Source organism: Hordeum vulgare, chromosome 1H (genome assembly GCF_904849725.1).
Source record: "Hordeum vulgare subsp. vulgare chromosome 1H, MorexV3_pseudomolecules_assembly, whole genome shotgun sequence".
In the NCBI taxonomy this organism is placed as follows: Eukaryota; Viridiplantae; Streptophyta; class Magnoliopsida; order Poales; family Poaceae; genus Hordeum; species Hordeum vulgare.
Window position 1 is genome coordinate 298,684,247 of NC_058518.1, and position 72,089 is coordinate 298,756,335.

General features: G+C 42.6%; 1 protein-coding gene and 1 non-coding gene across 2 annotated transcripts; both read right to left on the reverse strand.

Annotated features, from left to right (window-relative positions):
* Positions 1-24,333: 24,333 nt before the first annotated feature.
* TRNAA-AGC lies at positions 24,334-24,406 on the reverse strand. Its single transcript has one exon. It is a non-coding gene; the product is annotated as a tRNA-Ala (tRNA).
* Positions 24,407-26,484: 2,078 nt separating this feature from the next.
* LOC123398693 lies at positions 26,485-49,491 on the reverse strand. The gene is made up of 3 exons (XM_045093145.1): positions 49,297-49,491; positions 34,153-34,341; positions 26,485-27,607 (listed from the first exon to the last, which is right to left on the reverse strand). Exons 1-3 carry the CDS (start codon positions 49,489-49,491, stop codon positions 26,972-26,974), a joined length of 1,020 nt encoding a protein of 339 aa, XP_044949080.1. The 3' UTR covers positions 26,485-26,971.
* Positions 49,492-72,089: the final 22,598 nt, after the last annotated feature.

The following is a 72,089-nucleotide window of genomic DNA, read 5'->3' on the forward strand; positions in this document are numbered from 1 at the left end:
CCGGGTCTTGATAGATGAAGAAACCTTTCAACCTGTAACCCCCAAGGGCCGGGTCATCTGTAAAAAGATGAGCCGGGTCTTGATACGGTATAATTTGTCTAAAAAATTATACATTAGCCCCCAAGTGTCAGGGATGTTGCTTGCAATAATTCTGAGACTTGCCCCTTGACTATATATTTTGACAGGAATCACTTACCCAAACTGAATCAGCATTTGACGACTTGAAGAAAAATTTAACCGATCAGCAGGATGCCCGGGCAAAATCAGAAGAGAAGTGTCAACTGATATTATCTCAGATGGAGAAGCTAAAAGCCGACTTAAAAAAGGCTCAAGCTGATCAAGACGCCTTAATAAAGCGAGCAGAAAAAGTTGAAGCTAAATTGGATACTGTGCAACAAGAGCTGGCCGGCTTAAAGCGACATGTCTCCAACATGGCGCAAGCCGTCTTTGGTAAAATCCAACCCCTGACCTTGCACTTTGTAAATAAATAGCTTGTAGAAATCGCTGACCATCATTACCTCTTACACAGGTCCGAGAGACGCCAATCTTCAGAATGATTGCGTCTTGATGCTGAAGGCAATTTATACGTTGACGGAGCAACTGTATACCGGAAGTGTGCTGACCGTGAAAGCAGTGATGGGTGCCAAAGAACCCATAACATCAATAAAGAAGATGCTTGGCTGCTTATCTACTCTTCCTCCTCAAATTGGTGAGCTAACTCGGTCCGCCGCTCGAAAAGGAGCACTGACTACGTTGAGTCGGTGTTTGGCGTATGCTCGAGAAATAAACCCAGAAGAAGTAGCGGCGAGCTTTCCTCAGCACAAGGATGACGGGTCAGAATTTGCTGAAGAAGATTACTAGCATGTTGTCAAAGAATCCCGTTTGGTAGCGACTCAACTTGCTGCAAGCTTGGATTTATCAAAATACCAAGCCGCCTATGACAACAAGAACAAGAAAGTTAACCCGCCAACCTTTGTAACGACCAGCCTAACTCCGCGTCGACCCAAGAATCCTTTTGACTTGGAGGTGGATCTCTCATCAGTGCTAAACGATGAAGATGAGTTTGTCGCGCTATCCAAGTGTAACTGGGTACTGGGCGACTTGCAAATTGAAGTCGGCCAGAGCTTGCAGCAGGCTGATCCGAGGACATCAGCAGAATAAACCTTCATAGATTTGGCCATAAGAGCCATGTAATAAGTCTTTTTAGAGATCAAAACTGCTTCTCTGATGTCTTGAAAAACCCTTATGTCGCCCTTAAGGCGCTTTAAAATGCTTGACCCGCCGTCAAGGCGTTTTTATGATTCTTGACCCGCCATGGCTAGAATGATTTCGATCATCAACCTGTTATGCTTGAAAACATATATCAAACCATCTCGGTGAGTAATGGATGATAATAAATAATAATCAACCCAAGATATTTGAGGCGAGTCAGAAAAAAGTCTGAAAGACCTTGTGGCAGTGCCAGGAAGGTAAAAAATAGCAATTTCGTCGGCTCATCAGGTCGCTACAGGATAGGACGACTTAAATAAACTCAAGTGCTACCCGAGGGAGACTTTTGTATCAAAAGCTCAAGTATTTAGACTGGCTAATCAGGCACGAGTCAAGCTTCAGTGAAGCGGGTTCAATGAACCAATGGTTTCTCTATTTTCCATGTGAGGCGCTAGCCGGTACCATACATGTTTTAACCAAGGCGAGTTCAGGGTCCATGAGCGGAATAACTCGCCAAGAGTTCACGGGTCCATATGGCGATTCGGCCAACACACAGTCCAGTATAACCATTTGTAATGCGGTAATTTTTCGCAGGCCAAATGGGTAGTAAGGCTGATCTCAGTGAGAGGAATCCCCCAAGTGACCTATGATTAAGGGAAAGACCGTCATAGGATTGTAGAAGCGTATACGCTATTACCACAAAACGACTTGAGAACAAACTGCCCTCAAGTAAGTCGGCCGAATCCACAGAATCATATAAGGCGCCTATGTTTGAATCGCGCGCTTGTGGCGACTTCGATCCTCTTTGGCTTATCGATACCCAGTTTTGTAATAAGCGCATCGTGGCGACTTAAGCTCTTTGGTATGGATAGCGTTCATGCTTGGGCGACTTGTTGATGAATAAAAATAAAGATCCATACCTTTCAATAAGATGAATTAGCAGGAAAGCCCCCAAGCTGGGAGGCGTTAATTTTATTGCTTCATAAGAAATGAAAAACTTACAAAATGTAGAGCTAATAGCTCAAGTGTAATAAGGCCGCAAGTGGGCTATGTTCCAGGGGCGAGTTGACTCAGCCTGTGTGGTTGGCCGATCAGGCCGTAGATCCACCAGATAGTAGGACCCATTGCAAAGGTTTTTGCTGACGACGAACGGTCCTTCCCATGGTCGTGATAACTTATGCATGCCAGTACGATCTTGTATCAGTCGAAGCACTAAGTCGCCCTCGTGAAAAGTTCAGCTCTTGACACGGCGGCTGTGATAACGCCGTAAGTCCTACTGATAAATGGCCGATCGGGCTGCAGCCAAATCATGCGCTTCCTCCAGGGCGTCCAAAGAGTCTTGACGCGCCAACTCGTTGTCCTGTTCCACATAAGCGACGACTCTGGGCGAGTCATGCCTAATGTCAGTGGAAAGAACGACTTTTGCTCCATATACCAGAAAGAAGGGAGTAAAACCCGTAGAATGGTTCGGGGTGGTCCGGATGCTCCATAGTACTGAAGGCAACTCCTCAACCCAACACCCCGGTGTGCGTTCCAAGGGAACCGTGAGTCGGGGTTTGATTCCTCGCAAAACTTCCTGATTCGCCCGCTCCGCCTGTCCATTAGATTGCGGGTGAGCTACTGCACAAACATCAAGTCGGATGTGCTCATGATGGCGGAACTCCTGCATCGCTCCTTGAGACGGATTAGTGCCATTATCAGTAATAATGTTGTGCGGATATCCGAACCGGAAGATCAATTTTTTCAAGAATTTGACTGTTGTCTCCCCATAGCAAGCTCCAACAGGTTCTGCTTCAACCCACTTGGTGAACTTATCAACCGCCACCAGCAGATGAGTTTTCTTGTTGGACGACATCTTAAAGGGGCCAACCATGTCTAACCCCCAGACCGCGAAAGGCCAAGTGATGGGTATCATCCTTAGTTCTTGAGCCGGCACATGGGCCTGTCGTCCATAACGCTGGCATCCATCACATCGACGAAATAGCTCCTCTGCATCTGCATGGGCCATCAACCAGAAGAAACCATAAAGAAACGCTTTTGAAACCAAGGAGCGTGGCCCGGCGTGATGCCCACAATCTCCGGAATGAATGTCATTTAGAATTATGCACCCTTCTTCGGAGGAAACACATCTTTGGAAAACCCCAAAAGTGCTTCATTTATATAATTCACCATTGATGATCACCATGGATTTGCTTCGCCGAACGATTTGGCGAGCCAATACTTCATCCGTAGGTAACTCACCTCGGGCGAGATAGGCCAGATACAGAAGAACCCAATCCGGCGTAACATGGAGAGCCGCCACGAACTGAGACTCTGGGTCTGGTATCGCCAATTCCTCCTCCGAGGGCAACCTTACGGAGGGATTATGCAGAGTATCTAGAAAAACATTGGGGGGAACCGGCTTACGCTGGGAACCGAGACGTGAAAGGGCATCAGCTGCTTCGTTAAGGCGCCGGTCGATGTGATCGACCTGATAGCCATGGAAGTGACCCGCCACATCAGACACGGCCCTCCTGTAAGCCGCCATCAAGGGGTCCCGAGAATCCCAAGTACCTGAAACTTGCTGAGCCACCAAATCAGAATCGCCCAAACATCTGACCCGCGTAAGGTTCATCTCCTTGGCGAGTCGCAAGCCATGAAGCAAAGCTTCGTATTCCGCGGCGTTGTTGGTACATGGAAACATGAGTCGGAGGACATAGCAGAATTTGTCTCCTTGAGGCGATATCAGCACCACGCCAGCCCCCGAGCCTTCCAACTGTCTAGATCCGTCAAAATAAATAGTCCGGTATGTAAGGTCAGGCTTGTCTTCCGGGATCTGTAACTCGGTCCAATCATTGACGAAATCAACCAAGGCCTGAGACTTGATAGCCGTACGAGGTGTGTATCGCACGTGGTGTGGCCCAAGTTCGATCGCCCACTTGGCGATTCGCCGTGTCGCTTCCCGATTCTAGATGATGTCCCCGAGGGGAGCGGAACTAACCACCGTGATGGGATGCTCTTGGAAATAATGTTTAAGCTTCCGGCTTGCCATAAAGACCCCATAAACTAATTTCTGCCAGTGTGGGTACCGCTGTTTGGAAAGAGTTAGCACCTCGCTGATGAAATACACCGGGCGCTGCATAGGATATTCCTTCCCTTCCTCCTTCCTTTCGACGACCACCACCACACTCACCGCTTTGGAGTTTTCCGCAATATATAAAAGCATGGGATCTTTCTCAGTTGGGGCGGCCAAGACCGGCGTGTTGACCAGCTGCCGTTTTAAAGCTTCGAACGCTTCATGGGCTTCGTCTGTCCAAACAAAATGGTCAGATTTCCTAAGAAATTGATAAAGGGGGGTAGCTTTTTCTCCCAGACGGCTTATGAAGCGACTTAAGGCCGCAATACGACCCGCAATCCGTTCGACTTGATTAATATTCGCTGGTTTCCCAAGGGAAGTAACCCCCTCGATCTTGTCCGGGTTAGCTTCAATGCCGCGCTCAGACACCAAAAACCCAACAATTTCCCTACAGGAACACCAAAGACACACTTGGTGGGATTAAGCTTCATCTGATATACCCGCAGATTATCAAAAATTTCCTTGAGATCTCCCAGTAGTGTTTCCTTCCTGTGAGTTTTAACCACAATGTCATCAACATAGGCATGGACGTTGCGTCCAATTTGGCCACGGAGGCAATTTTGGATGCATCGCTGATAAGTCGCCCCTGCACTCTTGAGTCCGAATGGCATGGGCACATAGCAAAAAGCCCCAAAGGGGGTTATAAAAGCTGTTTTCTCCTGATCTTCCACGGCCATCTTGATTTGGTGATATCCGGAATAAGCATCCAGGAAGCACAAACGTTCGCATCCCGCCACTGAATCAATAATTTGACCGATGCGGGGAAGGGCAAAAGGATCCTTTGGACAAGCTCTGTTAAGATCCGTGTAATCAATGCACATACGGAAGGTACCGTTCTTCTTGAGCACCAGGACCGGGTAAGCCAACCATTTGGGGTGGAAGACCTCTACGATGAATCCGGCAGCCAAGAGGCGGGCAACTTCCTCCCCGATTGCCTTTCGTTGTTCCTCATTGAACCTACGAAGATATTGTTGAATCGGTTTTGCTTTTGGGTCAACATTAAGCTGGTGCTCAGCGAATTCTCTCGGCACACCAGGCATGTCAGAAGGTTTCCATGCGAAGATGTCCCGATTCTCACGGATGAATTCAATGAGCGCGCTTTCCTATTTGGGGTCCAGACCCGTCCCAATAGCGAACTGCTTGGTTGAGTCGCCAGGGACGAAATCCACTGTCTTAGTGTCATCTGTTGGCTTCAACTTGAGGGGCGGCTCAGCGTCTGTCGTTGGCTTCTTTAAAGGTGACATATCAGCCGGATCAACATTGGACTGGTGATATTTAAGCTCTTTCGCAGCACAGGCGACTTCTGCGTAAGCCGCATCCCCTTCTTCACACTCTCTTGCAATCCTCCTATCACCATCAACCGTGATGGGTCCTTTAGGACCAGGCATCTTGAGTTTAAGGTAAACATAGCAAGGGCGAGCCATGAACCGGGCGTAAGCCGGTTGCCCAAACAGCGTATGGTAGGGGCTCTTTAACTTGACCACCTCAAACATAAGCGACTCACTCCTGTAGTTAGACGATGTTCCAAACGCAACTGTGAGCCTAACTCGGCCTATGGGATACGCCGATTTACCTGGGACAATCCCGTGGAATACCGTGGTTGAGGGCATCAAATCTTTCTCCAACAGGTTCATCCTTTGGAAGGTGTCGAAGTATAATATGTTGATGCTGCTGCCACCATCCATCAATACCTTCGATAAAGTATATCCTCCAACTTGGGGTGCCACGACCAACGCTAAATCGTCGGGATTGTGAACTCTTGGCGGGTGATCCTCCCTACTCCATGATATAGTATGCTCGGACCAGTGGAGGTATCTGGGGAGTGCCGGCTCAGATACACTGTACGCTCGATGACTCACCTTTTTATCACGCCTGCAGGCATTGGTGGTGAAAACGTGGTACTGCCCATTGCTTAACTGCTTGGGGTTGTTGCGGAAACCGCCATTGTCGTCCTGCCCCTGCGAAGCCCCCTGTGGGGGTGATTGTTGAAAAACTCCAGGCGGGTTATATCGTCGCTGGTGATGCACCGGATACTGGCCACTGCTCAGCTGCGAGCCACCCTGAGCCCCAGATTCGGGGAAGCCGCCGAAGGGGTTCTGGCGTTGATTAGGTGCGCCAAACTGTTCTTGCCGTTGATCCGGGTCACCGCCTTGCCCTTTTTTGATCGCCTCCGCCCGAAACTCCCGCATCACGTAACAGTCCTCCCAGGAATGAGTCGTCGGTCCGTCTGCCATGGCATGGTGCGGGCAGGGGCCCTTAAGTAACTCATTATAGTTGCGCGGTTTTTTGCCAGTGTAACCCCTATTCTTTTTCTGGCGCTGGTTGCCATTATTGGTGTTGGTGTTGGCGACTAAGTCCGAAGACTCCTCCTACTGCCTTCTCTTGCCATTCGCTCCATGATTATGGCGGGCGCGTCCTTGGAGCTGGTATGATTTTTGGATGACTTGCCTTTCCTTGGCGAATTGGCTTTACCACCATCCTCTCCGGGATCTTTGGTGTCGTCCGCCTTAGCGTACCTAGTGAGGGTGTCCATTAGCTCTCCCATGTCTTGGACCTTTCGCTTGAGTCGCCCCAACTTCAGCACCAAGGGCTCGTAGTGGCAATTCTGCTCTAGGATCAGCACAGCCTGAGCCGCCGTAATACCGTCCGACGAGTGAATGATTTCCGCGACCCGCTGCGACCAGTGGTGGGCCGACTCATCGAGCGTTGAACGCAGTGCTGTAAATCGACTATTGTCATCGGGCGTTTGCAGGTTCCTCGGAAGTTTTTGACGAAACGCTCTTTAAATTCAGCCCAAGTCTGGATGGAGTTGGGGGGCAAGTTCTTTAACCAAGTACGCGTCGTCCCTTCGAGCATCATTGTGAAGTATCTGGCGCAGACTGCTTCGCTTACATCGAGCATGTCCATGGCGATTTCGTAACTCTCGACCCACGACGCCGGCTCAAGGTCCGGAGTGTAGATAGGCACCTTTCTTGGCCCTTTAAAATCCTTGGGCATTCGCTCGTTGCAAAGGGCGGGGGCCAAACATGGCACCCCCACTTGTCTGCCGCTTCCAACAAGAGGCGCTGGGGCGTCTTGGGTGTCCGGGTGATGCCGACCTGGCGGGTCTCGATGATCAGGCGAGTTGACCTGGGGAAAGGGTCGCGGTCCGCTGGTTATAGCGGGCTGGTCCTCTTGCCGACTCCTGGTGCGGCTCGCCTGGGGAGTGGAGTGAAGCCGATCTAGGCTGTGTGAGAACTGGGCGTTTTGAACCACCGCCGTCTTCAACATCTCAATGGCGTTCCTTGCCTCTATCTCGTCTGGAGTGTTGCCGTGAATCAGGAGGGATTCTAAATGGCGAGTTGCAGCAAGGACGTTGTCCACCGGGTTGGAAAAGTGACCTTGAGGTGTCTGGAATCAGGGAACGCGATCCACAACTGGCTGAAACGGTGGGTTCGGTGGCTGGCCCGGCCCTGCCCCCGGGGCGGCTCCTGCCCCGGGAGTTCGTGGAGTGTCGAACAGGCGGGTCGGGTTGACATCATGGGGCAAACAACCCTGATGCCTCCGCTGATGGACGGCGTCAGATGCGCGCTGATGCCTTTCGAGCCGCCAGTTTTCGGTATTCAAGCGGGCTACCTCAACTGTAATTTGAGCCTGCCGGGTCTCAATCCTGGCGGCCTCCACCTCAGCGTCCTGCTGAGCCTTTGCCACCCCCTCTCTCAGCTTCGTCAGTTCCGTGTTTACTGCGTCCTAGTTTTTCGGTGTTATGGGGGTCGCCATGAGCCTTGTTATTTCCGCTTCTAACTCCACCAAGATCGCGGTCGGGCTTCTAGACGTTTCGCCAGTTCCATCTCCGCCTGCCGGGTTTGGCGAGGGTTGAGTCGCCCCTGCCATGTAAATGGCGATCTGACGGTGAGTCCGGTCAAGAACTTCGGGCTCCATGGCCAGTGACAAGCCCCCAAGGCAGCCCCCGTGTAGAGACTGGATTGAATCTGAATCGCCCATGGACGATTCGTCATCAGTGTTGACCGACGTGGTCTCTTGGGTCGCTGATTGTTCTGGTTCCTCAGATCCCTGCGTGAACCCAACAAAGACCAGACGGGTTAGGTTTAGCGTCACGACAGGGCGGACATACCTGGTCGGCTCAACGATGTCGGAGGAGGTGTCCGGCGCAGGCGTGGGCGATCCAATCATGCCGGCGAAGATGTTGATCTTGCCGAAGGGGACCCTGTAACCGGATTCGATCGAATCGGCCTTGGGCCCCCATAGCAAGTTGTTGATGTAGTACTTCCCGCGGCGGCTTCGAGTCATGAGCCCCGCTGCGTAGCTCCCGGACCCTGGTACGACTCCCTTTGAGAACTCAACTCCACCGTGCGCAGGCCCCACGGTGGGCGCCAACTGTCGTGGTTTTGTCACGGCAGATGTCCTCGTGAAATGACTTAGTGTTGGAGCCATCACACATTGGTGGCGACTCAAAGGGGTTATGTGGGAGCGAGATAGAGATTTACCCAGGTTCGGCCCCTCGTGAGGAGGTAAAAGCCTACGTCCTGCTTGCAGTTTCTATTGATGATGTTTCAATTACAAGGGGGCGTAACTCGCCTGACCTAGCACTCGATGATTTCTAACCTGCCCTCTCCTTCCCACGGACTCGCCTTTATATACAGGTCGAGTCCTTAGGGTTTACAAGGGTTCTTTCCTTTCTACAAATCGTGATTCTTCCGATCTCTAAATCGCCATCTTTCCAAGACTCGAAGATCTTCTCTACCATGGACTTCTCCCAAAGGTCATGAACCGCCATACGACTCCCGGCCTTCCTGGACCAAGGCCGGAACCACTTGGAGATGAGTCGCCAGCTTGGCTGACCCGGCCCAACTAGGGCGGGTTACCCAACAGATAATATCCCCAACAGACAGTGTGTTGTCTATGTATCCACACATGTATTTGAGTTTCCAATCAATACAATTCTAGCATGGATAATTGATGACCCACAAGTATAGGTGATCTATCATAGTCCTTTCGATAAGTAAGAGTGTCGAACCCGACGAGGAGCAGAAGGATCTGACAAGTGGTTTTCAGCAAGGTAATCTCTGCAAGCACTAAAATTATCGGTAACAAGTAGTTGTGTGGTAAGATGATTCGTAGCAAGTAGCAAGAAAGAATAGTAACAACGGTGCATAAAAGTGGCCCAATCCCTTTTGTAGCAAGGGACAAGCCTGGACAAACTCTTATAGGAGGTAAAGCGCTCCCTAGGACACACGGGAAATTCTGTCAAGCTAGTTTTCATCATGTTCATATGATTCGCGTTCGCTACTTTGATAGTTTGATATGTGGGTGGACCGGTGCTTGGGTGCTGCCTTTACTTGGACAAACCTCCCACTTATGATTAACCCCTCTCGCAAGCATCCGCAACTACAAAAGAAGAATTAAGACAAAGTCTAACCATAGCATTAAACTAGTGGATCCAAATCAGCCCCTTACGAAGCAACGCATAAACTAGGGTTTAAGCTTCTATCACTCTAGCAACCCATCATCTACTTACTACTTCCCAATGCCTTCCTCTAGGCCCAAATAATGGTGAAGTGTTATGTAGTCGACATTCACATAACACCACTAGAGGAGAGACAACATACAACACATCAAAATATCGAACAAATACCAAATTCACATGACTACTTATAGTGAGACTTAACCCATGTCCTCGGGAACAAAAGTAACTACTCATGAGACATAATTGTGTTCATGACTAGAGAGGTAATGAATAGCATCAAGGATCTGAACATATAATCTTCCACCGAGTAATCCAACTAGCATCAACTACAAAGAGTAATTAACACTACTAGCAACCTTATAAGTACCAATCGGAGTCGCGAGACGGAGATTGGTTACAAGAGATGAACTAGGGTTTGGAGATGAGATGGTGCTGATGAAGATGTTGATGGGATGAGTCCCCTCCGATGAGAGGAGTGTTGGTGATGACGATGGCGACGATTTCCCCCTCCGGGAGGGAAGTTTTCCCGGCAAGACGACCCCGCCGGAGCTCTAGATTGGTTCTGCTCAAGTTCCGCCTCGTGGCGGCGGTGAATCCTCCCGAAAGCCTCCTCTTGATTTTTTTCTGGAACGAAACCTTCCTTATAGCAAAAGAGGGGAGCCAAAGGGCCAACAGGGAGCCCACAAGCCCCCTAGGCGCGGCCATGGGGTAGGCCGCGCCTAGCAGGCTTGTGGCCTCCTGCTGGCTCCCCACTGGCACTTCTTCGGCCTAGTATTTTTTATAAATTCCAAAATAAATCCTCGTTGATTTTCACGACTTTTGGAGTTGCGCAGAATAGGTATCTCAAACTTGCTCCTTTTTCAGGCTAGAATTCCAGCTGCCGGCATTCTCCCTCTTCATGTAAACCTTGCAAAATAAGAGAGAAAAGGCATAAGTATTGTACCGTGAAGTGTAATAACAGCCCATAAAGAGATAAATATCAACATGAAAGCATGATGCAAAATGGACGTATCAACTCTTCCAAGATTAGACTTTGCTTGTCCTCAAGCGGAAACCAAGATCAATAAATATGCCCACATGTTTAGAGAGAGAGGTGTCGACAAAACAAGATATGAACATGCAGGCATCATGATCATTTTCAGAACAACAATACCATCATATAATCTCTCATGCTAAAGTGACAATTCCTTCACAAGGTAAAGTAAGGATCAAGAAGCTTAATGAGAATTAACAACCGATAGCCTTTAGTCATTGAAGCAATTGCAATTTATCATAACATCAAAAAGAGTCAAATAAGAGCTTGTAAAGCAAATCCACATACTCAATCATCCTTTTGTCTTCTACAATTGCTACAACTCACGTTGTACTCATGAGATCAAAGTTTCAGTCGGACACAGAGAAAGATAGGGGCTTATAATTTCGCCTTCCAACTATTTACCTCAAGGGTAATGTCAACAATAATAATTCATGAATACTTACTTCCAAGTTGACATAAGAATATAGATCTTTCCCTAGCATATAACATTAGCCAAGAAAAAGGCGAAATAAGGAATTGGTGTAGATCACCATGACTCTTTCAAGGGCAAAAAGTAAAGGTACAAGATAGGCCCTTCGCAGAGGGAAGTAGTGGTTGTCATGCACTTTTGAGGTTTGGATGTGCGACCTTTTAGTGTGAAGAAATGTCACTTTATATTGCCTCCTATGATAAAGAACTTTATTATGCAGTCTGTCGCTTTTATGTCTTCCTCATCACAGGTTCGTACAAAGCTTAAGCTTATTTTCCACACACTAATAGATCATACATAATTAGGGAGAAATTTTTATTGCTTGCACCGTGACAACTTACTTGAGGGATCTTATTCAATCCATAGGTAGGTATGGTGTACTCTCAAGGCAAAACTGGGTTGAGGGTTTATGGATGCACAAGTAGTATCTCTACTTGGTGCGGGAGTTTTGGCTGATATGTGGTGGAAGCAATCGTCACATGCTAAGGGATCTCTAGTCATATAATCATTGTTCGGAACCAAGCAAGCATAATTCATTATGTTATCTTCCTTGTCCAACATCTACTTCTAAGCATGTAATAGTTTAATGAGTGTTCACAGTCATAGATGGTGTCAAAGATGATATATTTATATGTGAACATCTCCTTCTTTATCACTTCCTATTAATTGCAACAATGACCGAGGTCTAAGTTTGTCTACCCTCAACAAGTTTCAATAAACATTATTTTTATATGTGAAGCCAACACTTTCCATAAGATCATTACATGATCTTTCATGCTTTTGTTCTTTTATCATTCTCTTCTTTCAGATCATGGCATGAAGCAAGGCCCTTAACTAAGACACTCTTTATTATATGGCTCACGAGCTCGAATACATCGGGGGTGACACAAAGAAAAACTCAAGCCTAAAACACTAAGAACCTTATTCTACTAGAGAAAGAAAAAACCAAAAAGGATCGAACTAAGAAAAGGTAAAGGAAAAAGATGTGATGGTGATACGATACCGGGGCAACTCCCCCAAGCTTGGCACAAGCCAAGGGGATTGCCCATACCCATGCTTAGTTGTCTTCCTTTGGAGTTGATGGTGGTGGAGTTGTTGCAACCTGGGTTTGATCCTCCGTCTTCCAAGGCATAGGTGCTCCATCATGGAAAGATGACCGAGTCTCCGAAATCCTCAAATCTGCAGCCAACTGTATTGATTTAAATCTATACTCATACTCAGAGTATTGGTTCTGTAGGTCATAGATCTGGGCTTGGAGGTGATCAATTCTGTCATAGAGCCTAGAGAGGTGCTTCCCGATGTCATTGGCATCGATCTTGTGCTTGTTGGTGAACTCCGTGATCATCATGTGGTTGGCGTTGAGTCCACGCTCCACCATCCCTTGGCACTTCAAGACTTGTTGCTCCATTACTACGAGCCTTGCATCCATGCTTCCGGTCTTCTTGGGCCCCTCAACATCACGGATGTGCAGCATCCCCTCACGCATCTCGATAGATTGAGGGTGTTGCAGCACTCCCGCGAGGTAGGGATTGATGACCTTCTCGAAGATCCTATCCTTCGGAGCTTTTCGGGACGCCATAGCGATCTAGATCTGCAGCAGAAACAGGCTCGAAACAAAAACGGAGGAAATTTGCGTGATACGAGGGTCAGACCTTTCGGGAGAATATATAATGATTTTTTCCCGACCAGATGGAGTACTCCGTAAGAAAATGGAGTCTCGGAGGCACACGAGGTGGTCACAAGCCCCCCACGCATGGCCAGGGGGTGGCCCACGCGTGAGAGGCTTTTCGCCTCCTCGTGCGCTTTCCGAACTACTTTAAATTTTTCTAATTTTCTAAAAATTCCAAAACGGAGAAAAATTCCTACTGGAAAAGTTTTGGAGTCGGTTTACTTACCGAATCACATACCTCTTCGTTTTCAGGGTCTGAAACAGGCTGATAAATATCCCTTATGTACTCCTCCGGAGTTATGGTATTGATAATATTTCTTTCAACTTTTATGGGAGTACCTCAGATATAATGCTTGATTCTTTGCCCATTTACCACTCTCGGAAAATTACCTTCCGTGTTGTTAATCTTGATGGCACCGGAACGGTATACTTCCTCAATAATGTAAGGACCTTCCCATTTAGAGAGAAGCTTGCTTGCAAAGAATCTTAAACGAGAATTATATAGCAAGAAATAATCACCTACATTGAACTCACATTTTTGTATTCTTTTATCATGCCACCTCTTAACCTTTTCTTTGAAGAACTTGGCATTTTCATATGCCTGAGCTCTCCACTCATCAAGTGAGCTAAAAACAAATAACCTCTTCTCACCAGCAAGTTTGAAATCAAAGTTGAGCTCTTTGATTGCCCAATAAGCCTTATGATCTAGCTCAAGAGGTAAATGACATGCTTTGCCGTAAACCATTTTGTATGGAGACATGCCCATGGGATTCTTATAAGCAGTTCTATAAGCCCACAGTGCATCATCGAGCTTCTTAGACCAATTCTTTCTAGACCTATTGACAGTCTTTTGTAGAATTAGTTTAATCTCTCTATTACTTAGCTCTACTTGACCACTGGACTGAGGATGATAGGGAGATGCAACTCTCTGGTTGATATCATACTTAGCAAGCGTTTTACGGAAAGCACCATGAACAAAATGTGAACCACCATCAGTCATTAGATATCTAGGGACTCCAAATCTAGGGACAATAACTTCTTTAAGCATCCAGATAGAAGTGTTGTGATCAGCACTACTAGTTGGGATAGCTTCTACCCACTTAGTAACGTAATGAACAGCAACTAGGATATGAGTATACCCGTTGGATTTTGGAAAAGGTCCCATATAATCGAAGCCCCGAACATCAAATGGTTCAATGACAAGTGAATAATTCATAGGCATTTCTTGACGTTTACCGATATTACCTATTCTTTGACATTCGTCACAAGACAAGACAAACTTACGGGCATCCTTGAAGAGAGTGGGCCAATAGAAACCTGATTGCAATACCTTGTGTGCAGTTCTATCTCCCGCATGGTGTCCTCCGTAAACCTTGGAGTGACACTTGTGTAGGATCTGTCCCTGTTCATGTTCAGGTACACAACGTCTAATAACACCATCTACTCCTTCCTTATAAAGGTGAGGATCGTCCCAAAAGTAATGTCTCAAATCCAAGAAGAATTTCTTCTTTTGCTGGTATGTGAAACTAGGTGGTATATATTTGGCAACGATATAATTTGCATAATCAGCATACCACGGTGTACTACGTGAAGCATTGATGACATTCAATTGCTCATCAGGAAAGCTATCATCAATAGGTTGTGGGTCATTAAGAACATTCTTCAACCTAGACAAGTTATCTCCTACAGGGTTCTCAGCACCCTTCCTATCGACAACATGCAAATCAAATTCTTGTAGCAAGAGAACCCATCCGATAAGTCTAGGTTTAGCGTCTTTCTTTTCCATGAGGTACTTAATAGCAGCGTGATCAGTGTGAATAGTAACTTTGGAATCAACTATGCAAGATCTGAACTTTTCACATGCAAACACGACTGCTAAAAATTCCTTTTCAGTAGTAGCATAGTTTCTTTGGGCACTATCTAGAGTTTTACTATCATAGTGAATAACATTCAACTTCTTATCAACTCTTTGTCCTATGACAGCACCAACAACATAATCACTAGCATCACACATGATCTCAAAAGGTAAGTTCCAATCAGGTGGTTGAACAATAGGCGCAGTTATCAAGGCCTTTTTAAGTATTTTGAAGGCTTCCTCGCAATCATCGTCAAAGACAAAAGGAATATCCTTTTGCAAGAGATTGGTAAGAGGCCTAGAAATCTTAGAGAAGTCTTTAATGAACCTTCTATAGAAACTAGCATGACCAAGGAAACTTCTTATACCTTTGATATCTGTGGGGCATGGCATTTTCTCGATCGCATCAACCTTAGCCTTATCGACTTCAATACCTCTTTCAGAAATTTTATGTCCTAAGACGATGCCTTCATTAACCATAAAGTGGCACTTCTCCCAATTCAAGACAAGATTGGTATCTTTATATCTCTGCAAGACTCGATCAAGGTTGCTGAGGCAATCATCAAAAGAAGACCCGTAAACGGAGAAGTCATCCATGAAAACCTCAACAATATTTTCACAAAAGTCAGAGAATATAGCCATCATACATCTCTGAAAGGTAGCAGGTGCATTACATAAGCCAAAAGGCATACGTCTGTAAGCAAAGGTACCGAAAGGGCAGGTGAAAGTGGTTTTCTCCTAATCAGATTGTGGAACTGGTATTTGGGAGAAACCAGAATAACCATCTAGAAAGCAGAAGTGTGTGTGTTTAGATAGTCTTTCTAGCATTTGGTCGATAAAAGGCAAAGGGTAATGATCTTTCCTAGTGGCTTTATTCAATTTCCTAAAATCGATCACCATCCTATAGCCAGTAATAATCCTCTGTGAGATCAATTCATCCTTATCATTAGGGACAACAGTAATACCTCCCTTCTTAGGGACGCAATGCACCGGACTTACCCAATCACTATGACCAACATGGTAGGTAATACCTGCTTCCAAGAGATTTAGTATTTCTTTTCTTACTACCTCTTTCATCTTAGGATTTATTCTCTGTTGATGATCGGCAACTGGTTTGGAATCAGGATAGGTTTTAATCTTGTGCTGGCATAGAGTGGGACTAATGCCCTTAAGATCATCAAGCATATATCCAATAGCAGCACGGTGCTTCCTCAGAGTTTTTAGTAACTTCTTTTCTTCATGCTCTGAGAGGCTAGCACTAATTATAACAGGATATATCTCTTTTTCATCAAGATAAGCATACTTAAGAGTATCGGGCAACTGTTTAAGCTCGAACACAGGATCACCCTTTGGTGGGGGTGGTTCTCCAAGCACTTCAACAGGCAAATTATTCTTAAGGGTAGGATATTGTTCAAAGATAACTCTATCTATCTCATCCCTTTCATACATATGCATATCATTTTCATGCTCAAGCAAGTATTTCTCTAAGGGATCAGTAGGAGGCACAACAATAGAATCTAGAGCAATAATTTCATCCTTACTAGACAACTCTTTTTCATGAGGTTGTCTACCAAACTTGGAGAAATTGAACTCATGTGACACACCTTCAAAGCCAACAGTGACAGTTTGCTTCTCAAAGTCAATATGAGCATTGACAGTATCGAGGAAAGGTCTGCCAAATATGATGGGACAAAAGCTATCTTGTGTGGTAGAAAGAATGAGAAAATCAGCAGGATACTTCGTTTTACCACACAAGACTTCAACATCTCTAACAATTCCCAAAGGGCAGATATTATCTATGTTGGCAAGCTGGATAGTGACATCAATAGGTTCCATCTCAACAGGTGCAATCTCGTCTTTAATTTCATCATATAAGGATTGAGGTATTGCACTAACACTAGCACCCACGTCACATAAACCATCATAACAATGATGTCCTATCTTAACATAAAAAACAGGCGTGCCAACAACACGCCTATGTTTGTCTCTAGCATGAGGTTTAGCAATTCTAGCAGCATCTTCACAGAAGTGAATATCATGGCCATCAACATTGTCGGACAGGAGATCTTTGATAATAGAAATGCTAGGTTCAACTCTAATTTGCTCAGGGGGTGTAGGTGTTCTAATGTAGCCCCTACGTATCAGAGTTGAAACTTTAGAATGATCATTTATCCTAACAGGGAAAGGTGGTTTCTCAATGTAAGCACTATGAACAATAGGATCATTATAGGCAATGACTTTCTCTTCAACTGGATTGGGTTTAACTACATTGACTTCTAAGGGAGGATGATATTTAAACCACTTCTCTTTAGGAAGATCAATATGAGCAGCAAATGATTCACACAATGAAGCTACTATCTCGGACTCAAGTCCATATTTAGTGCTAAAATCACCAAAAGTAGTTGTTTCAACAAAGGATTTAACGCAATCAAACTTGAAATTCATACATGACTCCTTACCTTCATCAAACTCCCAATCTTCAGAGTTGCGTTTAATTCTTTCCAATAAATTCCATCTGAAGTCAATATCTCTCTTCATAAAAGAACCGGTACAAGAAGTGGCAAGCATGGTACGATCATCACGAGAAAGCCGAGCATAGAAGTTCTGAATGATAATTTCTCTCGAGAGCTCATGGTTGGGGCATGAATATAACATTGATTTAAGACTCCCCAAAGCTTGAGCGATGCTTTCTCTGTCACGAGGCCAAAAATGATAAATATAATTCTGATCACGATGTACTAGATGCATAGGATAAAACTTTTGATGAAATTCCAATTTCAACCGGTTATAGTTCCATGATCCAGTATCATCACATAGACTATACCTTGTCAATGCTGTATCCCTCAAAGATAAGGGAAAGACCTTCTTCTTGACCTCATCCTCAGGCAAACCTGCAAGCCTAAATAAACCACAAACTTCATCTACATAGATTAGATGCAAATCGGGATGTGATGTTCCATCTCCTGTAAAAGGATTAGCCAGTAGTTTCTCAAGCATACCCGAAGGAAATTCATAGAAAATATTTTTAGTAGGTGTAGCAGGTTGAGGAGCAACTCCTTGTGCTTCCATTCGAGGTCAATATACCCCGAACAAGCTCCTCAAAGGATTAGTTTCCATAGTGACAAGTGACAATAAATTTCAGCACACTATATAAATGTTTCCTTACCAAATTACACTTACAAAAGGCGCTTCACTCCCCGACAACGGCGCCAGAAAAGAGTCTTGATGACCCACAAGTATAGGGGATCTATCATAGTCCTTTCGATAAGTAAGAGTGTCGAACCCAACGAGGAGCAGAAGGATCTGACAAAGTGATTTTCAGCAAGGTAATCTCTACAAGCACTGAAATTATCGGTAAAAAGTAGTTGTGTGGTAAGATGATTCGTACCAAGTAGCAAGAAACAATAGTAACAACGGTGCAGCAAAGTGGCCCAATCCCTTTTGTATCAAGGGACAAGCCAGACAAACTCTTATAGGAGGTAAAGCGCTCCCGAGGACACACGGGAAATTCTGTTAAGCTAGTCTTGATCATGTTCGTATGATTCGCGTTCGCTACTTTGATAGTTTGATATGTTGGTGGACCGGTGCTTGGGTGCTGCCCTTACTTGGAAAAACCTCCCACTTATGATTAACCCCTCTCGCAAGCATCCACAACTACGAAAGAATAATTAAGACAAAGTCTAACCATAGCATTAAACTAGTGGATCCAAATCAGCCCCTTACGAAGCAACGCATAAACTAGGGTTTAAGCTTCTGTCACTCTAGCAACACATCATCTACTTACTACTTCCCAATGCCTTCCTCTAGGCCCAAATAATGGTGAAGTGTTATGTAGTCGACGTTCACATAACACCACTAGAGGAGAGACAACATACAACACATCAAAATATCGAACGAATACCAAATTCACATGACTACTTATAGCGAGACTTATCCCATGTCCTCGGGAACAAAAGTAACTACTCACGAGACATAATTGTGTTCATGACCAGGTTGGTAATGAATAGCATCAAGGATCTGAACATATAATCTTCCACGGAGTAATCCAACTAGCATCAACTACAAAGAGTAATTAACACTACTAGCAACCTTACAAGTACTAATCGGAGTCGCGAGACGAAGATTGGTTACAAGAGATGAACTAGGGTTTGGAGATGGGATGGTGCTGATGAAGATGTTGATGGTGACGAGTCCCCTTCCATGAGAGGAGTGTTGGTGATGACGAGGGCGACGATTTCCCCCTCTGGGAGGGAAGTTTCCCCTGCAGGACGACCATGCCGGAGCTCTAGATTGGTTCTGCTCAAGTTCCGCCTCGTGGCGGCGGCGAATCCTCCCGAAAGCCTCCTCTTGATTTTTTCTGGAATGAAACCCTCCTTCTAGCAAAAGAGGGGATCCATAGGGCCAACAGGGAGCCCACAAGCCCCCTAGGCGCGGCTAGGGGGTAGGCCACGCCTAGCAGGCTTGTGGCCTCCTGCTGGCTCCCCTCTGGTACTTCTTCGGCCCAGTATTTTTTATAAATTCCAAAATAAATCCTCATTGATTTTCACGGCTTTTGGAGTTGTGCAGAATAGGTATCTCAAACTTGATCCTTTTTCAGGCCAGAATTCCAGCTGCCGGCATTCTCCCTCTTCATGTAAACCTTGCAAAATAAGAGAGAAAAGGCATAAGTATTGTAGCGTGAAGTGTAATAACAGCCCATAAAGCGATAAATATCAACATGAAAGCATGATGCAAAATGGACGTATCAATAATAAACGATTATCATGAACAAATAAATATAATAATAAGCAATTTATTATTGCCTCTAGGGCATATTACCAACACCAAAAACATAAAGCACTGCCTTAAATACCTACTAATGACTTCGATAGATCTTCTAAAGATCAGTTGTAGTGTTCTATACCTTTGGTTATGGCCAACTACTAGAAGAAACATGGCAACTTGTTCCTCGATATAAGTATGGATGCTATCCAACAACAATTTCCTCTCTCTAACTATGGCACACAAACTAAAAAAGGAGCTTTTCTCATTCTTAATTGATTTGAACAATTTATGTCACTAGAGTGATAAATGTATCTAAAATTTGACTCCCTAGATATGGCTAGATCGACCATGCTGCCCACGGTTATCCTCGGTGTTTGTTCTCTAGCTCTCCTAAACATGACCATCATGTAAGCATACAACCTAGCCACTAGACCGCTCCTCTCACAATTAGGTGCCTTCATTTTCTTTCCAATTCATCCATCTATGACAATACAAACAAATCAAATCTTAGCAAAAAAATATGCAAAAAAATAAACTTAACATAACAGTTTTTATTTCAGCATGACAAGCAACAACAAGGCCACATGCCTAGTCGCGCAACAGGTCCGTGGCTGGAATGGGCCGGGGCAGGAAAGAGGGGGTCGGTCGGTGAAGGAAGGGGAAGAGGGCGGAGAGGGAGGGGAAGGAGGGGGACGGAGTGGAGGCAGAGTGGCTACCTCTCACGACGGGGACAATGGGCTAGGTCTCGCGACGAGGTAGACCTAGGAGGCGACGGCGGTTTGGGCCTGGTGTTGAGGAACGTTGCATGGAAACAAAAAAAAAATCTACGCACACACAAGACCTATCCATGGTGATGATCATTTACGAGAGGGGAGTTCGGATCCACATCCCCTTGTAGATCGCTAAGCGGAAACGTATATAACGCGGTTGATGTAGTGGAACATCTTCGCGATCCAAATCATAGCCCATCCCACGATCTCATCACGATCTGTCCCGAGATCCCATCACGATCCATCCCGATCTAGTGCCGAACGGACGGCACCTCCGCGTTCAGCACACGTACAGCTCGATGACGAGCACCGCCTTCTTGATTCAGCAAGAGGGGCGGAGAGGTAGATGAGTTCTCTAGCACGGCGGCGTGGTGGTGGTGATGGTGATGGTGATGGTGAAGTAATCCAGCATGGCTTCGCCAAGATCTGTGGAACTAATCTAGAGGAGAAAACGATCTAGAAAGAGAGGGCAGTCGTGGCTTATTAGTGTTGGGGCTGCCTTCAAAATCCTCTAGTATATATAGGAGAGAGGGCGGGGAGGAGGCAACAAAGGCTCCTCCTTTGGTTCGGCCGAATAGGAGGTGGAGGAGTCCACCTCCAATCCTACTCCATGTAGGACTCCTCCCACTTGGAATATTCCCCCTCTCCCTTTGGGATTTTCCCTCTTTGCTCCTTGGTTGAAATAGGCCATCTTGGGCTGGCCGCACCAGCCCACTAAGGGCTGGTGCACCACCCTTAGGCCTATTAGGTTCTCTCCCGGGTGGACGGCCCCTCCCGATAAAACCCCGGAACCCATTCGTCACTCCTGGTACTTTACCGGTAATGCCCGAAAACTTTTCGGAAGCCAAATGCAGCTTTCCTATATATCAATCTTTACCTCCGGACCATTACATAGGTCCTCGTGACATCCGGGATCTCATCCGGGACTCCGAACAACTTTCCGTTACCAAACACACATAACCCAATAATACTGAAACGTCACCGAACCTTAAGTGTGCAGACCCTGCGGGTCTGGTCAATAACCAATAGCAGGACCTGGATGCCCATATTGGCTCCTACGTATTCTACGAAGATCTCTATCGGTTGAACCTCTATGTCAAGGATTCAATTAATCACGTATGTCATTCCCTTTGTCCTTCGGTATGTTACTTGCCCGATATTCGATCGTCTGTATCTCTATACCTAGTTCAATCTCGTTACCGGCAAGTCTCTTTACTCGTTCCGTAATACAATATCCCGTGACTAACTCCTTACCATGTATTTGAGTTTCCAATCAATACAGTTCTAGCATGAATAATAAACGATTATCATGAACAAGGTAATATAATAATAACCAATTTATTATTACCTCTAGGGAATATTTCCAACACATGGTGGCGACAAGCTTGACCGGGGAGGCGACGACGAGGTAGACCAGGGCGATGGTGAGGTAAACCAGGTCTGCAGGGGCGTCGTCGACATACAAGGAGGAAGGGGGCAATAGGGATGCAGATGAGGCGACAGCCGCCATGGGTTTCCGGGAGAGAGGAGGGGTACGAGGGGTGACGTCGAGGTCAGGGAGGGGAGGTCGAGCGAGAAAACCGTGCGGAGGAGAGGATGTTGGATCCAAACCGGGTCGAAGAGAGATTTGTGCATGTGTCGAACTCAGCTTAGGTGACCCCAGCTCGCGTGTATGGGGGGTGCTCCCTTCAGCATAGCTCAAGGCCTTTTTTGCATTAGTTGGGCTATGCTTAAGAGAGCCCAACCACTCTGTCAAACACCTAAAAGTGGGTTGGAGAGGGAACTTTTAGTCTCATACACCCTATGTACATGCTACCAAACACACCCTAAATGACCAATCTGCTACAGCGTGCTAAGTGCTAGCAATGTTTGTCTGGAGCCTGTAGTGTATATATATTTGAAACACAAAGGAGCCCGCGTTGTTTATTTTGTGGGTCAATTCAGTTCATGCAAATGTATTCTTTTGTTTCAAGTTTCGAAGCGTGAGTTTCTACTTTCTAGTAAAGGAGAATAAAAGGTTCCTCGCAATGTTTCACCTTGTACAGGTGCTAAGCCTGTCATGTAGACAAAAAATCTGATGTGACAATGTAATTAAGAGGAGAGAGATGAGTATAATGACCCATGAAAAAACAACGCTAAACGCGTAAACCTAAGCAAAATACTTAAATGAAAGAAATCTATCCATGCATGAATAACTTTAGTGGTGAAATCATTAAATAAGGACACTTAGCTACAACAAGCTAATCACGTATGCATTGGGGAGGGGCTTTAGTTGCTATACTATTTAATGTGCTTAGCACCTCATTTTAGACCAATGCATTGGAAACAGCTCGCAGCCCATTTTATAGCCAACATGTATAATAGTTCATTAAAAAAATGTACTATTTTTTTATTATATGGCTCACCTTTCACTCTTACAAAATGTATATGAATACGTGCTAGAGCTGACTCTTAACTAAGAGCCCGCTTACTTTATTTCTCATTTTCTCTTTCCTTCAACTAAACAGAAATATACTAGTCTATTTCTTATAATCTGCTTATTCAGCTCTATTGTACTTAAATATTAGAATGGTTTCATAGTTGAACCATACTTGAACCATACCCATACATTTATCTCTCAAAACCATACTTGAACCATACTCATTTAATGTCATTTTCAGCCCAACCAAAACTAAACCCATTATTTTTTCGACCCAAACCAATTTAAACCCAATACATAACCGTGGGTTTAAACCCACTACATAACTATGAGTTTGCTTCAATGTATATATAATTACATAAATTGACATGTTAAGAAGCAAATGAGATAGAAAAAGCATAAGTGTATCTAAAACAATTTGGGAACAAAATTATCCTTGAGATATAGTCACCATACAACAAGAGGCAAAAAAAATGCCCGCGACTCAAAAAGCTCATTCACAAGTGTATTAAAACCAAATTGCTTAGCGAAAACAGAAGCAAACACTTCCGATTCTCATGTGGTGTTTTCCCATAATACATAATTAAATAGTGCATTACAACATGCACGCGGATCAGAGATACTCGTTCTCAGTCTCGTTGGTTATTGCACATAACCAATGCCTAGAAATCGGTTTGGACTCATAGTTTATAACCGCTAATAACCAAACTGTTTAAACCCATAACCAACTATAATCAAATGGTTTCTCCACATACCCAAACCTCAATCAAATTAAAAAAAGCTCAGTCCAATAAAACCTAAACCAATCAAAACCAAAGTAAGAACCGAACGGTTACACCCGATTTTTTAATAACCATTCTGAGGTTTAATTGTACTTGCTCTTAAAGCGTTTAGAAATCGTACCACTACTACCGGTACATAGTGACAGACCTAACCCACTCGATCAGGATGAGCCAGCAGTAATACTTTACATATACATTTATTTATTTTTATTATTTAGCCTTTCTTTTATGATATAAAAGCTATTTTAAAATCTCGGTGGGCCATGGCCCATCCAGGCCACACTCTACCTTCACCACTGCCGGTACAACGCGGATCAGGATCACCCAATATATTCAGCTTGGTGTTGCACTGCTACCATGTAACCAAATTGACGTAGAGGAAAGAGGAACATGTTTAATCTGTGTAAAATATTTCACGGCCAGCTTTGTTGGTCATTCGGCCCATAAGCTTTGGTATAATTCTGATGAAAAAGCACTTCCCGTGAGGTGTATGTCAGCAGAGTAGGAACTTCGCATGCACTGAGCAAATAATAATAAGGTGGAGTAATTTTTTAGTTTCTCATTTGTACTAAGAACTTACCAGATTTGCAGTACTAACCTGCTTGCCTTTCTCAAGAGACGGTGCATCCAAGAAAAGACGATGAAAAAGTTGGGTAATTAAGTCTGGCTAACCTGTCCATGGTAGCAGTTGATGACATCCAACTTGCAGTTGCGAACTTCAGTTCAGTGGCGTCCTACTCGACCTTTCAGACAATGATAGAAAACAAAAAGGCAAATATGGAGAAGTGGGGTATCGATCCCCATACCTCTCGCATGCTAAGCGAGCGCTCTACCATCTGAGCTACATCCCCTTGTGCCGTCAAAGCTGTACATAAGCGTACTTGTAACTTATTGAAAATATGCATAGATCATGGACCCTCCTCAGCTTTGTCTAGCTTAGCCAACTTTATTTCTATGTATAACCTTCCTAGGTAGTCGTAACTTTAGGCTGCGTTCGACAATACTCCACTCTTCTATCACGGAGCGTAGGGGACGGAGCATCATTTAAGCTGCTCCACAAATTGTAATAGGACGTCGCTCCGCTCTGGGACGGAGTTAGGGAACAGAGGGAGTACGAACAGGTTCTTAATCTCTGTATTGTCGCTCCCACGTCCGTCCGCCAATTTAATGACTACCATAATCGATCGCACCTTAAAACAGAGTGCAATAATGATCATCGTAAGAGTACTCCAGTCACTGCAGCAGCGCGTTGGTTCATTAACAGGGGAGCATATGCCCACGTCTGTGTTTCGCTGTTCCAACTAAAACATGGGCACGAAACCAGGCCCAGACGGGCCGGCCGACGCCGACTGCTCAACCACATATATATAATGCATGCGTGTACCTGTCGAGACGTAGCTGCCACAATCTAATGCGTCGTCGTGCATCATCGACGGAGCCGATCTAGAGATCCATCCATCTCTCTCGATCGGCCTATAGCTTTCTTCCGTCCTCCCTGCATATGCATATCACATATGCATGGGTGGCATTGGCATAGGCACTGGCATTGGCATGGCATGGATATTTATATAAGTGGATCGATCGGTCGATCTGCAAGGGCAAGGGAAGGAGGAGGAAACATGACAGATAAAAGGCTCCTGTCAACAGTTGCATGGGGTGTCCACGTCGACCCCTGTAGAGGCTGGCGGCTCGCTTGTTGGGAAGCCGGAAATGGTCCTTCCAGTCCGGATCACCACGCTGTCGCTGTGCATGCATATGCATATGCATATGCTGCTTCATCCCGTGGCGAATCTTGGAAGAAAAGGAAGGAAGGGCTCAATGTTAACTGTATGAAGAAAAATGCATTACCTTTTTATTTTTTAGTTCAAATAATATATATTTTTTATGTTAAATATTATTCCCTCTGTCTAAAGTAAGTGACGTAAATTAAATAGTACTCCCTACGTCTGGAAATACTTGTCCTAGAAATGTACAAAATGAATATATCTATAACTAAAATAAGTCTAGATACATCTATTTCTAGGACAAGTATTTCCGGACGGAAGGAGTAAGTCAGTATAATTTTCGTACTAAGACAGCGACATTTATTTTAAGATGAAGAAAATAGTAAATTTTGTTTTTCATTTTTTGAAGGAGGGGCTCAAGTCTTCTGAAGCGCCTCCTAGATTCGCCACTGACTTCATCCATCTATGCTTCCGTCGAGATCGAGTAGGCGTATAAATAAAACACATGATCAGATTACTCGCCCTCTCTCCCTCGCTCTCGCTGCCAGCATGTTTCCTCCTTGGGAAAATGAGGTGCACTGTACTGTCAACTGCAGCTGAGCCCCGCATTTTTTTAGGTTTCGGTCGTGGGGCTAGGCCAGGCCCATCCTACGGATCAACAGAAATGGGCCCCCGCGGCTGGGATCACCGGCCGGGGCCCAGATGGTAGATGTCCGGAGATGCGCCCAACGCGCGCCGCATGTGTTTCGGCTGCGACCACGACGGCTCGATCGATCCGGCCGGTCGGGGGCGCTACACTTTTGCGGTCCGAGGAGAATGCCGAGGGATCGATCCATGGGTTGCTGCATGGCATGACAAGCTCACGAGTCCATCCATACTGGATGGGGTCCTGCACTTTTATGGACACACATGGGAAGGCCGTCATAAAGCGCCACCGCATGAATGATCACGCCATGCCACGCAATTATGCGTCCTGCATGCGCTTCGCCTCTGCCTAGGGTACCTTGTCGAGAGTTACCGAGAGATTATACACGAAATGGGCATCCGTGAGAATCTGACAGCAAGGCCTGCAGACAGATCTATAGATTTGATCAGTTGGGAGGTGCGTGCGCCTAATCTTATGATTGACGAAAGCAATTCCATGCAGGTGGTTCGTTACCGGACGAGACCTTTCCATGACGAGAGGGTACTGGTATTTTGTCCCCTTTCTTTTCTTGACAAACAAGGGAGGTCCGGGGACATGGATTGGCCAAGGACGAATGCGCGTCCTTACAAAACCACATATATTCAAACTTAAATTCAAAATAATGCATAAATTTATGGAAAGCATATACTTCTCAAAGTGATGATATTGTGCATTGCTTATACCTTTTGTCAAAGTTTTGATCTGGAGTTACCGAGAGATTAGAGCATCTTCAACACGTTGCACGCGTAAAAAACACTTTATAACGTTAAAATAATTGATTTTTACACGCAGGCGAGCGCTGGCTTCAGCGTCAGCTGAAAACTATAGCGCGCGGGAGCCATACTAGCAGAAGCTGCAAACTAAGGGTACACGCAAACAAGACAAACAATATATACACTCCAAACAAAACCAAGAAAATCAAACACATATATAGTTCATAAATAAAAACTACTCCTCATCGATAGTTCATCGTAGATAAAAACATACATAATAAAAAATAATAAAAACTACTCCTCGTCGTTTTCCTCCGATGCGCTCGTGTCCAACTCCTCCATCCTGATGAAGTCCTTAGCCCACCGATCATCATCGGAGGACCAAGTCGACGCTTCCTTGAGCTCCATGTTGAAGAGTGCGGCTTGCTTCCGCGTACGCCTGTCCTCACGGTAGGCGGCTCGCTTCGCCCTCCTCTCCGCCTTCCTTTGCGCGAAGAATGCGCGTTCGTCGAGGACGTCATGCAGGAACTCTTGGCGCCACGCCGCCATGGCATGTTCGTCCATCTCAGCGATGCCCAGGCGGCGGTCCCACCTCCGGTTCTGGCGACGGTCCTCTTCGATGACAACCCGCGGAGGAGGCGCGAGCCGCTGCGCCCACTCCCTTGTCATCACCTCGGGGAAATCCATGTCCCTGCGAGGCCGGTTGAGGCACCACGCCGCCGGATCGTACGCGCGGACGGCGTCGTCTACGGTGTCGAACATGCCGAGGCCGAGGCGCATGTCGTCAGAGCGAATCTCGGCGTAGAAGATGCCGGAGGTCCCTTCGCGGACACCACGGTAGACCGAAGTTCCCCGATGGCGCGGCGGCAGCGAGGCGAGCAGAGACGAGAACGAACGGCGGAGAAAACAGTGGAAGGGAGCATGGCAAGGCTCAGAGCGGTGGAAAGACGTGTGAAAGGGTGCTCAATTTATAAAGCGTATCGAACACCATGCGCCAAAACTAGTGCTCGCCGGGTGGCTTTTTCACGCACGAGCAATTTTTTCGTGCGAGCCGGAATCTCTCGCGTTCGCTGGAGCGCGCGAAATCACTCCACACGTGTTAAAACCAAAGTTTTCCGAGTGCATTTTTTTACCGTGGTTGTTGGAAATGCTCTTATACGTGAAATGGGCATCCACGAGGATCTGACAGCAAGGCCTACGGACAGATGTAGATTTGATCAGTTGGGAGGTGCGTGCGCCTGATCTTATGATTGACGAAAGCAATTCCATTGTTTGCTCGCAGGTGGTTTGTTACCGGACGAGACCTTTCCATGACAAGGGGGTGCTGGTATTTTGTCCCCTTTCTTTTCTTGACAAACAAGGGAGGTTGGTGAGCTGGAAACGGGAATTTTGCCTGCTTCAGTTGTTTTCGCTGACATGGATTTTCCAAGGAGGAATGCACGTCCCTACAAAACCACATATGTTCAAACACAAATTAAAAATAATAGTCTTGCTTATCACATACTTTTTAAAGTGATGATATTACGCATCGATTATATTTTTTGTCGAAGTTTGGATCTATATGTTGTTTTTAATATAAAAAAGGAAAGATTACGAGTATAACTTCTTTCTAGATGATTTTGGTAATTAACAATAACAGATAGTTCATTGAACTAATGAGTCCTCAAGTATATTTCAAGAAACAATTAATGAATGAATTGACTAGAAATTATGAGAAAGATCCCCTAAATGCAAGAAACACCTATAGACAAGAGCGTAAAGACTTTACATTTCATTTTATGTGAGAAAATCACATTTGAGTCCATAGAAAAGGCAATGCTATTAAAAAGGGATGAGGTACTGATAATGATCTGGTTGCTCCAGCGCTTAGATATATGCCACCAGAAACCCCAGTCAAACTCTCACAAAAATATTATGTCCAAAACTCAAACTACCAAATTCGGTGACACCAACAAATTTCATTATCGTCCCATAGAGTTTTTCTTAGACAGAAGCCAAGTCAAACCCTAGCACCACGGTACTACCAAGATTCGCTTCGGTAAAGCCGAAGAACAGTTGCTAACTTGTTGGAATCTAATTGTTAAAATTCAGAATTTTCGAGTTTTACTTTTCTGTGCCACCGAGACACGGGAAGTGCTTAGGCCAACCGAATCAGTCTCACTGAGTTGTTATCCTTCGGTCTTATCGAGAACCCAAAAGTTAGGACATTTTGGATTAGTCGGTAGAACCGAGTTTTTACTTTGGTTTCATCGAATTGGGCAATAATGTTGTAACAGTTGGAGTTTTGGAGATGGCTATAAATACCACCCTCCCTCTTTCTTTCATTGAGAGAGCCCTCAGAACATTTTCACACTTCCACCATTTATTTTCTGAAAGAGAACCACCTCTACTCATGTGTCGAGACCAAGATATTCCAATCCAACCATATGAATCTTGATTTCTAGCCTCCCCAAGTTGCTTTCCACCCAATCATCCTCTTCTACCAAGCCAAATTATGCGAGACAACGATTGAGTGTTGAGGAGACTATCTTTTGAAGCACAAGAGCAAGGAGTTCATCATCCATACACCATGCATTACCTTTTGGAGAGTGGTGTCTCCTAAACCATTAGATCGGAGAGTAGTACAAAGCTATAGTAATCACGCATAAGGAATTTAGAGAAGACTCAGTATATTTTCATGAATAATACGATAAAAACAAAACCCATAATTCATCGGATCCCAACAAACACACCACAAAGAGGATTACATCGAATAGATCACCATGCGAATCGTGGTGTACTTTGTATGGAAGAACGTAGACAAAGATATAGCCATCTAGGTACTAGCTATGCACCCATAGGTTTGTGGTAGACTAATCACACATCACCATGGGAGCAGCAAGGTTGATGTAGAGACCCTCCGTGATTGACCCCCGTCCAACAAGGCACCGGAACAAGGCTCCAGATAGTATCACGGAGAAGTAGAGACTTGCGACGGCCGAAAAAGCATTTCGGGTGGCTCTGTGGTGTTTTCCTGATTTTAGAGGATTTATAGAGGCGAAGTTAGGTAAGGAAACGCTAGGGGTGGTCCCAAGCCATGAGGGCGCGTCCTATTGGCTTGGCACCACCTCGTGTGGTGTCTGGCCTCCTTCTGAAGCTTCTAGGTCTTATTTTTTTCAGAAAAAATCATCAAAAAGTTTTGTTGCATTTGAACTATATTTGGTACCGATTTTCTAAAAAGCCAAAAACACGCAGAAAAGAGCAATTCACACTAGGCACTGGGTTAATAGGTTAGTTTCCAAAAATGACATAAAACAACATAAGAATGCATATAAAGCATCCAAGAATGATAATATAATAGCATGGGACAATAGAAAATTATAGATATGTTGAACACATAATAGAATCCCCAAACTTAATTCCTGCTCGTCCTCGAGTAGGTAAATGATAAAGACAAAATATTTGATGTGACATGCTACCGAACATGTATTATTTTTCATGTATGATCATTGAGAAACAATGAATTAATAAACATTAACATAATAATATCCATAAACATAAGTAACACAATCATCAACTTTCAAAATATACAATCCCTAAAGAATGTTTACTCCCCAATCATTTTATCATAGTAGCATGGCATGGCTCCGTCTTCACCACATAAATAGAAATTTCAAGCACCATGGTGTTAAACCAAGCAATTGGATCGTACTTTTAACGTGCTTGAACAATTTAGACCTAACTCAATACATGAGCGTGAACCATGTACATAGCATATGGTTGGAATACAATATGGTGCTAGGTGTTAAGGGAGTAAAATGGAGAAGAAAGGCTCACAACAACTAGGAGGAGCAACGGGCTATGGAGATGCCCATCAATCATTATCAATGCAAGGAGTAGGGATTGCCATGCAATGGATCGATGCACTAGAGCTATAGGTGTATGAAATCTCAACAATAGCTAAGTGGGTGTCCATCAAACTTGATTACTCATGAAGACCACAAGCATTTGAGGAAGCCCATCATCGGAATATACAAGCCAAGTTCTATAATGAAAAGTTCCCACTAGCATATGAACATGACAAAACATGAGACTCTTTATATGAAAACATGGGGCCTTCACTAAGCACAAGTGTGGAAAAAGAGGTAGTAGCATTGTCCCTTCTCTCTTTTCTCTCATTTATTCTATTTTTCCTTTTTTCTTCTTTTTTTTCCTTTTTTATTTTTTGTACGGAGTCTCATGCCGACTTGTGGGGGAACCATAGTCTCCATCATCCTTTTCTCATTGAGGTAGTGCTCCAATAATGATGAACATGATACTTCTATCTACTTACAACTCGATATGAAACACTACTAAACAAGATGTCTCTATATGAATGCCTCTCGCAGTGTACCATGATGTGTAATGATGTAGCATAACATGTAAATAATGATGCACGCTCGCTTTTGACATGAATACTATGTGAGGTACATGATCATGCAAAGCAATAAGATGGTGAACACACAAGTCATGTGATGTAACGGTGGAAGTTGCATGGCAATATATCACTGAATGGCTATGGAAGTGCCATGATAGGTAGGCATGGTGGCTATTTTGAGGAAGATATAAGGTGGCTTATGTGTGCTAGAGCATGTCATATCATGGGGTTCGGATGCACCACGAATGGGCAATGCATGATACCGAAGAGGATAACAAATATGGAAAGGTGAGTGTGCGTACATCCATGGATTCACATTAGTCCTAAAGAACTCATATACTTATTGCAAAGCCCTATTAGCTCTCTCTAAGAAAAGTACTACTACATGCCCCTAGGGAGGAGGATGGTAGGACTGAACCATCGCGTGCCCCCGACCTGAACAACACTAGGATTTCAACAAGGAATAAGAATGCTCACACATCACCACCATGCCATATCCAATATTTAGATGACCAACAAGTAAAACCCTTTATATATAGATATTTCTACTAACCAACAACCATGTACTCACTCCTTTCATATTACAACATCAATATCATTAACCCACATTTTTTCTTTTATGTACTAGATGAAAGTTTTTATTATATCCTCCTTGAATACCTATCCTTTTTGGACTAGTATTATAACCCATGAAAATTATCGTTACTCCCCATTAGACTCTCAAAAAATATAAGTGAAGAGCGAGAGTGCAATTATTTCTATAAAATCTACATGCCACTGTCCTCTCACACATATAAGTGAAGCACTAGAGCAACTACTTAGCCCAAAATATATAGGTGAAGCAAATAGATTATTCTAACAAACCATGATGAACATGTGTCTCTATAAAATAGGTGTTCCCAGAAAACAATGATTGTGAAAACCTAAAACAAAAGCAAACTATAATACACGACGCTCTATGCAAAATATATATCATGTGATGAATAAAAATATAGCTCCAAGTGACATACCGATGGAATGGAGACGAAAGAGGGAATGCCTTCCGGGGCATCCCCAAGCTTAGACGCTTGAGTCTTCCTAGGAAATTATATTGGGGTGCCTTGGTAATCCCCAAGCTTAGGATCTTGCCTATCCTTATTCCTTAATCCATCACAATCTCACCCAAAACTTGAAAACTTCAGCACACAAAACTCAACAGAAACCTCATGAGTTCCGTTAGTATAATAGGCAAATCATAAAATTTAGGTACTATTATAAGTTGATTATATTTAATTATTGCATAAGGTATTGTATTATAAATTCTCCATGACTTATAATCTCTGATATAATCCATAGCATCATCAGAACAAGCAAACTGTGCAAACAAAAACAGAATCTGTCTAAAACAGAACAATCTGTAATGATCAGCATTAAAACCATACTTATGTAACTCTGAAAATTCTAAAAAATTATAAAAACCTGGGAAATTTGTATATAAATTATGTGTAATAAATTCAGATCAAAAAGACGTGCCAGTAAAATCACAAAAATTCAGTACTGGACGTTAAAGTTTCTGTTTTTGCACAAGATCAAATCTACTATCATCCGAATCATCCCAAAGGCCTTTCTTGGCACAATAACTAACTAAAATAGAAAAACTGAATAATTAGAGTATAAATAATCATGTGGACCAAAATGAGAGAAAGACGAACACAAAAAAAATATAACTATTAGGTTCCCTCCCAACAAGCGTTATCATTTTACGCCCCTAGCTAGGCATAATGCATAGTATCAAGTGTTGTCATCGTGGACATTCAGTCCATAAGTGGCCATCATGATAGATTCGTAAGGTGGTTTAATTATTTTCCTAGGGAAGTGTTCCATCCTTTTTTAGTGGGAATTGGAATCTTATGTTTCCCTCCTTCATATCAGTAATAGCACCTATAGTTTGTAAGAAAGGTCTACCAAGTATATTTGGATGAGAGGATTGCATTTAATATCAAGAACAATGAAATCTACAAGCACATAATTTCTATTAGCAAGAATAAGCACATAATTTATTCTATCAAAAGGTTTCTTAATAGTAGAATCCGCAAGATGTATGTTAAGGGAACAATCTTGTATATCGGTGAGACCAAGCACATCACAAAGATATTTAGGTACAGTTGAAACACTAGCACAAAGGTCACACAAAGCATTACATTCATACTCTTTAATATTAATTTTAGTAGTAGGTTCCCATTTGTCATGCAATTTTCTAGGAATAGGAACTTCTAGTTTAAGTTTCTCCTCGGGAGCTTTTATCATTGCTTCTACGGTATGTTTAGTAAAAGCTTTATTTTGTTCATAGGAATTGGTGAGCTAGTTGTCAATTGCAACAAGGAAATACATTCTACTAAAGAAAAAGTCTCATAATTATTTTAATCCAAAATAGTGGGCACATCACTAGTTAAAGTTTTCACCTCTCCAAACCCACTTTTTCATTTTTATCAATAAGATCATCGCCCTCCGAACAAATAGGACGCGTTCTAGCTAAAGTTGACTAATCTCAAGTCACTTTATCATAAATTTTCAGATTATTAAATAAAGATTCAATAGGAGAAACATCAATCATTTTAATATCTTCATCATGATTACCAATAGGGAAAGATTCCGGTTTAGCCGCCATCCTATTTACTAGAGTGTATTGCTTATATGAAATCTTTCCTAGCAATTCTTTGGTTTAAGAAGATTGTGATTGGAGATTAGATACCTTTGGATTGACTTCATCCAGTTGTTTACTAATAGCATCAAGTAGAGTAGAATGTTCCTTAATATCCTTAACAAAAACTTATTATGCTCATACTGTTTAGTCATGAAGTAATTCATGGAACTTTCAATTCAGCCATCCTTTGATAATAATAGATATTATAAAATTTACAGTTTGCCCGCTCTCCGCTAACTACTTTCTGCTTGATATTGAAAAAATTTAGCCACAAGTTTAAGTGTGGTTGGACCCACAGAAAGACCTCACAAATGATAGTGAAGGCCGAGATGTGCAAGAAAGAGTTCGGAGGGGGATCATGAAAATCTAAACCATAGAAAACATCAAACCCCTTACAAAGGGGTGGAGCAGGAAGCCAAGTCCCCAGATGAAGTTAGGGATGAACACCACCCTCTCGCCTTGCTTCGGTGTGGGGATGACTTGGCCCTTCTCTGGAGCGTGATGAACTTCATTGGCCGACAGATAGCCAGCGCGCTTCAGCTCCTGGATGTCGTTGTCGGTGACGCAGGAGGCCTCCCACTTGCCCTTGGAAACCAGAACCGGTCATGGCCGAACTAGGGGAGTGGTTTGAGGAGATTGGAGGGAAGATTGAATCTCGGCGCTTAGAGCTCACAAGATTGGGAAGACGATGGCAATGTGAGATCGGAGAAGCGTGTGGAGGCTGTCGTGGGTGTTTCTCTTTTATAAGTTGTTGTAATACCAAGAGCCCCTTTACTGCGCTGCACACCTAGCCACTTCCCGATAAAATCATGCACTTATGCGCGCGTAGGATGGACCAAATCATGAGCCATATCCCTTAAAAACGAGGCACAATCTCCATATTAATGGGATGTGCCAATCAAGGAACTGTCTCGAACCACAACTCGAGTTTTTGTAACTAGTTAGGGGTTGTGACCGGCCGCAACCTTCGCTAAAAAGTTGTCAGACAAAGGCACTGTTCATACTCGAGCGGTTGGCCTTTGATAACCCACAAGTATGGGGGATCACGTTAGTCTTCACGGGTACTATTTTACCCTAATTTTATTGATTCGACACAAGGGGAGCCAAAGAAATATTTATTGGCTATAACATTTGAGTTGTCAGTTCAATCGCACCTGGGATATCTCTCTACGACAAGGATTTAACGGCACGGTAAATGATAATGGTAACAGTAGTAGTGATAGCAGAAATTTTGGTAATGGTAGTAACAGTAGTAACGGTAGCAATTGATTAGCACGTGTGATAGTAGAAGCAATAGTAGTAACTTATCAAGATTCAGTACATGTAAAGTGTACACATGTGGATCAGTGATAGATAATAATTTAGATGACATTGATCATGTAACAGTTACACACTAGGGCAACACAGAACTTGCTCCAATTCGTTAATATAATGTAGGGATGTATTCTGTATATAGTCATACGTGCTTGCAATAAGAACTTGCATGACATCTTTTGTACTATCCTTCCATGGCAGCAGGGTCCTATTGGAAACTAAGGGATATTAAGGCCTCATTTTAATAGAGAACTAGAACAAAGCATTAACACACAGTGAATATATGAAATCCTGAAACTACGACAATCACCCGAAAGAATCCCAATTATTGTCACCTTGGGGTATGCGGATCAAGACACATAATAGGTAACTACAACTTGCAAGATATGATCCAAATCACTCTCATATTCATCAAAACATAATAGGTTCAGATCGAAAATCATGGCAATCACGCCCTAGTGACAAGCATTAAGCATAGCAAAGTCATAATAACATCAATCTCAGAACATAGTGGACACTAGGGATCAAGCCCTATCAAACTTAACTCGATTACATGATCAATCTCATCCAATCCCACGTTGTCCAGCATGCCTACAAAGGAATTACTCACTCCCGGTGGTGAGAATCATGGCGGTGTTGATGAAGAAGGGTTGGTGATGATGACGGTGACGAATCCATGATGATAATTTAAGTATCATATCCAATCATGGCAATACATAATGAACTAGCAAGCAATAATAAAATATCTCACATGCCAACAATTTTTCAATACAATTACGATATAATATGGTGACATGGTATCTCGCTAGCCCTTTTTGAGACCGCAAAACATAAATGCAGAGCACCTTTGAGATTCAAGCAGTGACTAAATATTATAATTTAGAATAGAAAACATTCTAGTCATACTCATACCCTATATTGGCTAGACTCAATGCATAAAAATGACAATAGTGCTCTCCAGCCGGTGTTGTAAGTAAGAGGGTGATGACTCAACATAAAAGTAAATAGATAGGCCCTTCGCGGGGGGAAGCATTGATTCACAAAGGGGCGAGAGCTCAAGTTTTTAAAGCAGGATTGAAATTATGGTTTTGAGTGGTGTTCTTTACTGCTAACAAGAATTGTAAAGTTTTACTCCCATCCACCATCCATACACAACCATGGCTAGGCGAATTCACGGGTGCTATCCAACATATCAACTTCCCCAAGGAGTTTTATTTTAATTTAATTTTGATTAAACAAGACTGGGCATCCTCGTTACCAACATCTCTCGTGCAATGACGGCGAATAAATGCCCGTTGTGAGAGTACCTTACTTGGCATGGAAGATACTGATTGCCCTGTCGCTCCATGAGTGGTACGAGTGCACAAAACAGATGCTTGCTTGAATATTAGAGGTGGCACATCCGAAATTACTTGGAACGGCAGGGTAATACCACATATAGGTAGGTACGGTGGACTCACGTGGAATAACTTGGTTTTAAGGATATTGGATGCACAAGAAGCATTCCCGCTTAGTACAAGTGAAGGCTAGCAAAAGACTGGGAAGCGACCAGTTAGAGAGCAACAACGGTCATGAACATGCACTGAAAATAACCAACTTTGGACAAAGCATGAGTAGGATATAAACACTGTGAGTTTAAATATCATGAAGGTTGTATTGGTGTTTTGAATGAACTACATGTTTGCACATGGGCCAAGTCAAACCACTCAAATTACTCAAAGAAAAATACCATACTACCATATCACACCATAATCATTTTAATGCAGGTTGGCACACAAGGTAAATCATTATCAACTCTTAGCTATTTAAGCATGACATGAAAAACTATGATCTCTAATTGCCATCACAAACATGTTTACTCATGATATAGTGAATCAAGATCGAACGAGCCAACATATTTACAAAAATGAAAAACAAGAATAGTTCATACCCATTTCCTTTGCAACGATCACGTCATCAGACACCGTCATTATTGCCTTTCACTTGCACGACCGAATGATATGATAATAATAAAAGTGTAGTGGTGCCGTGGACTAAGCTGGAATCTGCAGGGTAGTTTCAAATAAAGGGGAAGACATGGTAATGTTGGCTCTTCATTAGATTAACAACAAGGAAATATAAGAGCCACTCATCATTTTCATCATGGTCTTCCCTTTTCATGAGTCAACAAAAAGGAAAATAAACTCAAAGAAGCACACTGAAATATTTATGGACCTTTTGTTTTTCTTAAGTAAGCAAAATAAACTAAGGCAAAACAAGAACGAGAAGCTCCCGACAAGCAAAAGGAAATTTTCTTTGGGTTTTATTTTAATGCTACCACTAATTGAAAGGGGAAAAAAGCGAGAAATATTTTTTGATTTTCTAAAGTTTTTCAAATAGGCAAGAAGAAATAGGAAATATAAAGCTAACATGGATATACAATGAAAGAGGATGAACACCAACAATTTATATGAAGTGTGTGAGCATGAATTTAATGTCGGTGGGAAATACCTACTCCCTGAAGCTTAAGCTTTTGCCTCGCTTGGTAATCACCACTGGTAGTTTGGGAAGTAGTTGAGGTGATAGTGTGAGATTGATAGAAGAGGTGTCTAGGGGGGCGGGTGAATATACTACTTGCATAAATTAAAATCCTAGCCTTTCCCAATATAATGGTTGGCAGATTTTAGCGATTCTAACAAGACTAGTGCACCCTACACATGCTAGTCAACAAATATGACAGCGGAAAGTAAAGACTTTGCACATGTAGTAAGGAGTAGAGTTTAGGAAGATCAAACGCGAAGAAGTTGACACAGTGATTTTTGGCATGGTTCTGATAGGTGGCGCTATCGTATGTCCATGTTAGTGGAGACTTCAACACATGGAGCATAACGACTGCGAGAGTCCACAGGGGGCTCCACCCACAAGGGGTCCACGAAGAAGCAGCCTTGTCTATTCCACCACGGCTTTCGTCCACACACGACTAGCCTCACTTATGATAGATCTTCACGAAGTAGGCGATCTACTTGCCCTTACAAACATCTTGATTCAACTCCACAATACGAAGTAGGAGGCTCCCAAGGGACATCTAACCAATCTAGGAGGCACCACCCTCCAAAAAGTAATAGATGTGGTAGAACGATGAACTCCTTGCTCTTGTGCTTCAAAAGATAGTCTACTCAACACTCAATCACCCTCTCACAGATTTGGCATGGGTAGGAGATATTGATCTTATGGAGATAAACTTGGGGATGCTCGAAATCAAGGTTCAAATGGTTGGAATGGAATCTCTTGGTCTCAACACATGAGTAGGTGGCTCTCTCTCAGAAAAATGGATGTGGCAAGTGTAAGTATGTTCTGAGTGCTTCCTCTACGAATGAGAGGTAGGTGGAGGGGTATATATAGGCATCCCCCAAAATCCAACAGCTACAACATTATTGCCAACTCGGTGACACCGAAATGAATCTCGGTGGTACCGAGTTGCATTAAATGTGGCAACTTTTGAATTCTCAGTGAGACCGATATATGAATCTCGGTGGTACCGATAGGATGACCTAGACTGGTTTCCAAAACTCGGTTAGACCAATTTCAAACTCAGAAATTCCGAAACTTGAAATCATCTCAACAGAATGTTGGTCACCAAATCTCGGTGGCTCCGATAAGAATGTTGGTTGTACCGAGATGGTGGGTTTGACATAGGATCTGTCTAAGTGTAAAATCGGTATGGCCGAGTGTAAATTGTTTGTGGCACCGATTTTGCTGGTTTGGGTTTGGACAAAGATATTTTGTGGGATAATGACTAGGTATTTTTGGTGGCTACCTTTAAGCACTTGAGCAACCAATTCATCATAATACCTCATCCCCTTTTAATAGTATTGTATTTCTTATGGACTCAAAGTGATTTCTCACAAAGTATAAAATGAAGAGCCTTCTTTCTTGAAGCTTGAGAAAATCCTATTCCTTTCCTTGCATCAAGTGGTTTATCCTCACAATCCTATAGCCAAACTCTGTGTGGACTAAATATGAAATATACTAGGTAAAAGTGTTAGTCCAATAGACAATGTATGTTGTCATGAATTATCAAAACCACCAAGGGAGCATATGTGCTCTCAATCTTCCCCTTTTTGGTAATTGATGACAACATACAATCAACGCTTCAAATAAAGGTAAGCATTAGAATATGACAACTTTGAAGGATACATGACTAGTACAAGCTCCCCCTAAATGTGTGCAATCCCTTTTAAAGGATAGTTGCTTTGGACTGCAAGGGCACACACATGGTAGAAGGACAAGACAAGTCATATAAATCTTGGATATATGCATCAAAATGTGAATGAAGAACTTCCATGTTCAACACTCACTCTTGCAAACAATATGTTGAAGAGACAAGAGATCATCATGAACAAGGATATGGTGCATATACTTACCTTGAGGTTCTTGAGCGTCTTAGCAGTAGGAGTACACTTGGGAAAACAAATGTTATATAAAACATGAGTACTCTAATGTGAGGATGCAAAGAGCTTCAAAAGTACGAAGATATTGAAGACATATGAGAAATATGATTTGATGATAGATATGTCTCCAAAAGAATTTAGAACTTTTCTCCCCTAAGGATGAATAAGTAAGATTGCCTCTCCCCTTGAATCATAGCATGTAGATATTGGGAGTAGGTAGGGTAAGACAAGTTCAATCTCTCATCGGTTTTATCTTTGGATTGACCAAATATGTATAGTGAAAAACAAATATATCTCAAACAATTTTAGCTCTCTCCCCCTTAATATGTAAGGTTTGATACATCTCCCGTGAGGTAGATATTCGCTTAGGTAGACCTTCCTTTAGGAACATATATCTCCCCCTTTTGTGTAAGCTTATTGGCGATATTTCTCCTCCTTTATATAAGCTTATTGGAAGCTTTGATATTTCTCCCCCTTTGGCATTAATTTCCTAAAAGGTCAAAGGGTAAGGGCTCATTGAGAGAAAGGGATCCTTGATACTTCTCTCTTTGATAAGGGTTCCTTGAAATTGTCTTCTATCCCCCTTAAGAATATATAAGAGTTCCTTGAACTATCTCCCCCTAGGTTAGGGATCCTAGATGATTCTCCCTCCTATATTGTGGGATCATTGAGGGTTTCTCCCCTAGAAAATAATGTAATTGGATTTTGTTTCCAAAAAAGTTCAAGAAAATCTTAAAAGTAAATGAAACTTGGGATTATTGATGATCTTTCTCCCTCTAAGGCAAAAGTCCAGAAGATATCAGAAAATCAAAGGCAGTAATAATTTTCGGAGTCGCCGAGGTAAAAAGGTTCAGTAGAACCGAGAATGATAGCAAGCCTCTAGGAGAAACTGGTTGGACCGAGTTTCCTAGATCGGTGAAACCGATTTGCAATGAATATCAACTCCTAAACTTAAAATAGGCAGATAATAATCTAAAGATTGTTATAAGATACCAATTACGAAAGAAAACATAGAATAGCACCAAATAATAAGTTTTTTTTAAATATACATACATATAGATGAGAGTTGAATGGTTCCAAGAAAGTACGCTTTGAAAAATGTGAAACATACAGGAAAATCCATCTAGATGTAGGGCGTTGACTAGGTCACCTATATTAGAGTATTTGACTTGAGGAGTCAAGAAAGAATGCTTGATAATAGGTCATACTCATCTTTAAGCGCGAAATGGGGTTACCATTTTTCGATTAAGTTTTTTAATGTCTTCATATCACTTGAGTTACTTTACCTCATTAATTGGTGTAAAGCTTTATCAAGGATATGAGTACATACCTTCAAATGATGTTGATGATGTGGAATGTAGGTGAACTTGTCGTGGATGCTCAATGTTGATGAAGGTCATCCTGAGTTGGGAGCTATCCTTGTCGTTTTGGTCCACTTTTCACCTATAATGGTTAGTCATGCAAGGAAGAACATAATATATCTAAATGACATGAGTGAATTTCATCATATTATAATTGTCAAGTGATGACCCACAAGTATAGGGGATCAATCGTAGTCCTTTCGATAAGTAAGAGTGTCGAACCCAACGAGGAGCAGAAGGCTCTGATAAACGGATTTCAGCAAGGTAATAACTGCAAGCACTGAAAGTAGCGGTAACAAGTGATTGTGTAGCGAGGTGAAACGTAGCAAGCAAAGAGTAACAAGTAACAAGTAGTAGCAATGGTGCAACAAGTGGCCCAATCCCTTTTGTAGCAAGGGACAAGCCTGAACAAAGTCTTATAGGAGGAAAAACGCTCCCGAGGACACACGGGAATTTCTGTCATGCTAGTTTCATCATGTTCATATGATTCGCGTTCGTTACTTTGATAGTTTGATATGTGGATGGACCGGCGCTTGGGTACTTCCCTTACTTGGACAAGAATCCCACTTATGATTAACCTCTCTCGCAAGCATCCGCAACTACAAAAGAAGAATTAAGACAAACTCTAACCATAGCATTAAACTAGTGGATCCAAATCAGCCCCTCACGAAGCAACGCATAGACTAGGGTTTAAGCTTCTGTCACTCCAGCAACCCACCATCTACTTACTACTTCCCAATGCATTCCTCTAGGCCCAAATATGGTGAAGTGTTATGTAGTCGACGTTCACATAACACCACTAGAGGAAAAACAACATACATCATATAAAAATACCGAACGAATATCAAATTCACAAGACTATTATCAGCATGACTTATCCCATGTCCTCAGGAACAAAAGTAACTACTCACAAGACATAATCATAATCATGACCAGAGGTGTAATGAATAGCATCAAAGATCTGAACATAAACTCTTCCACCAAATAATCCAACAAGCATCAACTACAAAGAGTAATCAACACTACTAGCAACCTTACAAGTACCAATTGGAGTCGTGAGACGAAGATTGGTTACAAGAGATGAACTATGGATTGGAGAGGAGATGGTGCTGATGAAGATGTTGATGAAGATGCCTCCCCTCCAAGAGAGGAGTGTTGGCGATGACGATCGCGACGATTCCCCCCCCCCCCGGGAGGGAAATTTCCCCGACAGGATCGTCCTGCCGGAGCTCTAGATTGGATCTGCTCAAGTTCCTCCTCGTGGCGGCGGCGAAACCACGAAAAAGCTCCCGTATGATTTTTTTTCCAGGTCAGGACGCATCATATAGCAAAAGAGGGGGGCTAGTGGGCCTTCAGATAGCCCACAAGCCTGCCCTGCGCCACCAGGGGGGTGGTGGCGGTGGGCAAGCTTGTGGGGCCCTGGTGGCCCCCCTCCGGTAGTTCTTTCGCCCAGTATTTTTAATATATTCTAGAAAAAATCCACGTAAATTTTCAGGGCATTTGGAGATGTGCAGAATAGTGGACTAGGATTTGCTCCTTTTCCAGTCCAGAATTCCAGCTGCGTGAATTCTCCCTGTTCAAATAAACCTTGCAAAATAAGAGAGAAAAGGCATAAATATGGTATCACAAGTAATATAACAGCCCAAAACACAATAAATATCAACATGAAAGCATGATGCAAAATGGACGTATCATCAAGCATATGATTTTGTTGTCTTCTTCCTCCATCTCCGAAGAAGGGGTTGTTGATACTTGGTTATGTCAAGATTGCTTTTGATGAGAGTTAATGACAATCTTATGGAGTGTATTTCTTCCAAGTACCTACAAAAGTATTAGATGCAATACAAGAGAGCATGGTTTTGCAAAATATAAGATAGTATCATATCAATGGCATCAAGGAATTGTCAATCAAGCTCATGCCCTTGCATGCATCCGAGTGAGTCTAGCTCAAGTTTGAAGCATCAATGATGTTCAACTCACTCTCAAATGACAAAATACTTTCTCATCAAGTGGTTTGGTAAAGATATTAGCTAATTGTTTGTCGGTACAAACATGCTTAAGATCTATATCTCCTTTACCAACATGATCATGAATGAAATGATGCCACACTTGAATATCTTTTGTTCGAGAATGTTGCACATGATTATATGCAATTTTAATAGAACTTTCATTGTCACACGATAATGGAATGTTTCTAACTTGAATGCCATAATCCTTAAGAGTTTGAGTCATCCATAGTAATTGCGCACAACATGATTCGACGGCTATATATTCAGCTTCGGCAGTAGATAAAGATACTGAGTTTTGTTTCTTGGATGGCCAAGACACACGAGATCTCCTAATAAATTGACATGTACCCGAGGTGGATTTTCTATCAACCTTGTCTCCCGCATAGTCCGAGTCAGAATAGCCAACAAGATTAAAAGAAAATCCCTTGGGATACCATATGCCAAAGTTTGGTGTATGTATTAGGTATTTCATGATTCTTTTAACAACCAATAGATGACACTCTTTAGGTGCCACTTGGTCTCAGGCACACATGCAAACACTCAACATGATAACAAGACGGGAGGCACATAGATATAGCAATGAACCGATCATTGATCGACAAACTCTTTGATCAACCAGTTTGTCCTCCTGAGTGAGGTTAGTATGTCCACTAGTAGGCACGGGGGTTCTCATACCATTGCATTCTTGCATATTGAACTTCCTTATTAAGTCTTTGGTGCACTTGGTTTGAGAGATAAACATACCTTCTCACGATTGTTAGATTTGCAATCCAAGGAAAAATTTCAGCTTGCACATCATTGACATCTCATATTTCTCTGACATCAATCTTCTAAATTTCTCACTAAAATGTGGGTTAGTAGAACCAAAGATAATATCATCCACATATATTTGGCACACAAATAGTTCTCCATTAACTCTTTTAGTGAATAAGGTTGCATCATTTTTTCCAATCTCAAAACCCTTTTCAATGAGAAACTTCATTACACATTTGTACCAAGTTCTAGGGGCTTGTTTAAGACCATATAAAGTTTGCAAAGTTTATTAACATGATTAGGTTTCTTGGGGTTCACAAATCCAGGAGGTTGTTTGACATAAAACTCCTCCTCAGTTTCACCATTAGAAAAGAAATTTTTATATCCATTTGGTAAAGAGTAATATCATGGTGATTGGCATAAGCGAGAAGAATGCGAATGGATTTAAGTCTAGCAAACGGGGCATAAGTCTCACCGTAGTCCATACCTTCGACTTGCGTGTATCCTTGGGCTATGAGACGCGCCTTGTTGCATAGAGATTTTCCATCTTCATCTTGCTTGTTCCGAAACACCCATCTTGTACCGATGATGTTGTGATCGTCTTCGGGCTTTTCAACAAGTGTCCAGACTTGATTCCTCTCGAATTTTTGTAGCTCTTCGTGCATGGCATTCACCCAATCCCGGTCTTGAAGTTTTCTTCTACCTTCAAGGGCTCAATGCAATATACAAATGAATAATGCTTGCAAAAGTTAGCTAAACGAGGTTTAGAGCGAGTGATTCTCCCAGCTTGTATGTCACAGAAGATTTGATTCAGCGGATGATCTTTGTCCACTCTTGCTCGAATTCGTGACAACTTCTTCTTGTTGGATGGTGGAGCTTCTTTATCACCATCATCTTGCACGTTGTCATTGACGGTGCCATCTCCTTGAGGTGGTGGTGAGGATGGTTGAGGTGGATCATCATGATGTACTTCTTCCTCTTCTTCATTATGTCATGTACCTCTTGTGGATGCCTCCATATCATTTTGTGGTTCGCCTTGATGTGAAGTAGGAGCTTCCACTTGAATTGATGAAGTACTTTCCTTCACCTTCATGGGACGAATCTTGGATGGCTTATGAAAGTTCCTTATCTCCTACATCATTTGGCAATCGTTGAACTTGCGAACTGTTAGATTCTTCAAACTTCACATCTACCGTCTCTTCAACTTTTCGAGTGAAACCGTTGTAGACATGGTAAGTGTGAGAGTTCGATCTGTAACCAAGTAGGAAACCTTCATGAGATTTAGCAGAAAATTTAGTGCGATGATGCTTATAAAGAATTTATCACTTCGATCTGAATACTCGAAAGTATCCAACTTGAGGTTTGTTACTGGTGAGTAGCTCGTATGTCATTTTACCGAGAAGCTCGTGTAAGTAGAGCTGGTTTATAGCATGGCAAACTGTTTCCACGACTTCTTCCCAAAATGTCTTGACGTCTTGTATTTGTCAAGCATTGTTCTAGCCATATCTATGAGAGTCCGGTTCTTCCTCTCAACAACTACATTTTGTTGAGGTGTGTACGTCGTCGAGAACTCGTGTGAGATACCTTCTTCGTCAAGAAACCTATCCACATTAGTGTTCTTTACCTCCGTTCCATTGTCGCTCCAAACTTTCTTGATCTTCACTTCAAACTGATTTTAGGCTTTCTGAGCGAAGTTCTTGAAGATCTTGTGTACGTGTGACTTATCATCAAGAAAGAATACCCACAGAAATCTGGAAAAATTATCAACAATGACTAAACCATAAGAATTTCCACCGAGGCTCTTGTAAGCATTGGGACCAAAGAGATCCATGTGAAGCAACTCGAGTGGCCTTCTTGTAGTGATGATGTTCTTCATGGGATGACTTCCACCAACTTGCTTTCCGGCTTGAAAAGCACTACAAAGTCTATCTTTGTCAAAGATAACATCTAGAACACCAGGAATATGATCACCTTCAATAAGCCTGTCAAGGTTACACATACCTACATATCCTAACCTTCTATGCCATAACCAACCTTTAGAAGATTTTGCAATAAGACATGTACGGGGTTTGGATTTTTTAGTGAAATTGACAACGTATAGATCACCTCTATGGATACTAGTAAAGACCATGTTATGGTTGTCGCTATGAAACACTTGGCAGTCAAATTTCATAAATAGCACATTGAAACCAAAGTCTGCTAGTCTAGATACGGAAAGAAGATTAAAGCCAAGGGCTTCAACAAGCATGACATTTTGAATAGAACTATCATGAGATATGGTCACCTTACCAAGTCCAAGTACCTTACCCTTGGAGTTGTCTCCAAAATTCACATACCTTCGAGGTCCATGGTTTGGAACACCTCGCCGATCTAGGAGGCACCACCCTCCAAAAGGTAATAGATGTGGTAGAACCATGAACTCCTTGCTCTTGTGCTTCAAAAGATAGTCTCCACAACACTCAGTCACTCTCTCACAGATTTGGCATGGGTAGGAGAGATTGATCTTGTGGAAAGCAACTTGGGGAGGCTAGAAATCAAGTTCAAATGGTTGGAATGGAATCTCTTGATCTCAACACATGAGTAGGTGTCTCTCTCTCAGAAAAATGGATCTCGCAAGTGTAAGTGTGTTCTGAGTGCTTCTTCTATGAATGAGAGGTAGGTGGAGGGGGTATATATAGGTATCCCCCAAAATCCAACCGTTACAACATTATTTCCCAACTTGGTGACACAAAAATGAATCTCGATGGTACCGAGTTGCACTAAATGTGGCAATTTAGAGTTTTGAATGAGACCGATATATGAATTTTGGTAGTACCAATACGATGACCTAGACTGGTTTCCAAAACTCGATAAGACCGATTTCAAACTTAGTAATTTTGAAACTTGAAATCATCTCAACACAATGTTGGTCACAAAATCTTGGTGGCAGTGATAGGAATGTTGGTTGTACCGAGATGGTGGGTTTGGCATAGGATCTGCCTAAGTCTAAAATCGGTATGGCCGAGTGGAAATTGTTGGTGGCACCGATTTTGCTAGTTTGGGTTTGGACAGAGATATTTTGTGGGAGAATAACTGAGTATTTTTGGTGGCTACCTTTAAGCACTTGAGCAACCAATTCATCATAATACCTCATCCCCTTTTAATAGTATTGGCTTTCCTATGGACTCAAAGTGATTTCTTACAAAGTATAAAATGAAGTGTCTTCTTGCTTGACGCTTGAGCCAATCCTATTCCTTTCCTTGCATTAAGGGGCTTCTCCTCACAATCATGTAGCCAAAGCTCTTTGTGGACTAAACCTGAAATATACTAGGTAAAACTGTTAGTCCAAGAGACAATATATGTTGTCATGAATTATCAAAACCACCAAGGGAGCATATGTGCTTTCAGGTAGCTTGTTGAGGCATTCCTGGCTGCCAATTACGCTAGGCGAGCAACCTCTACTGCAGCATTGTACTCACGCACGTCGTTCTCAAGAATGTAGTATCTATGGCAAGCCTGAAAATTAGAGAGGGCAGGCGCAAGCAAAATAATAGGCAATGGCGTGTACTTTTTAAAAATTAAGTTATAGTCATATCCTCTAGCCTGACTTAGAGTAAACTCATGAAAATGCATAGCTTCATAATCTAAATATCTATTGAGAAAAATAGGTTCATTGGATTGAGGTGACGCTCCGAAATGTGTGGCTATACGGGAGGCTAAATTCCTCCATACAAATCTCCATTGCTAGAGTTAGAATGTAAACTTCGAGCAACAATTGCACCAAGGTTATAGAGTTGTTTACTAGTCACCGCAATGTGAATAAGGCTCAAATCAGGTGCACATAACACACTACAATCTTGTTTTCCTACTACGCATTTCCCATTGAAAAGCGCAAAGTAACAAATAGAGAGAAATTGAATGCTTTTAATTCTAGCCCGTGTCACTCCTTTATTTTATCCAACACAGAGGCTTTCGAGGAACATATTATAATTTGTTTGTGATGGTTTCTCAGGTGAACCCCAAAGTGGGAGCTTGCATGCGATAGAAAAATCTTCTAGGCTCATACTAAATCAATCATAAAGTTTAAACAAAACTCTAGAAGTACTAGAGAGATAACAGAATCCATGCACGAATGTATGGGTATGGTTATTATGTTGAACACATTTATCTGCGAGGAAGTCGGTCAGTCTGGTGTTATGAATGAAATGATCAAATTCTTCTTTGATGTATGCATTCCTCATAAACTTTTCGGTTGGCTAACGGCAAGATTTGGCATCAGCCATAACTATCTGATTGGCCAGAGGCTCAATGTAAGCTTGGCGTATTGAGCTTTCGATTGATGAATGTCCTGATGTACGCTTTCTCGAGGAACTTCTCCTGAATAAACGTATCTCCCTAAATAAAATTTCTGATTTTTTGGACCACAAAAATATGTCAATAAAACTTTATGAGAGGGATAGCAACTACTATATGATTACTTAGAAGCTATATCAAGCATTCTTGCTACTTGGAGCTTACAAATTTTGACATCCAAGCTCATTTTATGTAGCACCAAGTGTAGAAATTTATGCCAAATAAAAAACACTAAGGCAAAAACTAATTGGGGAGATGGAGGAGTCACATACCAAGGAGCAATTTCCTCAAAACAGTTTTGGAAAAGTATTCCGAGTACAAAGATCGAAAATTTCAGGTTCTGGAGGAAGAACACGGGAGGGAGCGAGCTAGGAATTGTTTTCTAGAGGTAGAAGATGGTGTGAGCTAAAGGGATAAGCCAGGGGGGCCTGTGCACCCCACAAGCTAACAGGACGCGGCCAGGGGGAGCCCTGTTAGCTTGTGGCCCACAGGTGCATTTCCCTGCTATATTTATGCCAGCGGGAGCCCTATTTATGCCAAAAGAAATATTTATTCCAGAAAAAATCATGTTTAAATTTTACGGCATTGTGAGAGTTATGAGAGTGAATAAGAAGGATATGAACTTAGTTTTTCATTTTTGAAAATTTTAACTATTTTCTTATGGTTTTCTAATAAAGCATCTTTTAAAACATAAAAATTTAAAAATACGAAGTTTAATTCAGTAAATATTGAGACTTCGAATTATCACTCTATAGATTGAATAGCTCTTACTAAAAAACATTTGCCTCGTTTAGACAAGGTCAAAAAAATTGATTACAAACGGGGCCGTTTACTCTAGCTTTGGAGCTCATTTCTAACACATTTTTCATTGCTACGAGTTTCACATCGGAAAATAAACTTTACCTCAAATTTTGGTAAATAAAACATAGTAACATCACACCACAATTTTTGCCTGACTAGCATTCAAAATTGACAAATTTCACATCATCATACAAATATCATCATTACACATTCAAAATAGCATTATTACACATTCAAAATAGCATTATTATACATCATCATACAAATACCACTATTACACATTCAAGTTCAAATTGATAACAGAACCTTAGCACAAATCCTAAAATCTCAAAGTTTATGACTAGCATTCAAAAATCTTAAAATTTGAATTTTCGACTTGCTTCTTGTGTGCCCGGATGGCTTCACCATCTTGCTCCTGGTTTCCCTAAATGGGATAGGGTGCTGAATCAACTTCTTGTTCCTCTTCACTCAGGGTGGTGGGGTTGGAGATGTTGATGGAGCACTTCCCAAGCAAGTGATGACCATTTGTCGGTCATCTACAGGCTCAACAATCCTAAAAGGAACGAGAGCTTCTTCATCGTCCCGTAAGGCTTCAAAACCTTCATAAGCCATGGCTTCAAATTCAGATAATGTTTCAAATGCATTCTCCTCTGCAATTGTTGCAATCTCCTCTGCTGCATTTTTCTCTGCATTTGCTGCTGCCCATCGTTCCTCTTCTCCAAATGATGTATCCATTGCATTTGTACAAGTCCTAGCAATGTGCCCTAGGGTTCCACATTTTTTGCACTTATGCTATTTTGGAACACGACCCTCTTCACCTGCTCTGTACCTGTTTTTTCCTTGGTCTTCCTAGTGGTCTAGTCAGTACAAGAGAATTGAGATCGAACCCTGGATCTACTATGTTCCATTGGTCTTTTCCCAAGAGTGTAGGCACATTGGAAGCATAAGCAGCCCTAAACTTGGAAACAGAGAAATATTCAGATACGTAATGATCTACTTAACCCTCTTCACCCCCAATAACAGTCATGAGATGTAGGGCATGTATGCATGGCTTCCCACGGATCTGCCATTGCCTACATTTGCATTCCCTAGTTGCTAGGTTCACTCGGTACCTCCATTCCCTATCTTTACTATCAATATATGTTACCTCTACCTCGTATGTGGAAGATCGAATGCATTTCATTCCGAGTCCTGTTGCCTTGGCATGCAATGCCTTAATAAGAGATGGTAGCATCAAATGGCCAACATATTGTGTTTCTGCAATTCTTTTGAGAAGAGCCATTTTTATCATGATCATCTGCCTAATCTTATCAAATGCTTGCCACAACATAAGCCCTTTTAGTAACTTGATCTTTGAACTGAAGCACTATGCCAAGTTATTGGTCATATAGTCTACTTTGATGGTTTCATTGAATTTTCTTCTAGACCACAACTTTCCATGATGTGCATCTAGGTACTCCTTCACCAAAGGATTGTGAGCATGCAAAAATCTCAAATGGTGCTCATGCTTCCTCTCACTGCATGTGTATGATGCTGGACATAGATTCTCGTTGTAAATTTTACCTTTGAAATTCTGAGCTAGGTGTCACATACATTCCCTATGCTCAACTCTAGGGAATACAATTTCTACTGCACTCTCCAAACCCTTGCAAGCATGTGTGTGTATAGCTAAACCTGGGGTGTACCTATAACATTGCACAACTGCTGCAGAAACCAGACCCAACTTTCCTCTGACTCTACCTCCAACACACCAAATGCAACTGGGAATAGCCAGTTGTGTCCATGAGCTGCAGAAGGTGCCACTAGCCGACCTCTCCATCTTCCATTCAAAGCAGTTCCATCAATGGCCAAATAGGGCGTGCAATCATCCAGAAACCCCTGCCAACAAGCCTTGAAACAAACAAAAGCCCTCTTGAAGCACTCCTTCTCAAATGACTTTCCTTTTTTCCTTTTATTTTGTATTTAACCGTATGCTTGTCAATCTCTACAACACTCCGTGTACTAGCAGCTTCCACTTGAGCTTTATATGTATAAAGCAACTGAAAGCTCTGATTCCATGAACTATTAATCCTGTCAATGGATATTTCCCTAGCATAAAAAATCATCATGTAAGGAATATCAATCTTGTACTTCTCAAATAGCATTCCATGGAGTGTTGTTGGACCAAGTGCTGGTGTTTGTCTCAACCAATCCAAGATTGCATCTGCCACCCACCTAGTCTTTGCTAGCTTTGTTTAAGCCTTCCCCCCTCCCCCACCAGGTGGACAAGTGTGTTGGTGTTCATTCTTTTTTATGTGAAACAAATTAAGAAATGATGTCAAGTATAGTTAATAAAACAAAACACAATTATCTAAAAATAGAATGATACAAACCTGAATAACCTTGCTCCTCGACATATTTGATGCATGCAACTTCCATCTACACCTCGTGTATGGCCATTTAACAGTAAACCTTTTTGGCTCACTCCTGATAACCACATAATCATTTTCAGTGAGAATGTAGTATGTTGTCACTGCATTACGACAGTCCACCATCGAATGGAATACGATGCCGACAGCAAGCTGAGGATCTTCCCTGTTCCACTCAATTGTTGGCATATCATCACTATCATATTCATTTACTAAGCTATCAATGTTCTCCTCCCTCTCTTCATCGCCAGTGTCATCAAATCTAGCACTGGTGATAGGTTCCTCCTAATATTCGTCCTCCATTAGTTGTTGGCTGACTTTATCTACAAGTTCAGGGTACATCTTCTCATCCTCATCATCAAGCCGAGGAACTTCCTCGTTTGGCTCTGCATCTTGTTCCACATTGGCTGCAGAAGCGACAACAAGAGAATTGCCACAAGAAGGGGCAGCAGTCATATTGTGACTTTCAGAACCACTAGCTCTGCTTGGTCTTGACCTACAAGGAGTGCCGAGGCGCTCACTATTAGTAGAGACACAAGATTTCCCAACACCCTTCCCACTGTCCCGGTCAAAGTGAACAACAATCCCAGATGCTCGTCGCAAGTTAGTGGGACAAAAAAAATTCTCAATACTGTTGAAATATTTCAGTTCAACAACATCAGCTTCAGTACACCCATATAGAGGACAACTGATTGCGTCCCGCAAAGCTTTGAAAGAAATGCTAGTTTCTACCACCTTCGGATAGATAAGTCTGGTCATCAAATGCGGTTTTCTACCACGTAGCAAACTAACTTCCATTATAACCGCCAGCTAGAAAGCAAGTGCAGGATCAATCCTATTCGATTAGAAAATAAAGGTGCGAGTTAGACCAGCAAAATTGAAAAAATTCATGCGACCACCGGTCAAATACGACCTAACAAACGAATCAACGCATCAATTAAAGAGGAAACAATGCTTACCCAGGGGTAATCCATGAATTATCTGCCGCCGATTGCACCCAATCATCTCCTATATCCATCCATATGGGGGTGGGGTAAATGTGGCGGAGGACACGACGGCGGCGGGGGTGGACTAGGGTAGGTGTAACATGCGATGACAGCGGAGGCAACACGAGGCGGTGGAGGTGGCACGAGGCGGCACGACTGCGGCGGAGTGGCTCGATCTATTTTCAGTTGCAGATCCAGCCCCACACGTCAGTAAGCAACGGTCAAAGAAGTATCCTTTGACGCGACCCCACCTGTCAGGTCCAACGGCCAGCCAATGGTCAAAGAAGCACCCTTCAATGCGACCCCACCTGTCAGGTCCCACAGCCGACCCTACTCGTTAGAGTTAACGGTCAAAGCTTGACTCCACGACAATCGACTAGTTTGGGATTTTGTGAGGGTTTGGGACGAGTGAGTGGGGAAAACTAAGCTAAATTTTAGAGCGTGGGGATGGCTGAGTAAGGTTAAGGAACCAGGGGCACTAAAGTAATAATCCCTTTTATTTTTGGGTCATTTTTGAATGATGCGGAAAACTCAAAAAACAAGGTAATCATGGCATTTTATTTTTTATAGCTAAAAGAATGGAGAATAAACTTGAGATATAGAGTTGTGAATACTCAATTAATCAATCACATGTATTTAAAAAAGGATCCATTAATTAGGTAGATCAAGTCTTATTAACAATCGCTTTCGGTAAACATGAAACCGAAGAATTTTTGTATATCACTAGGTTACCTCAACGGGGATTTGCATATCCCCTACAATAAGATTATAGTATTTCTTTTTCTTGGCAGTAGGTAGAGCGATGGTAAAATCTCCAATGATGACCGTGGGAATAGGCACAATGACATTAATATTGTTAACTAGAGTTTGCTTCTTTCGAAAATGCATCATATGTTGCTTGGCATTAACATGAAAAGTGACCTTGCCTTTGTTGCAATCAATAACAACCCTTGTAGTATTTAAAAAGGTCTACCAAGGATAATTGACCTATTGTCATCCTTGGGCATACCAAGAATAACAAAGTCTGTCAACATAGTAACATTTGCAACCTCAACAAGGACATTGATACGTCTCCAACGTATCTATATTTTTTCATTGTTCCATGCTATTATATTATCTGTTTTGGATGTTTTATATGTATTAATATGCTATTTTATATTATTTTGGGGACTAACCTATTAATTTAGAGCCTAGTGTCAGTTTTTGTTTTTCCATGTTTTTGAGTATTGTAGATAACAAATATTAAACAGAGTCTAAACGGAATAAAATCTCCAGAATGTTTTTTCTTGGACCAGAAGAAACCCAAAATACTTGGAGTAGGGGGAGGGCACCTATCGGGAGGCCACAAGCCAGCAGGGCACACCCTAGGTGGGCGGCCCTGGCTTATGGCCCCCTGTAGGCCTCCTAACCCTATTCTTCGGCCTATAAATTTGCAAATATTCCCCATCGCTAAAAAGAGCCACGAAAATACTTTTCTGTCGACAGGATCCTCTGTTCCTGTGAGATCCAATGTGGGAGCCTTTTCCGGTAATCTGCCGGGGAGGGAATTGATCACGGAGGGCATCTACATCAACTCAACTGCCCCTCCGATGATGCGTGAGTAGTTCACCACAGACCTACGGGTCCATAACTAGTATCTAGATGGCTTCTTCTGTGTCTTTGATCTTCAATACCATGTTCTTCATGATCTTCATGGAGATCTATCCGATGTAATACTCTTTTAGGGTGTGTTTGTCAAGATCCTATAAATTGTGAGTTTATGTTCAGATTATCTATGAATATTATTTGAATCTCTTCTGAATTCTTATATGCATGATTTCATATCTTAGCAAGTCTATTCGAGTTATTGGTTTGGTTTGGCCAACTAGATTGGTAATTCTTGCAATGGGAGAAGTTCTTAGTTTTGGGTTCAATCTTGTAGTGTCCTTACCCAGTGACATAGTAGGGGTAGCGAGGCACGTATTGTATTGTTGCCATCGAGGTTAAAAAGATGGTGTTTTCAAAATATTGCTTGAGTTTATCCCTGTACATCATGTTGAAAGTGCGTTATATCGACTAGAGGGGGGGTGAATAGGAGATTTTTAGAATTTCATCACTGAGGAAATTCCTTTTGAGGAAATTCCTCACTGATGACTAACTTACAGCGGAAACAGTAAAGGATCAGACGTGCAAACGTTCACACCGGCAGTATTTCAGAGTGAAGAATGTGAAACCTGATCGCACAGTAAGCAGGCACGCAGAATACAGATGATGATTAACTATTGTGAAGAATTTGGGGTTGAGGAAATTCAGAGAAAGTCTTCAGCAAATTCTTCAAACAGTCACAGTGAAAGTCATCAACACATAATACAGAGAAAGTAAAGAGTTGAGGAATTAGAACCCGATTCTCAGAGACGACATTCGTTGATGACCCAGTTCCAACTAATGTGACAATTGTACATATGGTTTGGAGCGGCTTGGTATTGAAACCAAAGGACACCCAGTCCCGGGACACACAGTCCCTACCGTATTCTCCTTGAGCTAAGGACGCGCAGTCCTCGCCCAACACTCGTGGTAAGTCTTCAGGGCAGACTTCCAAACCCTCACAAACTCGGTCACCCGGCGATCCACAATTGACTGCTGGATTGCTCTAGACCATGACGCCTAACCGTCTGGAGGATGCACAGTCCTCAAAGGTAAAAGGCTTCAGTCCCACACAGGAACAACTTCTTCAGTCATGCTCAATCACTAGGTTTGGTTTGTGGTTTCGGTGGTTGGTGTATTTCCTCACTGATGAATTACTCTCGAAAGCTCTGAGGAATTTGGGTTGCTCTTATGACAAGTGTCAGTTTCTAACGGAGCAGCCAACCAGCTAGTGGTTGTGGGGGGCGGCTATTTATAGCCTGGGAGCATCCCGGCATGATTTGACACTAATGCCCTTAAATAATATGACCGTTGGAGTGGATAAGACCAGTGACTTGGCGTGGTTGTCGAAACGGTCGGGACCCTCAACTGTGAGAGTCCTCATGTCACTCATATTCCTCTCTTGAGGCTTTTGGTAGGATTTGTCTTGGGTGTAGCATCATGAGGAAATCCATTCCATAGTGTTACTTTGACCCCCTTTAACAGTACAGTGTTCATATTCATCAAATGCGAAGAAAGTAAAACAGAAAACGTAAATCTTCACGCTTCAATTTCTTCAGAACGATTTTCTTCAGGAACCACCGATCTTCTCAATATCAATATCTTCATGAGGAATATCAATTTCATCGCAGATTCCTCGCGATTCATTTCTTCAGCTTCAGACCAATTTCTTCAACTGAAGACATATATTTTTAGGGGTCGATATTCTTCAAATATCTCAAACTCCTCAATGACTTATAGATCCTGTGTACACTTATAAACACATTAGTTACTTAACCTATAAGTCTTCAAACCACCAAAATCACTAAGGGGCACTAGATGCACTTACAATCTCCCCCTTTTTGGTGGTTGATGACAATTAGGTTAAGTCTTCAACAGGGAATAAAAATGTGGAGTGTAAATACTCAATTGAGGAATTTGAAGACGAGATTCACAGAGACTCCCCCTGAAGATGTGCATACCTTGAGGATTCTGCTTTTATAGCAGATGCACATTGATGATTTATATCATGGAGATCTCCCCCTGAATCTTGTAAATCATGCATACATATAACATATCATATGAAGAATATGAAGATGCATGATGACAAATGGTATCTGACGAATTCCAGCATGCGTGCATTAAAATTTGAGGAATAAGCATGCGAAGAAAAACGTTCAAAAGCGTCAGAGTACCATCGGGCTTAAGTTACAACTCATTACATAAAAACTTCAGAAGAGCCAAGAGTTTGTAACTTAAATATAGTTCATAGGCCCCAAAAACAAATCCCGTTTGAAGACTAACTCTCAAGTTTCTCCCCCTTTGTCATCAAGTGACAAAAAGGGACAAACTGAGGACTAACGCCCGTGAAGACTTCATTTCTTGGCGGTTGATGAAGATCCTTGACGCTTCTTGGGTGTAGTCTTCTTCCTTGGGCCTGTTGCGGTGTCGAGTTGTTCCTCATCAGACTCAGCGGTGCGGAATGAGGAGAAGGAGCTGTCTTCAAGATCTGGCACTGGAATGGGCCTGAACTTATTCTTGGGAGGCCACGACCAGTCAAAGTCCTGCTCAAAGTTCATTTCTTCAAGCTCAGTCTGGGTCTTCAGATGTGCAAGTGTAGCCCAGGTGCGATCAAAAACCTCATGCAGATAGTGATGATTAATCTTCACAGAGTTCTGGGTTTCAGTGAGGGTTTTCAAAATGGCACCAAACTGGCGTTTGACCCATTTGTGGTTGTGATCCACCTTCGGATGAAGACTGACGAGAAGCTCTCTGGTGGTTAGCACGCGAGGAGGAACAGGGCTGGGTGGACGAGTCTCAGTATCGTCCCATGAAGAATAAGCGTCTCGTTCTTTAAACTGGCCATCAAGGGGCCTGCTGCCTTCGTCAATCACACACTTTCCTTTTCCCTCAATAGGCTCGAAAGTCTTCTTGTTGACCCGGATAGGAGGCATATAACCAACATGGTTTTGGAAATCAGCGTGGAAGTTGATGCCTGTCCTTGTCGTGAGGAATCTCATGATCCATGGTGCATAAATCTTGTGATCATAGGGGCACATTGCATTGTCAGCCAAAGTCCTCAAGAAGAGATCATGGATATTCATAGGAATACCGTGAATGATGTTGAAGAGGATATTCTTCATGAGGCCGACAACATCTTCTTCATCGTCATGTCCTTTGATTGGCGCTAGCACACTGCAGAGAATGCGGTAGACAGACCGAGGTGTGTACTTGAGCTCATGGACGAGGAATGTGGTTCTTGAGGGTTTTTCTGCAGCCAAAGGTTTCATGAGGACTTCCATCATTCCATTTGGCAGCTCACGCTCACCATAAAGCTTCACAGCCCCGTCTGAAGGAATTGGTACGGGCAGTTCTCTGAGGAGTTCAGACGCTGGAGCCTTGTAGTGAGTGTTTTGGGTCATCCAGTCGAACACCCAAGTGTTGATGTCATCAGCGTTGCCAGAGATGTGCAGAGTTGCATAGAACTTAAGAATAAGTTCACTATTCCAGTCTGATATATCTGAGCACATAGGGAGCAAACCTGCATCATGGAGTACACTGAGGACTGGTTCCAGGCAGGGTATTGCTTCAAGCTCCGCATGAGGAATGTGCCTGTGCTGGAATATCTTGTTGCGTCCACAAAGCACTGAAGCATAGTAGTTCATCTGAGTCCTTGTCCAAAACTTCAGATGCCTCATTTGAGGCTTGTCATAAGGTTCTTTCTGAAACTTTGGCCGCTTCGAGAATGGCTCGCTGAACTGGCTTGATATTGTGCTGAGGAATGGGAGGGGAAACAACCATGGCAGTCTCTGGGTTGAGCACAATGAAGTCATTGTCAGGGGCGGGAACATTTTCTTCAACATTTTCCTCAGGTTGAGGAATTTCATCAGCTGGTACTTCTTGCTCTTGCTGAGCTTCAGGCTGAGGAATTTATGCTTCCTTCTCAGCTTGAGGAGTTTGGTCAGCCTGTTCAGAGTGAGGAGCCTGCTCAAAATGGACATTTTCTTCAGCTTGTCTTTCTTCAGCTGGCTTTGTGGCAGAAGCAGATTCATCAGCTGCTGCAGCTGAAGCTTGAGCAGTCTGTGTCTGAGGAACATGAGGTTTAGGACTGTCATCAATCTGGATCTCCTCATCAGTATGTTCCTCAGAGGCAACATCCTTCATTTCCTCATCTGCCCTTGTAGTTTGGTCACCAATGACGACCATTTCATATGAAGGTGCAACATTTAGAGGCACCGGGTCCAGAGGGGCAGATTCTTCAGTTTCCTTGAGGCGCTTTGCCTCAATCTTTTCTTCTGCTAAGGAAGCTTTTCTTTTCTTTGCTTCCTTCTCAGCAGCTCTTGTCTTCTTCGCGTCTGATGCAGACGGGATTATCTTCTTCACCTTTGAAGCTTTTGGTGAAGGTGTTCTTTCTGCAGATTCTTCAGCTGGTAGTGAGGAACCAGCTGGAACAGAGTCATCAGCCTGCTTTGATGAAGCAGCTGGATCAGGAGCAGTTGCATCAGGGGTTGCAGTTTCATCAGTGACGGTCTTGGTGATGATTTCTTCAATGGCCGGCTCATCAGCACGACGCTCTTGGTTTTGTTCCTGAGCTTGAGGAATTTCCTCCTCATCAGGAGATGCATCTTCTGGCTGCTCAACCAGGGGTTGAGGAGTTGGTGCTGGTGGTGGGTGTCGTTTGTTGTAGTCATAAACAGCACTAGTGGCTAGCTTGATGAAATTGCGCTTGATGCTTTTGCGGTCTGACAGTTTGTCACACTTGTCAGTCAAGACTTGCAGCTCTGCCTGGGTTGACACCAATGCTTCAGGCGTCAGCTTGAGGAGATTTTGCCTGAGGAATTTCTCCTTTTTGGCCTTTGCAACTTTTGCCTGCCTGGCCTTCTGTTCCTTCCACTTGGCTTCATTTATGAAGGTGGCCACCATGTGACTGACGCCAGGAGGAAGTTTCAAATCATCAATGGGTGTGTTTGGGTCTTCATACCATACATTGATGAAGTCGAGGAGGACCTTGGGGTCCATGGCCAGAGGAATAGCACTGCCTGATGCTTGTGCTACCCTTTCTTGCTTGTTTCTTATGATGGCTTGCAGGGTCTCATTGTCATAGTCATCACTTCCCTCTGATCCAGACGGGACTGCGATGATTTTGCTGGGGCTGGGAAGAGGTGCAGGTTGAGCAGTTGTCAAAGTCTTCACAAGAGGTGTTGAAGACTTTGTCTCCGAGCTTGTTGCAGCTGGGAGTGAGGAGCTGGAGCTGGCTGTCGTTGGCTTCACGGCATTCTTCTGTACTGGCTTTGGAGGTGGAGCTGAGGATTTTGGCGTAGATGAGATGGGTGCTGAGGATTTCGGCGCTGATGGTTTTGGTGTTGACGGTTTTGGAACCGAGGGTTTTGGAGCTGAGGGTTTTGGAGCTGAGGGTTTTGTGACAAAAGCCTATGCAGACTTCTCTTGAGGCTTTGGAGCCTTTGGCTTTGTTGGCACAGACTGTGGTTGAGGAATCTCTGAGCCTAAGGTTTCTGTTGCTGAGGAATGAGCAGCACCGGAGGCAGCAGCTGAGGATTCATTAAATTTCTTCACTGCTGCTTCTGCTTGCCTCTTGAGGTTGGCCAGAGGCTTTTCTTTCTCATCTGGGTAGTCATCAATTGTCATGAGACTTGAGGGATGTGCTACTTGATGATCCTCAAGTGGGGCCCTTCTGCTAGGAGGCTTCAAAGCGAATTTCTTCGCATATTTTGGAGTCACAAACCTGTACTCCTTCCACTCCTTTGCCCATCTGCGTTCAATCTTCTGCAACCTAATCTTTCTCTTGGCCATTGTCTCAGGTTCTTCATCAGGCGTGCAATAGTCCATGTATATGTCCTCAGGAATATCTGCAGCTGTGTTCTGCTCCAGTTTCTTTCCTCCCTTCTGTTTCCTCTCTTCCTCCATTTTCTTCAGTCGAGGAATTTGCTGATGATTTTGAACTCTTGAGGATTCTGATGAGCGTTGAAGAGTTTCTTCCAGAAACGCTGCAAATGAGTTAATGTGATGAGAACCAAGAGATTCATCAGCTGACATGTGTGTACCTGTGAACAGAGTATAGTTGCGAGGAATTTGGAGAGGTCATATGCGTTCTCAGATTTGAAGAAAAAGAAAAAAGTTTGACAGTTTGAGGAATATAACCAGTGGTTGAGAAATTTGTCTAAGCATACTGTTCTTGGGTTCCAGAGTTGTACAGATCCGAAAATTCGCACAATTGAGGAATCTCGTGAAAATCTTAGATGCTTAGCTAGTTCATCAGTGATTGCGATGATAGGTAGTGTTTGAGGAATCATGTGTGCATCGTATCTTGAGGAAAAACAGATTTCACATGGGAGAGGTAAAATTTCAGATCTAATCTGCTGTAAAAATGGGGTATATTTACCCTAGAAGGTGCGAGCGAAGAACACAGAAGGTGGTGTTGGAGAGGCTCTTTGGTCGAGTGTCCAATGCACCCTAACTTGGCAGCAGAGGACGTCTACGGCGGCGGCGGACGTAGATGGTCCGACTCCGGCGTGATCCTGGCGACCAAAAGGTCGAGGCAGTGAAGCTCTTCCTCACCGGCGACAAGACTACCAGCGGTGGCGCTAGGGTTCGGTGGAGTGTGCTGTGTCAGGAGAGCTATGAGGCGAAGAAGATGATACCGAGGGGGATAGGGACATATTTATAGCCCGAAAGTTACTGTTCGGCGCGAAAGTTTCGGACCAAATAGCCCTTGCCTCTACGTCTCCGCAGGAGACGTGTAGCTCCCGTACGATGCGGTGGAGATAGTGGAGATCGTGGTTATCCGATCGTGGGAAGTGGGGGTTCAGTTACTGTTCTTTTAAACAAAACAATTTTTGAAGATTTGAGGATTTTTGTTACAAAATCATCAGCTGACAAGGATGCAGTGAGGATTTTGAACAAAGTTTCAAGTAGAACGCATATGAAGAATTGAATAGACTGGATAAGTATAGCATAGTGGGAAAGTGGGGTCCGATCACATTCACTTAGCAGAAACATCAACTTGAAGAAATAGCAATAAGTGAATGCTGTTGAGGACTAGAAATCACAGTCTACCTAGGAAAATGAAAGTCATCAAGTGTTTTTGAAGATTTTGTAATAGATCATCACAATGAAGAACAGCTGTTTTGAAGAAAAATGCATTGTGAGGAAATTGATCATTTGAAGAAAATCAACTTGAGGAATTTCACATTGGGCGGTGGCGTTACCCACCATATAAGAATGTTGATTACAGACGCCGCGTACAATTGTCGTAGGGCCCTGAGAATCAATTTCTTCGTTAATTTCTTCACATTCAGAGTGACTTTCTTCATCAATTGAGGAAAATCGTTTCATCATGTGTTGCACATCTAAGTCATCAATTTTGCATAAGTGTTAGGATGTGTGCATGTTTTTACAAAACATTCGAAGACTCTAGGATATTTAGCTCACACCGCAACTTGCAAAACCTTTTTTCATCCAAGGGCTTAGTGAAGATGTCTGCTAGTTGATCATCAGTCTTCACATGATCGATGAGGATATTGCCCTTGAGGACATGGTCCCGAAGAAAATGATGACGAATCTGGATGTGCTTGGTCTTCGAGTGCTGTACTGGGTTATATGCAATCTTGATACCACTCTCATTGTCAAAGTAGAGAGGCACATTCTTCATGTTGATGCCGTAGTCCTTGAGGGTTTGCTTCATCCATAGTAGTTGAGCACAGCAGGAACCAGCAGCAATGTACTCAGGTTCGGCAGTGGAGAGTGATACGCAGTTCTGCTTCTTTGAGGACCAGCAAACTAGTGATCTTCCGAGGAAATGGCATGTGCCAGACGTTGACTTGCGATCCACACGGTCACCAGCATAGTCTGAATCAGAATACCCTACCAGATGAAGATTGGAGCCCTTGGGATACCATAATCCTAGTGTTGGTGTGTGAGCTAAGTATCGAAGAATATGTTTCACAGCCTTATGGTGTGATTCCATAGGTTTTGCTTGAAAACGTGCACACATGCAAACACTAAGCATTATATCTGGCCTAGATGCACATAGATACAATAATGAGCCAATCATAGAACGGTATACCTGCTGATCGAAATCTTTACCATTTTCATCAGTGCCGAGGTGACCGTTGGTAGGCATTGGTGTCTTGGCACCTTTGCATTCATGCATGTCGAATTTCCTCAGAACATCCTTGAGGTATTTCTCCTGTGATATGAAGATTCCATTGCTTTGTTCACGAATTTGAAGACCTAACAAGAATTTTAGCTCCCCCATCATGGACATCTGATATTCTTCACTCATCATGTAGGAAAATTCATCACTATATCTTTTGTCAGTACAACCAAATATGATATCATCAACATATATTTGACATACAAACAACTCATTATCATAAGATTTTGTGAAAAGAGTTGGATCGAGTGAACCAGGTTTGAAGCCTTTCTTCATGAGGAATTCCTTGAATGTATCATACCATGCCCGAGGGGCTTGCTTGAGGCCATACAGAGCCTTTTTGAGTCTGAAGACTTTGTGTGGATTCTTTGGATCCTCAAAACCTGGGGGCTGAGCAACATATACTTCTTCCTCAAGCTTACCATTGAGGAATGCACTTTTCACATCCATTTGATATAAGGTGATGTTATGATGATTAGCATAAGCAAGTAGAATTCGAATAGCTTCAAGTCTAGCAACAGGTGCAAAAGTTTCATCGAAATATATTCCTTCAACCTGGGTGTAGCCTTGGGCTACAAGTCGTGCCTTGTTCCTCACCACTTGACCGTCCTCATCTTGCTTGTTTCGGAAAATCCACTTGGTGCCGATGATGCTGTGCTTTCGAGGATCTGGTCGTTTGACGAGCTCCCATACGTCATTCAGCTTGAATTGAAGAAGTTCGTCTTGCATGGCTTGGATCCACTCCGGTTCCAGAAAAGCCTCAGCTATTTTTGAGGGTTCTGTGATGGATACAAAGGAAAAATGCCCACAAAAGTTAAATAAGTGTGAAGCTTTTGAGCGAGTGAGAGGACCTGGCGTGTTGATGTCGTTGAGGATTTTGTCAAGTTCTACTTCATTTGCAATCCTCGGATGAGCTGGTTGAGGATTTTGTCTGGGCTGAGGAAGTGGTGCTGTTGCAATTTCCTCAGGAGCATATTCTTGGTTTTTATCAGCGATGGGGATTATTTCTTCTCCAATTTCCTCAATGGGGACAATGTCTTCAGTAGGCTTAAGCTTTATCGCTTCCTCAGGAGACAACTTATCTGGATCAGAAGGCAATTGCTCTCTTTGCGAGCCATTAGTTTCATCGAACCACACATCTACAGTCTCAACAACTTTGTTGTGATAGTTGTTGAAGACTCTGTAGGTGTGCGAGTCCTTTCCATAACCGAGCATAAAACCTTCATGTGCCTTAGGTGCAAATTTTGAGCTATGGTGAGGATCTCTAATCCAGCATTTTGCACCGAAAACTTTGAAATAACTTACATTGGGTTTCTTGTCAGTGAGGAGTTCATATGAGGTTTTCTTGAGGAATTTGTGAAGATATACCCTGTTGATGATATGGCATGCAGTATTGATTGCTTCAAGCCAGAAGCGACGAGGAGTCTGATATTCTTCAAGCATTGTTCTTGCCATTTCAACCAGAGTCCTGTTCTTCCTTTCGACGACACCATTCTGCTGAGGAGTATAAGGAGCAGACAATTCGTGAGTAATACCAAGTTCATCAAGATAATCATCAAGACCAGTGTTTTTGAACTCGGTTCCGTTATCACTCCTGATGTGTTTGATCTTGATGCCAAAGTTCATCGAGGCCCTTGAATAAAATCGTTTGAAGATTTCCCGCACTTCAGTTTTATACACTATGATATGTACCCAAGTGTATCTGGAATAATCATCAACTATGACTAAGCCATATAAAGATGCTGCATTGGTTAGTGTGGCATAGTGAGTAGGTCCAAATAAATCCATATGAAGCAATTCGAATGGACGTGTAATAGTCATGATGGTTTTAGAGGGATGCTTGGATCTGGTCATTTTCCCAGATTCACAAGCACCGCACAGATGGTCCTTGAGGAATTTGACTGATTCGATGCCGATGACATGCTTCTTCTTTGCAAGCGTGTGCAAATTCCTCATGCCTGCATGACCTAGTCTTCGGTGCCACAGCCATCCTTCTGAGGTTTTTGCTAGTAAGCAAGTGGCTGGTTGAGGACCTCTAGAGAAATCGACAATGTACAAATCCCCTCTTCTTACACCTTCGAAGACTTTGGATCTGTCAGATTCCATGATGACTACACATCTATATCTACCAAAGATAACAATCATATCAAGATCACAAAGCATCGAGACTGACATGAGGTTAAAACCAAGGAATTCAACAAGCATCACTTTGTCCATATGCCTATCCTTGGAAATAGCTACTTTGCCAAGTCCCAATACCTTGCTTTTACCTTTGTCAGCATATGTGATTTGCTTCAGAGGTGATGGAGTTAGTGGCATATTCATTAGTAGGCTTTTATCACCAGTCATGTGATGTGTGCAGCCACTATCGAGAACCTACTCAGTATTTTTGGGTTTGTCATCCTGCAGATGAATTAGTACAGCTTACCATCTCATATGCTTCAAATTTGAAGAATATGATACTAATTTCATGAGTTCAGTAATTTCATCATAACAGAAATGTAAGGACGTGTGAAATATTTCTATTTCTTCAATCATTAGCTTGCGTCCTATCAAGCATTTCTTCAGGTCTCCAGCAAATTCTTCAGATGATGATTTTCATCTGGAGACCTTACCTGCAGAAGTGATTAGTTTGATTTCTTCACCACCCACATCTGAAGGGGTGGCAAAGCGTTCATCATCCTGCGAGCACCATATGAGAAAGGTGGCATTGAAGCTAATGCACTTCTCTTAACAGTAGGGGGGTTAAAGTACTCATATGAGTATGCAGAGAACTGGTTTGAGGATTTATGAACATAATGATTTGAGGAGTAGCACTCATAATCATATTCCTTGTAGTTTCCCTGCATGTTAGACGCATAAGCACGGGTATGAGCATAGTTTTGACCAATTGAGGATTTTGATCCTCTTGAAGACTTTGGTCCTCCTGAGGAATTTGATCTAGGGTTTAGATTTTTCAGAGGTGGTGTCATGAGGACATTCACCTGAAGATTTTCAAGACAACTTTTGGGAACCCAGATTTTCCTCAGAGGAGGGCCATTCCTGCAGTTAGTTCCAACATATCTAGCAAATACTTCACCGGATTGATTTTTGAACAGTTTATAGTTGGAGTCAAATGACTCATCCGAGGAATAGGATAATTCACATGAGAAGCCAGTTAGATTAGATGAATCAAAAGGACGCCGAGTAGCAACAACCCATGAGGTTTTGGGATACTGCTCAGGTTTCCAATAAGTTCCATCAACATTTAATTTCCTCTCAAAGGCAATTCCTTCTTTCCTTGGGTTCCTGTTCAAGATCTGCTTTTTGAGCACATCACAAAGGGTTTGGTGTCCTTTGAGGCTTTTGTACTTGCCTGTCACGTACAATTCCTTCAACCCTGCATGTTCATCAGTAACATTTGTGTTTTCCTCAAGTGAGGAAATAGACACAACAGGTGCAGTTGAAGAATTTGTAGCATTTGATGATTCTGGTGAGGAATTAGCAGTTTCTCGTTCAATGCATTTAATACATGGAGGAATAAATTCAACTTGACTAGCGCTGATCTGTTGAGCTAGTAATGAATCATTTTCCATGCGAAGATCATCACGAGACATCCTCAGTTTCTCAAGATCAAGCTTCCTTTGAAGAAATTCGTAGGAAAGCTTCTCATGATCAGTGAGGAGAGTATCATAACGATCCTGAAGAATATCAAATCTAGACTGAAGATTTTTCATGTCATCATCGAGGATTTGATTAAGATTCATTTCATCATTCAACAGATCATCACTTTTGTCTAGCAGTTTTTGAAGCTTTTCCATAGCAGTTTGTTGTTTAGTGGCAATGATAGCAAGTTTACTGTAACTGGGTTTCTTATAATCATTATGTTCACAGTCACTTGAATAAGAGGAGGAGGCATCATTTGATACCATTGAACCTTTTGCCATGAAGCAATAGGTTGGAGCGATGTCATCAGCATAGTCATCAGTATGGATGGTGCAATCATTTTCTTCAAGATTGAAGATTGACTTGCTGACGAAAGTGGTTGCTAGTGCAAGACTAGCCTGTCCGGATTCTGAGTCTTCTCGAGAACCTTCTTCTTCATCACATTCCTCTGATTCTGCCTCGGAATCCATTTCCTTGCCAATAAGTGCACGAGCCTTTCTGAAGCTAGTCTTCTTGTGTGAAGAGGACTTTGAAGATGAGGATTTTGAAGATTTCTTCTTCTTTTTCGAGTCATCAGAACTGTCATCCTTGTATTTCTTCTTCTTTAATTCCTTTCCCCAGCGGGGACAATCAACAATGTAATGACCTGATTTCTTGCACTTGTGACAGGTCCGTTTCTTGTAGTCCTCAGATGCAGATTCTGATTTCCTCATGTCTCTTCTTGATGATTTACCGAACTGACCTCGGCGTATAAATCTCTGGAATTTCCTCACAAGCATTGCGAGCTCCTGTCCAAATTCTTCAGGGTCACAACTGCTGTCATCTGTTTCTTCTTCGGATGAGGAAATTGCTCTAGCCTTGAGTGCACGTGGTCTGGAATAGCTTTGTCAATATAGATCTCTCTTTTCTTCTTGCTGGAATTCATGAGTATTTAGCCTTTCAAGGATATCAGCTGGATCTAGCATCTTATAGTCTGGTCTTTCTTGAATCATCAGAACTAGAGTGTCAAATGAAGGATCCAAGGATCTCAGCAGTTTCTTCACAACTTCGTGATCAGTGATGTCTCGAGCTCCCAGTGCTTGCAGTTCATTTGATATATTAGTGAGGCGATCAAAGGTGTCTTGGCATCATTCATTGTCATGTCTCTTGAAGCGATTGAAGAGATTGCGAAGAATATCACCACGAGAGTCACGCTGGGTTGATACTCCTTCATTTACCTTGCACAGTCTCTCCCAGATCAGTGTTGCAGAGCCCAAAGCACTTACTCTTCCAAACTGGCCCGGGCTCAGATAGCCACAGATGATGTTCTTTGCTTGAGAATCAAGTTGCTTGAATTTCTTCACATCAGCTGCAGAGACACTAGCAGAAACGATGGGGAAGCCATTTTCCACAATATACCAGAGATCATTGTCAATGGCTTGTAGATGCAGTTGCATTTTGTTCTTCCAGAAAGGAAAGTTCTTCCCTTCGTAGGTTGGACATGGTGCAGTCACCTTGAACATGCCTGCAGTCGACATAACTAAAACTCCAGGTGGTTAAACCAAAATCACATAGAACAAGGGAGTACCTTGCTCTGATACCAATTGAAAGTGCGTTATATCGACTAGAGGGGGGGGGGTGAATAGGTGATTTTTAGAATTTCATCACTGAGGAAATTCCTTTTGAGGAAATTCCTCACTGATGACTAACTTACAGTGGAAACAGTAAAGGATCAGACGTGCAAACGTTCACACCAGCAGTATTTCAGAGTGAAGAATGTGAAAACTGATCGCACAGTAAGCAGGCACGCAGAATACAGATGATGATTAACTATTGTGAAGAATTTGGGGTTGAGGAAATTCAGAGAAAGTCTTCAGCAAATTCTTCAAACAGTCACAGTGAAAGTCATCAACACATAATACAGAGAAAGTAAAGAGTTGAGGAATTAGAACCCGATTCTCAGAGACGACATTCGTTGATGACCCAGTTCCAACTAATGTGACAATTGTACATATGGTTTGGAGCGGCTTGGTATTGAAACCAAAGGACACCCAGTCCCGGGACACACAGTCCCTACCGTATTCTCCTTGAGCTAAGGACGCGCAGTCCTCGCCCAACACTCGTGGTAAGTCTTCAGGGCAGACTTCCAAACCCTCACAAACTCGGTCACCCGGCGATCCACAATTGACTGCTGGATTGCTCTAGACCATGACGCCTAACCGTCTGGAGGATGCACAGTCCTCAAAGGTAAAAGGCTTCAGTCCCACACAGGAACAACTTCTTCAGTCATGCTCAATCACTAGGTTTGGTTTGTGGTTTCGGTGGGTGGTGTATTTCCTCACTGATGAATTACTCTCGAAAGCTCTAAGGAATTTGGGTTGCTCTTATGACAAGTGTCAGTTTCTAACGGAGCAGCCAACCAGCTAGTGGTTGTGGGGGGCGGCTATTTATAGCCTGGGAGCATCCCGACATGATTTGACACTAATGCCCTTAAATAATATGACCGTTGGAGTGGATAAGACCAGTGACTTGGCGTGGTTATCGAAACGGTCGGGACCCTCAACTGTGAGAGTCCTCATGTCACTCATATTCCTCTCTTGAGGCTTTTGGTAGGATTTGTCTTGGGTGTAGCATCATGAGGAAATCCATTCCATAGTGTTACTTTGACCCCCTTTAACAGTACGGTGTTCATATTCATCAAATGCGAAGAAAGTAAAACAGAAAACGTAAATCTTCACGCTTCAATTTCTTCAGAACGATTTTCTTCAGGAACCACCGATCTTCTCAATATCAATATCTTCATGAGGAATATCAATTTCATCGCAGATTCCTCGCGATTCATTTCTTCAGCTTCAGACCAATTTCTTCAACTGAAGACATATATTTTTAGGGGTCGATATTCTTCAAATATCTCAAACTCCTCAATGACTTATAGATCCTGTGTACACTTATAAACACATTAGTTACTTAACCTATAAGGCTTCAAACCACCAAAATCACTAAGGGGCTCTAGATGCACTTACACATGTCATCTTACTTAATGCGTTACTCTCTTCTTCATGAACTTAATACTCTAGATGCAGGCAGGAGCCGGTCTTTGTGTGGAGTGATAGTAGTAGATGCAGAATCGATTCGGTTTACTTGACACAAACGTGATGCCTATATGCATAATCATTGCCTTGGATATCTTCATAATTATTCGCTTTTCTATCAATTGCCCGACAGTAATTTGTTCACCCACAGTATTATTTTCCTTTATGAGAGAAGCCTCTAGTGAAACCTATGGCCCCCGGGTATATTTTCCATGTTATACCAAAAATATCTTGCTACAATTTATTTACTTTTGTTTTCACAATCTTTTATATCTATCTCTATCAGATCTCATCTTTGAAAATAACTCTGAAGGGATTGACAACCCCTTTTTAGCGTTGTGTGCAAGACTTTGATTATTTGTGTAGGCACTACGATTGGGGCCTTGCTTGTTCCTCCTGCTGGATTGATACCTTGATTCTCAACAAACTCAGGAAAATACTTATCTACTTTGCTGCATCACCCTTTCCTCTTCAAGGGAAAACCAACGCAAGCTCAAGAGGTAGCAGACATCCACACAAATTCCAATAGGTAAATCAGTTGATTTATCAGCCATTTGCAAGGATATATCAACGGATGTAAGCTTATCCAATTCAAGCCTTCTATAAAGGGAGAAAGGCATAACACTAACACCATCTCCTAAATCACATACACCAGTTTTAACATAATTTATCCTAATAGAGCAAGGTATTATGGGTATATGATATATCTCCAACACATCGATAATTTATGAAGTATTCATGCCACGTTTGCCTATGTTTACAATACTTTTATATGGTTTTGCTGCACTTTATATGATTTTTTAGAACTAACCCAAGTTGACGCTGTTTTCAGCAGAACTACCGTGGTGTTGTTTTTTGTGTAGAAATAACAGTTCTTGGAATTGGACGAAACTTTTTGACGATTCTTTTTGGAAGGAAAGAGAAATACTGGAGCAAAGAACCACCAGAGGGGGCCCTATGGTTCCCACTAGACACCAGGGTGTGTCAGCCCCCTCGCGCGGCCTGGTATCTAGTGGGCACCTCGTGTCCCATCTTGGTGTGATTCCAATGCACAAAAATCGTATAAATATAGAAACCTCCAGAAATACCATAGACAAGAAGTTCCATCGCAACGGGAGAGGGGAAATCATCTCCGGTGGTCATATTCATCATCCCTACGGCCACCATGACGAGGAGGGAGTAGTCCACCCTCGGGGCTGAGGGTTTGTACCAGTAGCTATGTGTTCAATCTCTGCCTCTCTCTCTCTCTCTTTCTCTCTCTCGTGTTCTTGAGATGTCATGATCTTGATATATCACGGGCCTTGTTAATATAGTTGGATCATATGGTGTTAGTCCAATGCTATTATTGTGATGAATTGAGTCTTTTACTTTACGATCTCGTTGCGTTGGATTGAATATTCAAGTTTGAGAGCACATGATATATATCTTGCATGCGGGTACCCGTAGTGACATTGGGGTATTCAAGTGATTCACTTGATATATGTTGTGGCAACAATTCGCGGATTCCCGAGGTGACATTGGGGTAATCTAGGCGTAGGGGTTGATTGCATGTTTTCATACTATATTCTCCGATAGAAATCTTGGTGTGCTCCTTGAAGTTCTTTGTGTTGGATTGAGTATTATGAACCTGAATTTGTTATGGTGTTATTTTTGTACGAACTCTTGATAGAGCGATTAGAAAGGATAACTTGTTATCTTAGTACAAACTCTTGGAAAGATTGATCGTAAAGAATAACTTTAAGGTGGTTTCGTACCCTACAAACAGTTTCTTCTTATGTTCTCCGCTAGATAGGAATTTTGGAGTGATTCTTTATCGTGCAATGAGGGATTGTTATATGGTCCAATTATATTAGCATTGTTGAGAGATTGCACTAGCGAAATTACGGACCCTAGACCTCATTTTCAAGCACAGCAATACCGTTTATGCACACTTCTTTCACTTGCTACCTTGCGTTTTTATGTTTTTAGATTACAAAGAACTATATCTACTAGCGAAAGTACCGAACTATTACTACATTTGTATCACCATCTCTTCACCGAACTAGTGCACCTATACAATTTACCATTGTATTTGGTGTGTTGGGGACACAAGAGACTATTTATTATTTGGGTGCAGGTATTTTTGAGAGAGACCGTCTTTATACTACGCCTCCCATGGATTGATAAACCTTAGGTCATCCACTTGAGGAAAATTTGCTACTGTTCTATAGAACTCTGCGCTTGGAGGCCCAACACGAGTCTACAAGAACAAGTTGTGTAGTAGACATCAAGCTCTTTTCTGGCACCGTTGTCGGGGAGGTGAGTGCTTGAAGGTATATCTTTAGATCTTGCAATTAAATCTTTTAGTTTATTGTTTTTCACCAGTTTGGTTTTACAAATAGAAAACTAAAAAAATGGAATTGAGGTGGTCTCATATTGTTCATCTTTATCATGTCTTTCTTGAAAATGATGGAAAGGAATGTGTTCAATTGCTAGAGGAAGAAATTATGAAAATGCTTAATGAGAATTCCTTGAATGATGAGCATGATAGAAATATTGTTTGTATGAATTCTCTGAATTTCCAAAATGCTAATGATGATTGCACTAGTCATGACAAAAATGTTTCTTATAAGCATGTCATTTTTTGTGGAGTGAAAAGACTGTGTGAAGACATGCCTTATAGGGATGATAGATTTTGTTAGAAGCATAAACATGATAGAGCCAACTTTTTGCTCAAAGTGATAGATGAATTTCCTACAAAATGATGTTCTCCTTATCCAATTACTTGTGAACTATGCAATAAAGTTGGCCACCTTAATTTCCAATGCATGTTTTTTCATGATCGAATCGTGTCCAAATATTGCAATAATTGATCACCCTTGAACTTTATAATGAACTTTGTTTATTTTTGGAGTGTGAATAATTGTCACATAAAAATGGCTCCTTTAAAGTATTCATATTCATGGACCATGCTGAAACTAATTTGAAAGAAATCCATATGTTTTGCATGGTAAATTGCAATGAAAATGCTTATATCGCCAACTATAGAAAGACGAGAAAATCAATAGAATATAACAGGAATACTAATGAAAGGGTAAAGATTTCTACTTTCCCTCCTTTTGTATCTCATGATGAATCTGGTGACAAGAAGGAGCTCTCTATTCAACCAATCTCATAAATAAGAATCTAGAAAAAATTAAATGAGCCTACACATCATGTGGTGAAGAAGAAGAAAACAAGGAAAGGTAGAGTCAAAAGGGTATCCCTTCCAAATGATGTTGCTCCTATTATTTTTTTGCCTCATAAGGATGTGTCGGGACCCCGATCCTAAGTCATAGGAATCCAGCCTGTAACACATCGCATCTCTTTGCGGTCTCACGCACGGTTAACTCCACGGCTGCAGCCTTACCTTAGCCGGGACCGTTTGCGTCTCTTGACTCGCGTTTGCAATAGTGTCGCTAGCATTCCA

Bases quoted from the DNA above. Each gene is read 5' to 3' on its own strand.
- LOC123398693 (XM_045093145.1), bottom strand. From the start codon at position 49,491: ATGGATACATCATTTGGAGAAGAGGAACGATGGGCAGCAGCAAATGCA. The intron at 34,342-49,296 runs GTAGATGACCGA...CTGGTTTCCAAG, and splicing joins CTTTTAGGATTGTTGAGCCT to GGCAAGTGGGAGGCCTCCTG. The intron at 27,608-34,152 runs GTAAGGGGTTTG...CACCGCTCTGAG, and splicing joins GCTTCCTGCTCCACCCCTTT to CCTTGCCATGCTCCCTTCCA.